The sequence below is a fragment of the Melitaea cinxia genome, chromosome 8, assembly GCF_905220565.1.
Source record: "Melitaea cinxia chromosome 8, ilMelCinx1.1, whole genome shotgun sequence".
Classification (NCBI taxonomy): Eukaryota; Metazoa; Arthropoda; class Insecta; order Lepidoptera; family Nymphalidae; genus Melitaea; species Melitaea cinxia.
Window position 1 is genome coordinate 5,464,859 of NC_059401.1, and position 72,089 is coordinate 5,536,947.

The 72,089-nt window shown below is 32.1% G+C and overlaps 1 protein-coding gene and 1 long non-coding RNA gene across 2 annotated transcripts; both read right to left on the bottom strand.

The window, feature by feature from the left end:
• Positions 1-5,502: 5,502 nt before the first annotated feature.
• On the bottom strand, positions 5,503-31,253 carry LOC123655824. The gene is made up of 12 exons (XM_045591577.1): positions 31,226-31,253; positions 30,903-31,090; positions 21,821-21,996; positions 17,313-17,457; positions 15,130-15,282; positions 14,609-14,796; positions 14,156-14,295; positions 12,893-13,186; positions 11,341-11,586; positions 11,092-11,258; positions 9,388-9,543; positions 5,503-8,990 (listed from the first exon to the last, which is right to left on the bottom strand). The coding sequence occupies exons 1-12, from the start codon at positions 31,251-31,253 to the stop codon at positions 8,877-8,879; spliced, it is 1,995 nt and encodes a 664-aa protein (XP_045447533.1). The 3' UTR covers positions 5,503-8,876.
• Positions 31,254-43,419: 12,166 nt separating this feature from the next.
• On the bottom strand, positions 43,420-43,809 carry LOC123656100. The gene is made up of 3 exons (XR_006743493.1): positions 43,744-43,809; positions 43,464-43,467; positions 43,420-43,430 (listed from the first exon to the last, which is right to left on the bottom strand). It is a non-coding gene; the product is annotated as an uncharacterized LOC123656100 (long non-coding RNA).
• Positions 43,810-72,089: the final 28,280 nt, after the last annotated feature.

Sequence of the window (72,089 nt, forward strand, 5' to 3'; positions counted from 1 at the left end):
CCATTATATCAAAGCGGTCGTCAAACAGCAAAAGGTTACTGCTGTAAATTGTTGAGAAATTCCCTCGAGTGTTTATGGGCTCCATCATCAAACCTGGTCCTGCGACACAGATGATCACACAGCAGGTAATTGCTATAAATCGTTAAAGAGTTCCCTCGACTATCTTTCGTCTCCATCATCAGACTTTAATGGCACTTGTTACTCATATAGGTGCAAAGTTCTCATCAATAGAAACGAATTAAGTTCAAACAGCAGGTAATTGCTATAAGTTGTTGAAGAGTACCCTCGACTATCTTTCGTCTCCATCATCAGACTGAAATGGCACTTACAACTCATATATATGCAAAGTTCTCATCAATAGAAACGAATTAAGTTCAAACAGCAGGTAATTGCTATAAATCGTTAAAGAGTTCCCTCGACTAACTTTTGTCTCCATCATCAGACTGTAATGGCACTTACAACTCATACAGGTGCAAAGTTTTCATCAATAAAAACGAATTAAGTTTAAAAAGCAGGTAATTGCTATAAATTGTTGAAGAGTTCCCTCGACTATCTTTCTTCTCCATCATCAGATCGACTCCAGACCTTTATTAAATAGTAGTGCTTTATAGTACTTAATGAAAACATGATTAAATTTACTAGTCACCCTTACGATTTTTGAAAGTTTCCCTCGATTTCTCTGGGATCCCATCATCAGATCCTGGTTTCCTTATCATGGTACCAAACGATGAACATCTCCTTTCCAACAAAAAAAGAATTATCAAAATCGGTTCATAAACGAAGAAGTTATCTCCGAACATACATAAAAAAAAAATATATATATATATACGGTCGAATTGAGTAACCTCCTCCTTTTTTTGAAGTCGGTTAAAAACAGAATAAATGCAGTTGAGATGAGAGCGTTAAGAAGTAAGATATGAGTTAAACTGAGTGACAGGATAAGAAATAGCAAGATTAGGAAACGTTGTGGTCTGAAAGAAGATGTACTGACAATAATTGAGAAAGGTATCATTACAGCCTATACAGTCCACTGCTGGACATAGGCCTCCACAAGTTTACGTCAAAAATAACATGAACTCATGTGTTTTGCCCATAGTCACCACGCTGAACAGGCGGGTTGGTGACCGCAGTACTGGCTTTGTCGCACCAAAGACGCTGCTGCCCGTCTTCGGCCTGTGTATTTCAAAGCCAGCAGTTGGATGGTTATCCCGCCATCGGTCGGCTTCTTAAGTTCCAAGATGGTTGTGGAACCTTGTTATCCCTTAGTCGCCTCTTACGACACCCACGGGAAGAGAGGGGGTGGCTAAATTCTTTAGTGCCGTAGCCACACAGCAGAAAGGTATACTCAGATGGTTTAGCCATGTCGAGAGAATGAGTGAAGAACGATTGACGAAAGTGTATAAGGTGAGTGTGAATGAAAGAGTCGGAAGGGGTAGACATAGGCGGACGTTTCGTGACCAAATAAGGGACGTCTTGAAAAAAGGCCAGGTCAAGAGTACCCTAAACAGGAGAGCATGTATGAAGGGAATAATGAAAGTGGACGAAGCGAAACAAGTACGTAAGGATCGTAGCAAGTGGAAAGAAGTGGTCTCTGTCTACCCCTACGAGAAAGAGGCGTGATTATATGTATGTATGTATGTAATTAATAACAAATAAAAAACATGTGTGCTTTAGACCACACGACTGAGGTCTGCACTGTGTCTTAGGCATATGAAACGTAACTGGCTATGTGAGAAAAACAGAAAGAAAATTTGTGCTCGTACCTCTCTTTCTTGCTCCGTTTGCCTCACCCGATCACACTTTAACGCTCTCGTCTCGCATTCACCATCTTTCTTCCTAAGTCAAGCATGCGTTAATAAGTTTTACTTCAATACAACTAAAACTGATTACCAAAAACCATAAATTTCTAGTAGGTACCTAGTAGATATAATATTAATCAATTTTAGCAAAAAGATGATATTAGATTATGCTTGAGCCTGTGACATCGCACTACTGGGCATAGGCCTCTTTCCCCGTGTAGGAAAAGAAAGATAGGATACTATTTGTTAATTACGTTTTTATATAGTCAAATAAAAACGAATTAAAAGGAAATTAATTGAACCTCCACTCGGGTGACAAAAGCTATCACGCCTGAGCGACTAGCATTTGTTATGCCATGCAAAGTAAAAACTTAGCTATTTGTTTTTAATGTTCGTGATATTTCTATTGCTTCGTTTACGTTTCTATGGGGTGATTTTTTTTTAGTTTTTATTTAGTGTATGATGAAGAGGATTATATGACATAGGTAGATATTAACACGTGCTTAGTTTATAGTTAAGAGCCATTTCACAAAAATCGGTAACAATCCGCGAAATTGTAATATTTTGACGTCGTTAATCTCAGTGTTGGATGCAATAATGTAATTTATATTCTTGAAATATAATAGAGCAACCTTTGTTGTAGTCCATAGTCAGATCAGAATTTTGATTTATATTATGTGTATAAAATTATTAACCTTTTCATCAGCCTCCTCCCTGGGTAAACGGTCGCAATGTATACTTTGAAGTCCTACTTTTCAATAACCTCTACGTTGAAACCATTTTAAAAAAATATCATAATATGTGGAATATAATTTTGTTGTCCACTATCATAGATTTTTATTCCATTTGTATCTCTATTAAACGATAAAAAAAATTTAAAGTTACGAATATTTTCCAAATAAGTACAATTTTAAAAGCGATATTTCTCTTAGAAAACTAAGAAATTTTAACGAACTATCTTCACCAAAGTAAACTTACATCATTAAGGAATACAAAAAAAATAATTAAAAGATGTAATTATTTTTAATACATTTTATATTAAATAATAAAAAGATAGTATATATTGCCACGCATCAAGCCCGGTAAATCAGTCGAGCGCTAGCGCTCTTAGAGGTAAGGTCCACGCCAAATTCTGCGCAGCCGTCTTTTTCGCTCACACGCGCCAAGCGCCTGTTGTTATAGCGGATAAAACGCATTTGATACTTTCATAATAAAATATAAATAAAATAAACATATTACGAAAATGACTGTAAAATAATATAATGATAATTTCTGTAAACAAATGTATAATTTAATTTTCTTTTCTCACACTATCAATACAAATAGGCATTTCAATCTGTTTGTCTTGTTATTTGTTAATTAATATGTTTGTCGGTGTCGATGTCATTAAATGCTTTTTTATTCATATCGTAAATATTAGATTCATTCGTAAACTGAAAAAACTAAATCAATTTAAAAAAAATTGTTTCCTAAAATTGATTTTTTTAATTTTATTTTAAATTTATTGACTGTTGTTATATAACATACTTGAAATTTTTAACAAATTAATTATGTAAAAAACATTTTATACCATAGTTATAATTTTTATTATACATCAGAAAATGATCACGATGGTCTTTTGGTTGTCACACTATACGTACTAGCACAAAGATCGCGCGGCTCGTACGACTCGCGCGATGCGTCCAAATTTACCTAAACTTGCAGAGCGTAAAATTGTGAAATGGCTGTGATAAAAACTATTCTGACGAAAATAATTTAAAATATTGTATAACACGGAATCATATTCAAGTAAATTATTAGAACAACAAACGACTGAAACTTCTGCAAAAAAGTTAGATCCGGATTTAGTTTCAGTATAGGACAAAAGTTTCGCTGGCGCCGAAATTCAGTGTTTGTGAAAAATACTTTTAACTTGACGCCGCGTTGGCGCAACGGTTACAGCCATGGATTGTACATGTTGCGCTGGCGGTTGCGGGTTCGATCCCCGCACATGACAAACATTTGTATTGGCCATACAGGTGTTTGCCGTGGTTTGGGTATTTGTGCAGTCCTTGTGGGTCTCCCCACCATGCCTCGGAGAGCACGTTAAGCCATCGGTCCCGGTTGTTATCATGTACACCTGATAGCGATCGTTACTCATAGTAAGAAATATATCCGCCAACCCGCATTGGAGCAGCGTGGTGGATTAAGCTCTGATCCTTCTCCTACATGGCGAAAGAGGCCTATGCCCAGTAGTGGGATATTACAGGCTGAAACGTGACTTACCTTAATGATTAATTTTTTATGAGAAAACATTAATTAGGTTTTTCGACTTTTCAATAACTTTTTCTTGTGAAAACTTTCGGAACACAATCGGTTGTTCTGAGGTTACAAAAGTGAATTATTAAAATAGGAAAAGGATTTTTTTTTCGCCTCGTGGGTATTTGTTCATAAGGATATTTAAATAGCTAGGTTTGGAATACGCTTCAGCTTGTAATATCCCACTATTGGGCATAGGCCTCTTTTCCCATGTAGGAGAAGGATCAGAGCTTAATATATATAATATAATATATATAATAAGGTTTAGAATGGAAGTCTTCAAATAGCAAAGTGATTTGAAGTCCTCATAACAGATCTTCACATGTTGCACAATTCAGTCGCTCTACCAATATCAAATGAAAAAAGTTAGGATGGAAAAAAAACAAAATTATTTTCGTAGGTAACATTTTTAAGTTAGTAACCTAACTTGTTTGTCATTCAAATATAATATTTAATATCTCGTTCGTTAATCAATACAAACGTGTGAAATAATTGTGAAGTCGTAGTAATTTAGTGTCACATTTGTTTTTATAATTTTCCATTTCATGCAAAAGGTATAGAAATAAAAACAAGATAATATTTCATAATTATATTTTATTTTTAGATAAAGTTATTGTACATTCTTTAAACATTTTCGTGACTGCTTTTTTCATAAAAATAACCTAACTTCCATTCAACTATCCAATAAGCAAAGGCATCTTGAGGCTAGCAATAAATCAAAATTATTATTGATGTTTCATATTTTGAACCTTATTGTTTTGATATTGGTAATACAATCAGTCATATGTTTTACAATGAACTTTAATAAATTATTAAAATCTGTATGAATAAATTTTAATGATAAATTAATATAAAACTAGATTACACATGTAAATATCGACGTTATTTTTTCGCAAAAATAGTTTTCTTAACTGTTCGACTGTCTGGTGTTTTGTTGGTGCCGGTTAATTAACCGTGGCTTAGTTTATAATATAATTACATAATCTAATATGAAATAAATTTGAATAAGGCTTGGGAGCTACAATATTTATATCCATAAATTATTATATTAAAATGTTTAATATGATTTAAATACAGAAGTGAAATAATTTTAAACTTTAACAAGAACATAGCTAGGTAGAATTATATTTAATGGGTCGGCTTGGAGCGGAATATTATTATTGTTTTAATTAATAATATTTGTACTAAGCAGCTTTTAGAAGCTAATTTCATAATGGATTAAAAAATATATATTTGGTTTCTATCGTTTGAGATTGCAAAACTTAGGATAACTTAAAATGATCAAAAATATTGCTGAAAACATTTGTAATATAATAATTATTCGATTCTTTTAAACTACGTATCATTATTATCATCAAGATCAGAAAGGCGTATCCGTAAATTTTCTCATTTAGGCACTAATAAATTTTTTGATGGTAAACTATTTTGTCAAAATTTTATTAAATTTTTTATGGCTAGCAACAATTTCTAAAGCCTGGGTGAATACAATGCACCTAAGTTACATTATTACATTTATTATTAGATTTATAAGTAACATTTACTAACACAAATCCATCACAATTATTTAGAATATCAGTTGTTTCCATTTCGTTCAGCTTACTTTATAATTTTTACTTACATAATAATTTACTAATTTTTATAATCCTATGAATTATATTAAAATAGTTGAGTCGATTTGTCGATAAAATCTTTTCATACGATAACATTATAATAATAACGAAGACAAAATATTTTAGTTATATAGGGATATTTGACAATTGTTGAAGATATATCATCAATATAAAATAATCTGTATATAGGTAAGTAATGATTCCACAGAATAGCTTATCCACATAATTTAATTACATTTTAAATTTGACTAGAAACATTCAGTACCTATAGGTTTACTTAGTTTAGTTTAACGTAATTAGGGACATTTGAAATCAAATATAATAAATTTCGAAACATTTGGATTATTCTATTTCCAATAAACTAAGTGATTGCACCGGTTTGTACGTTCGCTCCCATCTTCTTTTCAGAACAGCAGGTACTTCTCATTCAGATGGAACAGAAGTACGAAATACCTTAATTAAATAGTTTATTCATAATTAGACATCTCTCGCCACTATGACAATTAGTCTTGGCATACTTTTTCTTGTACTAGATGAATATTTTTCAATGGTATAACGCATTCGTTTTTTTTCATTTCATTTTTACTTTTATAACATTTTCCTCATCATTACAAGTTTTTTTTTTTTGTGTTTACTTTTAATTGTCATAACAACGATGTGAGCTGTTATATAATTGAATATTTTTATTTATTTTAATCACAAAGCTATATTAGTCACTTTTACTGAACTACAAAAATTAGACAAAATTAATACTTAATCTATGTTTTAATCGTCTAATTTATGTAGTGTAGTATAAGTAGTATAATTATGATTAAATCCTACAGTGAAGAAGTGTTCCTTATGTGTATACGTTAGAAGTGCTTAGGGCTACATATGAGCCGTGTCATTGACATCGAGTCTAAATATATTAGAAAGACATAGAATTTAATTTGATATGATTTATTACTTTAGAGTTAACGCCAGTTATATACTTGTAGAGCAAAGTTTTGTATTAATAAAAATGATTACACAATACTTTGCAACAAAATTTGAGTTTCATGAAAGAATAGTTGTATCTTTTTATATAATTGAATTTCAATGTAAATTAGTAGAACTAAGAAATAAAATAAAATAGGACTAAAATAAAATGATAAATTATTGTTAAAATCGATAAAAAATAAAATTCAATATCCCTATTCAAAATTGTGTCTATTCGCAATAATATTTACAAGGTCTATTTTGGAATGCTATATAATATATAATTTTACTACGGCATAGGCTTGTGTTTATTGAGAACAAATATATTATTATATCTACATATTTTCCAAGTTATCTACATTACAAAAAAATCCTACATATATTTATTTCGTTTCCGGACTTTGTTTGGGATACGGGATAGTTAAAAGATGGCATAGTATAGGTGAATTATTTAATATTTAGTTCTTATAACTGATTTTTTTTCTACGAGATCAATTCCTCCCAGGAAATTACGTATCAGATTGTTGTATGCTACATATGACTATAATATCAATAATGTTTACGCGCTACTTCTGCGCTCACTACATTTTCCTTTTTTAGGAACATAAATAGTTTTATTTTTTTTATATAATGCTATTTTATCTATAATATATAAGGTGTTCCTGACTCCTAACTGAATTCCTTAAAATGGGAGGTTATGTAGGTGTAATGAGGTTCTGTAGGTGAAAATACTAAGAGTCAATCACCTTATATATCATTTATAAAGTATTTTCATGATCCATTTATTTGAGATGTCAATTCATATATTGAGTGTCATCACCTAATAAATATAATACACTCACCTTCTCTCTTGCGCTGTATCTCTGTGTGAATGAGAGAAGACATAATGAATATGATGATATATTACCGAAAACTAGCTTCGTATAATATTTACGTTTTTATTTGACTTTAGTATGAATCGTTTGATGAACGACGGTATTTCATTTATGAAATATTATAAACATATCTATATCATGCATATCTATCTATATTTAATATAAGTGTATTATTTTGTTATGAAACATTGACGGACTTATAAATACGACAATGTTGAGTTATGTAGATTCAATTCTTTATTATTATATACACATTACCTCATTCGTTTATTAATATATGTACATACCTCATTCGTGATTGTTTAAATTATATTTTATTTACTATATTTGTATTTACTTATAATTTTTTTTTTTTTCGTTACGTGTAACAATACTCTTGCAGTTGCAACACTTATTTGTTCATATACTTAATTGTTTTAAAAAACAAACCATAACAACAATTTTAATTAATCAAACAATATGCTATGTAACTTCTGTAAAATAGAAATATGATCATTTTTTTTTACGATTCAGATAATGATTAATAATAATTTTTGAATTAATGTAATGTAAGAGTTTTTTTTTAAAATATAATTCGATTCAGATCAAAAACTTCAATAAGCACTATATTAATCATCTTATATATAGGAAAACAAGTACGTATAGGACATTAGCTACTAATTATAAGTTCAATAACAGACAATACTGATTACAAACGTTTTTCAAATTTATATCACCACAAATCACGACCTTGTGCGTTTAATACTGGAAATAAATTATCTAAATTTTTCTACGTGTGATAAGATATATATTAATGAATAACTAGCGCACACAGTAACAGCTTCGTCGGCTTTCATCTTACAACTTTTTGTTTTTTGAAGCATTTGCTGTGATATAATTATCTTGGAAACTCTACATTAAAGTGTGTCTAAAGTGTGATTATAGACTTATTAATTTACTGGTGTGGGAGCCGTATAGTATTGGTACGTTCAGTTTATGAGGCTCCAACGATTTGTAATATTTTACTTATGTCAGTATGAGAGCAGAGGGGTTACATTAAATTATTAAAATTATCATTTTCTATATACGGCGAAGGATTACTGTGTCTTGGCATGCTAAACGCCACATAGTATCGTAAATTTCTATCTATAAACAAAATTTGAAAGTCATTTGACGGTTCGTTTATCAAGAATATACCGAAAATTCCAAAGATTAGGTACGCGATATTGTTCTGATGTTCAAGAGCGAGTGGAAGCGGCCTTCTGAGTTTTAGATCATATTGCAATCACACAGCATTGTGTGTACTCCTTTTAAATTTTTCACTAAAGAAGATTTTATATTTATGTTACATAAATATTCTAATTCTGTTGAATCGGCGGCCGAAGTACGGTTATACAAATTGATCCCCGCAATATTCGTAACAAGTCAATAACCTCCGGGGTCTTCATTGATGTTACGTTCTCGTCGTTTACCTGCAAAACACCAAAATTGTAATTAGAACAAGTGACGGTAGTTGTCTAGTCAATACGCATCATATTATTGAAAATCTAATTTCGAGAGTCAACATGTAGTTCAGTTTTGCTTGTGTTATGTAATAGTTTTAATTATGTATTTAATTCTTTTAAACTCGTAGCCTGTAGACACCTGCAACATCAGTACTTCACAAGTGCATTGCCGACCATACCCCCCCCCCAACGTTCAGGACGATGTTCTGCTTAAGTCAGTAGTAAAATTGTTATAAGTGCGTTGCCGACTATACCCCCACAACGTTCAGGACGATGTTCTGGTTAAGTCAGTAGTAAAGTTATAAGAGTGATTTACATTTGATTTTATATTTATACATTCATAAAATATCCTGATCGTTGTCACCTGTAGTATGACATCTCCGCGTCGCAGGCGACCGTCCCGTGCAGCGACACTGTCGCTGTAGACGGCCGAGATGTAACTCTGTCCCGAGTCCGGGTGGCTCTGGACACTGAACCCAAGCCGGCTGTTCCAGCCACGGTTCAGTTCCACTGTCACTATCTATAATGTAAATTTTAATCTTTGTTTTTACATTTTTAATAATATTGAAGTTTTTTATTTTTTATTTATCCTTAGTTATTTGAATTGTTATTGTTGTTTTTGCTGGTTTTTATTTTCAAGTTTTTATAAGTCGCTGCATCTATGAATGCAGTGTTGCTTATAATAAGAGCAGGAATTTACTCATGGAACAAATGTACGTATACACGCGCAGCCTGTAATATCTCACTGCTGGGCATAGGCCTCTTTCCCCATGTAGGAGAAGGATCAGAGCTTAGGCGACCACGCTGTTCCAATGCGGGTTGGCGGATATATTCCCTATTATGAGTAACGATCGCTATCAGGTGTACATGATAACAACCGGGACCGACGGCTTAACGTGCTCTCCGAGGCACGGTGAGGAGACCCATAAGGACTCCACAAACACCCAGACCACAGCAAACACCTGTATGCCCAATACAAATGTTTGTCATGTGCGGGGATCGAACCCGCAACCGCAAGTGCAACAGCTACAACCCAAGGCTGTGACCGTTGCGCCAACGCGGCGTCATTATTATTCATTTATTAATCCTGGCGGAAAATGTACCATTATTTAAATAAATAAATATTACGTGGTTTGTTTATAAATTAAAAGAATAATACGCGACCCTCAAAAATAAAAAATACAATAAAAATCATTTATTTCTTTGGTCTCTGGTACAATTCATCACCGAGTCTTCCCAGTAAGTGGTCAGAGACACTTGTAGTGGGAATGACTCGCTACCTCCCTTAAGGATGACTAAGACACACACGAGTGATTACACATGTGATTGCGTGAGAGTTTATCTATGATTTTTAAGTAAAGCTCAAGTAAGGGATCATTGTACGTCGTATGAGTTGTGACCAATAGCAGTGGTATATGTTTCATATATTTTATAAAATTATTTTAGCAATAAGGTTTTCAACCTCAACAAAAGTGAGAGATTCCAACCATCTAGTTAATCTTCCTTTGCGTTTATAATTTTGCATAGACACTTATGATAAAACCATATTTGAATAGGATTTAGGTAAACGATTCTTAGATTGTATAATTGTGTTTGCAGGCAAACGAAGAAAAACCGACTTCAATTACATATATCGACAAGTAATACAACGTAGGTAGACGAAAAAATAGTCAAGTAAATACGCATTATCAAAGATTACTCCAAAAGTTTTAATCCGATCTCGATGGAATTTAAATGTAACCACATGACACACATTGGCTTTATAGTCTAAAAGTTTCCCTCGATTTCTCTGGGATTCCATCTTCAGATCCTGTTTTCCTTAGGATACGACACTTAGGATATCTCTTTTCCAACAAAAAATATTTTTTTCGTTTACCTACGTTGTATTACTTGTCGATGTTATTGAAGTCGGTTTTTTTTTCGTTTGCCAGCAAACACAATTATTACCATTACGTATTTAAAATATTAGCATGAAAGTAACTTTTAAAGCGCATAAAAACAAAGTGTACAATACTGTAATCATTGCTATTAGAATGGGTCAGGCGTAATTATCATAAATGTGTTTTACCGTAGGTTCTGTGCTTGTAGCTTCCACCGGCGGTTCAGGTTTGACGTTTTCTTTTTGAACGATATCGACTTCTTTGGGTTTTTGAGGGACTTCCGTTGGGATTGGTTTCGCTTTTCTTTCGTTATCGGGTGATAGCGCGACTCCTTTCCATTTCTTTAGACCGTTACCTGAAATTCATATAATTTCCAATTTATATACGATAAAGTAATGTTTGTAATAAAACGTTATGTATGCTGTAAAATTCAATACCGTCATCCTTTTGTCCATCAGATGCACTCTCACTTGTTGTATGCAAAACGGCACTTTGGTAAGCCGGACTTGAATGCTTAAACCGTTCGTCGCTGGAGAGCTCTGCGGGCATTGAAACTGGCTCGTCGGAGTCAACAGGGAATGCGGATTCAGTAAACCGCTGTAATGTTATGTCCTCCTGGTATATGTTTGGCGCATCTAGCGTGTCATTATCTAAGTTGTTTAGCTCGTAACCGTGTGGAGGAACTGAAAAGGAATCATTCTTTCTAATACCGTTATAAATTATTAAAAATAAATTAATTTATACTAATTCAACGATTTATTTTAAAGTAATACGTTTTAATTCAAACTATAATTGTAATCCAAGTTAGTCTAATGTCAAATTACAATGGCTGAGTAATAGACATTTGAATAAATATTAAAAACTATAAGAAAAACCAAACTAGTAATTTAATTATGACAAACAAATTTCTCTATATACTTTACATTTTAGTTTCGTAGAACGAAACTAATCATTTAACACATTTGCCTAACGTTTTTATTTTGTAATTATGTTAAAAACCTTAGTTACAAAGACCATTCAAAGTTTTTATACACATGAAAAAACATGGTTTATAATAAAAAATAATACTCATGACAGTTTATATTATCTACTGAACTCTGATAATAAAACAATGTGTACGGTAGTGAATGTGTATTTCCATACAATAAAATGTTACAATAAAGCTTTATAGAAATGTAGAGTAAGCTTATAAATGGTTAGTGAGTGAAACTTTAATTATTTAAAGATTAATGTTGATACCTTTATTTTACTTTCTATTGTACGTGATGAGAAGCATGCGTGTGCACGCGAGCTTATGTGAAATGTAACAAATGTTCGTGAGCAGGTACTCTCTCTATTTTTAAAGGTTTATTTTATCACTCATTTTTTTAAATATTCGATCTACTGTATTATTTTATTAAGGTGCAAAATATATATAAAAGGTATTAATATCGGTTGGTTACTTACTAATACATAATGAAATAGATGAAACGTTTTGTGTTTTTGTGAGTACATACGATATAATTGAGTTACTATAAAGAAATTAAGTCACTAATTATTTTAAATTATTATTATAATATCAATCACAAAGTAAGCATGACATTTACACAACAAAAAGTACATGTTTCAAAAATAATAAAATATATTTTTATGAAGCCGTAACTAAAACTAAGAAGTTTAAAATGTTAGTTTTGGTGAGTATAAATTGACTATAGTGCTGCTTAATGGGTTTGTCCAAAGCAAATAACTTAAAAATCCTCAAAGCCGTCAGTTTGCTGTTTTGGATTTGTGTACAGAGAGTGTACGCTGAATAGTTACAGTTGTTGTTTTATGAACACTTTAGTTGCGTTTTATTGCTGCTTCTACTGTGGTATATACCAATTGAACACAAATAACAAATGTTCAATTGAATTTACCAGGAGAAATAATAAAAACAACAAAAGTTTTTACACAGCGTGCATACTAATGCGGAAAATTGTAAAGTTAACGTGTGACCCGACCGAGTCTCACCTGTCAGGCTAAGTTTTTGTTTTCTACAAGAGGGCGGAGCTGTAGGACTCGTGAGTGGTACTGAGCGGTGCCGCTTAACTTCTTCGGCATTGGACACTTTGCTATTCGACTCTACGGAAGCCGGCGGTTCCACGGTTGATCCGATGGTTGCCGATCTTTCCATCGTTGCGCGACGATCTAACGTCGAACGATCCGTTTTCGAAATATCGATAGAGATTTCGATTGTTTCGGATCGTTTGAAGCTTTCAGTACGTTTTGAGTGTGAGTCTAGCATAACGTTGTAACTTGGCATATCTGTGCGAAAAACCTACTAGCTTAGATACTGTGTGGTTTATATAAAAGTGCAGTGTGTTAATGTGTACATAATTTAAGGAAATAACCATATTCCTTTTTTTAAGTTAAGCTACATGTAGGGGTATGGCGATAATTGTTATTTGTATTTTAAGTAATAAGTAGGCATTAAAGTAAAGAGAGACAAAATAGCGATTGAAACATATTATACAATATTTACACATATATACACTTTACTTTTTATTATACAAAAGTTACAAAGAGCTTTGCTATAGTTAAATAAGTTACATTTCATTTATGGGTAACCCTTAAGCTACAATTTTGTACATATACATTAATTCTCATAAATCTGTGTTGCCGAATAATGTGTGGACCGAAATATTAATTAATTTAAATCGCTAACCCACATTGCCTGTACATTCGCCGCAGTATTTACGATTGTTTGCTGGTTAAAATTGATGTACAACAAAATTGTGCAGGCTTAAATTATTGCGTTATCCCTGACAGCTATGATTATTTATTTTCATAAATCCGATGCTTTTGTAATATCGCTAGAAAGCTATATAATCTAAAATGATCTTTTACTAGAAGAATTTGACAGATTAAATAAAATCTCATTTAAATTCATGATGTATTATATATTTCGCCCTAGTCTACTAAGTTTTATTGTATCTGGTAACAAGCATCGGTCCATTTATCCATTAACAACTGATAAATTTGACGATGGATTTGCTTATGGGCCTCAGTAACTAGTAACTCTAGCGGTAACGGGGTAGAACTCCGATGATGAAAATGTTATTACAGGTCCCCGAAACAAAAATACAATCTACCGTCTTATCGAATATCAGGCATTTATTTTCTTATTAATTATTCATAAATTCTTATAATCTATTACATTTATAGTACAATTATATAAAGAGCAAAATGGAGCATTTAGGAGTTAGTAGCTGTCAAATGTACAAATGTACCTACCATTCGGTTGTTCATAGTGATTATCCTTAGTAAGTTTGCGGTGTTTACGTGGAGAGAGGCACGGGGAACGAGAACCGTCACCCGCGTCTGGTGTGAGCCGACGAGCTGCTAGATCGCATAGCATTGATACTGCCTCAGCCCTATAATGAAATAAAAACATCAATTTACAATTAATGTGAACTGCTAGTTTAATATAAGCGCGTGGTTCGAGATGAAGATCCAATACATCGCAGCAACACATATCATATCATATTATCAGATTGTATTTAGCTATTTAAATATAAATAAATTTTATAACATATTGTTTTGTTCGTTTAATGCTCTAGAAGTTTCTTATACTCGTTTTGTGTTGCAAACAAAGTTATAGGATAAGAATAAAATTTAACTGAAGCGAGGTCTCACAATCGGGTTATATCAGCTAAGCTGCTATATTTAGCTAACATAAAAATATACCTTAAAGGTGGTTTAGGCCTATTAAGAGGGGCATCCGAGTCAGTCGGGTTTTCTTCCTTAGGTGACATGGGCGATAAGGGAGTCGCAGCGTGGTCGCGGTACAATCGCAGACGAACTTCAGAGTCGCAGGCTCGGAGGAACGCTACCGCTTCAGCGTGTGACATGTTTGACATCGGCGTATCATTGACCTACGAAAAATATATTATAGTATAGACCTCGGACGATGTTTGACTTGCATTAGGTATTGTCATATTATTTCTATGTGACATTGCGTGATGTTGCTTGTTGCGCTTTGATATTCGCACACATTATTTTTTTGCTTAAAAATTGGTACTTTTATCCAATATACCGACTTGATTTCATATATTACTTAAGAAACAGTGGATATATCAACATGTGGTGACTGAATGCTTAAAGAGTTTTAATAATGATATGGCTTCTTTCTCTTTGGCTTTTAATTATTATTATATTGGTAATAAATCAGACAAAAGAGTAACTCTAAAAAATTCATAATAATTTACCGCTACTATTCTATCCCCCGGTTGTATTCTTCCATCGCTCAAAGCTGGCTCTCTAACCAAAGCTCGTACATAGTGACCCAAAGCGCTATGATCTTCTTTCCGAAGCGTGAAGCCGAGAGAACCGTTTACTTTCGTCATGATTATGTCGAATTCCTGAAAATAATTTATGACTAATTATGAAGTAACAAGCACGCAAACATAAAACATATTTGGTTTTGTTAAGGAAATGCACTACTTAGTTTGTAATTATGCGTTAAAAATTCAAAGCTAATGTCATCCATTTATAGCAATAAATAGTTTATTATATTACAATTACTTTAGGATACCTTACAATTTACTCTAGGATATTACGTAAAAGTTTAAGTAAGGCAAGAATGTATATCTGGTTTAGTCGGGAACACAAAAAGTAACTTAACAAACATACAAAAACAGAGATGTTATTTATTCAGTATGTATTCTTTACTCACCACAGATCCATCATCCTACGAAGCATGAACAAAAAATCTCATTATTTGGTAAAAGAGCAATCTACTGTAATAAACTCTACAGAAATACTTTACAGGGTCTAAGAAATCTACAATTTATATTAAAATAAGTCAATAGCAAGTGCAAATGTTAGTACCAGAATAGTACGGAATATCTAAAAATATGACACGATTAACTAAATAAAAATTGAATACTTTAACACAGACAGTCGCATTTAACATTTTTGTACCAAGGAAAGGAAACGTGATAAAAAATTGCGAACTCGTACGAGTATATCGCGCGTATTTAACAGTTTTTTTTATAAACTTTCACAGTCCATTAAACATTCTTTAACAAAGTTTCCCAAATATTTTCATTTAAGATACTCAACTAACATCTAAAACCAATACCGCCTGAAAATCCATCGTTTAGCTCGATAGTCGATAGGTTTATTTTTTGCATCAATAGTTGTTTAATTAATCCAGAATATTTATAAAATTTAAAGTAAAAAAGTTGTATAAAATTTTATTTACATTTTTATTATTAAGTCAATCATCTCATTTAAGTCAATTTATTATTGTTTAAAACAATAGGAACCTCATTATTCATTTATTTTCTTTATTTCACGAAAATTTTTAGAAATGAAAACATGAAAACTTTTGGAAATAGCTGAAAATAATTGAAAGTATATATATAATTGATATTCAATATAAAATTGATAACTATTTGTTCTAACAAGTACAAGTTGTGCAATTTATTCAGCTGTAACCTAACACATGTCCTTAATTGTGTTAAATGATACAGTGACACTTGATAACCACGATTGCAATGAATATATTTTATCATACATCAATAACAAGTGAGTTGCGGTATGCAAATCGTAAACGAAATTACTGTTTCACTGTACGTACCGGTCAGGGCTCTACAGTTAAATGTCATTAAAGATATATTTTAAACTACGATATTTTACAAAATATACTGGTATAAACCTTACCAATAACTCTCGCTTACCAAACCAAAACTCGGCTTACCAATAACTTAATAGAAAGTTTCTTTATAATGTTGCAATAACGTTTTGTTACGTGTGTGTATAACCATTAATGATACGTTAATTTTAAATCTCCTTTACATACGTAACAGTTGTTGTGATACTTTTATAAAATAATTTTATTCCTTTTTATTCTGTAAAAAATATTAATTAAAAAATAAATGCAAGCTTTAACAATAACCCTTTAAATGAAAGCTCGGATAATGGCGTACTTGCTTGTAGTTGTTATTTGTTGTTTTTTTTTTATATTCGAATTTCAGCGATTCTTTTTATATTTTTTAGTAATAAAATTCACGTATACTGAATATACAGAATTAAATTATTTGTTTTTGCATGGATTATTTAAATTACATAAGTCATATTGCATAAATACTTATAAATTAGTATAAACATTGATACAGTCCCTACATACAATGGTCATATACCCCATATATACATCCATAGACCTCAGTTAACGACTTAACATGTGTAACTAAGTTTTCCTACTCAGTAATACCTACGTTAGCACCGTAAGTAAACTAGCTTACTCAATACCACCTGGCGACTATAGGACTTAAAGTGTTTGTTCGAACTACTTAAGCTTTACTTAATAAGCTGTCCGAATGTTTGTCAATCTACTTAAAGAAATGTGTCGACTTCGTTTACTTAAAATATACTCTTGTTTACTTACGCCATATTGTATGTCGTATACTGGCAAGGGTCTGTCGAGATCTGGTAAGTGCAAGTTCTGTCTTTTCTCTGCTTCAGGACTCGCTTCGCGTCTTCCTTTGCCTTCTGACGAAGATGTTGTAGCGCTGCTTGTTGTTTGTGACAGTCTAGTTAAAAAAAGATATTTACTATTAGACAGATTTAACTTTTTTTAATGTCAAAAACTGCATTAAGTATCGATCTTTGTCCTAGATGGAGAAAGAGGCCTATGCCCAGCAGTGGGATGTTACGGGCTATCGTAATGTTATAAACTATTAAACTGAAATCAGCTGATCAGCTGAAAGTCTGAAACATTTCATTACCGTACATGAATTCAATACTACAAAGTATTTCTTATGATAGAGCACAGGTCGTTGTTTGAAAACCATAGAGCAATTATATGAAACGGGAACGGCACTGCGTTATTCAAACTGGATTTCCCACAGTGGGAAATTTCACTCACTTCGTGACATGTTCCGCGACCGGCTCCAAGTTAACAGACTTGTGTGGTTTTACTGTAGTGACGGTGAGAAATTTTCTGTGAAATGTATTTACATAGCTGTAGCACTTTGTATAGATGGAAATAGCATGGAATCGAAACTACCTTGAAGTAGGGTACATCAGGATACATTCTACTCAAAATCTGAAGTTATCGATATTACATTGTTTAATTCATTTTTCGATATTACATTGTTTAAAAATCATTAACCACGTTTTTTGACTTGAGCTTTTCTTTTTACTTTTTAAATGACGCCAGAATTTGAATTATATTATTGTAATAATACAATAAATTTCAGAGGTTAAAAATTCATAGAACGTAATTTGTACCCGAGAGATTTGCTATAGTAGTAAAATACTATGAAGCGGGTAAACTGAGTAGGGTTTCGCAGTCTTCATTTTTCATTATAAATTATGAAATTGCCGATATTCGTAAAACTTTATGTTATATCTGTTTATATTGTAATATGTCATTCATCATATTATCGAGTAGAAACTTTCAAAATGGTCATATTCAAAATTCTGTATGTCCTTTGCATATAGATTTAGTTGGTTTTATAAAAACCTGCGTTTTGCTTTCAATACAGTTATTATCAAGTGTAATATTCTAAGTCAGGAAGTGCATGTCTAGTTTGATAACATTACACGTCACCACGTGGAAATAATTATGGCTTCAGTGAAATAATATACTTCCGTAACATAAGGTGAACTGTTTTATTGCACTTTACCAATAATAATATACACTATGATCATATTTTTAAACATGCGTATTTTCTAAGCGCTGTTACAATACCGTGTCCAGTGCCAAAATATTATCTGAAAAAAAAAAAGTTTACGTCTTTTTCAGTTGTTATTCTTTTTTAACTGTGTAAAACGTATTTTGGTGTGCAAATTAAAATGTGATTGATTGATTTATCCTGTATGATCCCACTGCTCGGCATAGGCCTCTTTTTCAAAGAAGAGAAGAAGGAGAAGAAGAAGAAGAAGGTCCACGCTCTGACCAATTTAAAATAATTATATATGCTATGATCAATATAAACTAATATATTGGCTTTACAGTTATTTATCACTTAATAACGTATAAGTAAACCCCTATCAGCAAATTTAGTATGTTCAAATATTTTGGCTACGTCACGACTATTCCACTACTTATTTTACGTTAAAATACTGACAATCGACTCTACGCTGCACCTGGCAACTGTAATCTATACTCGTAGCTCAAGAATACCAATTTCCTGACTTTTAATGGAATCCCGAGATACTTCGCCGTAGAAATAGAGGTTGAGAGGGTTATCGATTGAACACGCGTGACATAAACAGACACTTCTATCTACGGCTATTATAATTTTATTGCTACTTCTCGGTATTTACTAGCAGTATTATTTTGTTACATAATTTAATACCTCTTTTGCGTAGTCTTTTATTAGGATATATAATATATCTAGATACTGCGTTGTTGTGTAACATTTATATGACGAAATTTATCGTTAAAATAATTATGAAAATAGAATTTTACTTTAGTTCATTGACACAAATTTTGCAAACTGTACATCACACAATTATAAAAATTCCGCTCAGACATTAAATTTTACTATTTGAGACTGCTAACAGTCAGTAACGGGTGTACACTATTGTTTGTTGATTACAATTGCGTCAAATCTGGCACCCGAATGGTGCAGCAAAACTATAGCAGAATTAGGTAAAAAATGAGTAAATAAATAATTAAATTTTTTATTTAATAATGATTATAAACTTCTCAATTTTTACAACGTCAATCGCTCATTTTTTCCATTCAATTTGAATTGTCGTTTAACATTATAGTATTTACTATTAGAGTATCTACACCACAATTGTTAGTTTATCCTAACAATTTAAACAACTGAGGTAGGGCACAGCAGGAATTTCCTGCTCAAAATATTGAGCAGCCCGACTGGGGTAGTACTTCGACCTTACAGAAGATCACAGCTAAATAATATTGTTTTCAAGCAGTATTGAGTTCCTGTTGGTGAGTAAGGTGACTAGAGCTCCTGGAGGGGATTGGGGATTTGGTCGGCAGCGCGCTTGCTTCTGGTGTTGCAGGCGTCTATAAGCTACGGTAATCTCTTACCATCAGGTGAGCCGTACGCTTGTTTGCCGAACTAGTGATATAAAAAAAAAAAAAATTGCAGCGATATTCAAACTAGAGAGCACTGGCCACATTAAAATTTGAACGTTCTGACGGTCAATTTGTGTCTAGTGATTGGAAACGTCTCATATGGGTATAACACATTGTTCGATATGACGATATTTGTCATTTTGTCGGAACATAAACATGAACTACCAATAGTGGTTTGTCAACTCTACTGTCTACAAATTGCGCACCAGCTAGGAACAAAGCCGCTTTAAAACAACGGTTCATATGTGGCCTAAATGATGTTGTGAAGCGCAGCAAGTGCTTTTTTGTTATAGGTTTCGTATTAATCGACAAAAACTAAATTCAGTGTCTAGAATAATAATAAAAGTGACAGTATCGACTTCAGATACTTATTAATTAGAATTTTTTTGGTATTTAAAAATGTAATTAATACTATTTTTTATTAAGATTACAGTTTGTTTTTCAATTTTTTTTGTATGTGTTAAAACTTTTATCGTATTTTTTGTAATATAATATATCCATATAGATATCGGGTTTTTAAACGTACTTTTTATATGTCTTAAAAAAAGTCATACACAAAGTACCGTGAAAATTACATCGTCAAAGTTAACAAAAATGTTCATAAAATGAAAACTACAAGGTCAAACTTAATAAAATTTATACAGGGCCAAACGTCAACTATTCCGCATCGAACGAAAATAAGAAGGATCATGCGAATCGGATTACAAATGTTTAAGTTATTATATAAACAAAGTATCGTGAAAATGCCCAAGTTAACAAAAATGCCCATAAAATACAAAATTCTGAGCCAAAGTGAATTAAATTTTTATTGCACAAAAAGGCAAGTATTCCGCATCGAACAAAAAAAAAAATAACATAAATCGGATCAAATCATTAAATTTCGGCGTAATCGGTGTACATTTATAAAAAAATACCAATTAAAACCGTATTGATAAGGTCCTCTTTTTTGAAGTCGGTTAATTGAAGAATATTTAAAAATTTGAAACCATGTTCAATTTGCAATAAGTTTTTAGTTAGATAGCATAAGGGAATAAGAATAATAATTGTGTTTGCTGGCAAACGAAAAAAAAAACCGACTTCAATTACATCGACAAGTAATACAACGGAGGTAGACGAAAAAATAGTTAAGTAAATACGCATTGTCAAAGATTTCTCCGAAAGTTGTAATCAGATCTCGATGAAATTTAAATGTGACCACATGATAAATATCGATTCGATTTCTCTGGGATCCCATCATCCGATCCTGATATCCTTATCATGGTACCACACTTCAAATATGTTCTTTCCAACAAAAAACGAATTATCGAAATCGGTTCATAATGACGAAAACGACCAAGTTATCCCCGTTTGGCTCGAACTTGTGGAGGCCTATATCCAGTAGTGGACTGCGATAGGCTCAGATCTCGATGAAATTTTAATGTGACAACATGATAAATATGGGCTTTCGATTAAATTATAAATCATCAAAATCGGTACATCTAGTAAAAAGTTATGAAAATTTTCGAGGGTTTCCCTCGATTTCTCTGGGATCCCATCATCAGATCCTGGTTTCTTTATCACGGTCACTTAGGATATCACTTTTCCAACAAAAAAAGAATCCCCGAACATACATTAAGTTATTCCCGGACATACATTAAAAAAAAAATATATATATATATATATACATATACAAGCGGTCGAACTGAGTAACCTCCTTTTTTTGTAGTCGGTTAAAAAGCACGCTAATTATGAAATTCGAATTTCGCATTCCACACATTATAACGGATTCCTAATTGTGTATTTTGTTATGTTGAATTGTCAAAACGGTATTTTTTTATTGAGTACTTGATATATCTTACCTCGCGTGTAAGGGATGGCAGTTAAGAGGATCGAGGGGCAAGTGTGGGGGATGTGGCGTTCTGGCCGGGGGTGTTGGCGGGTCCGGCGGAGTGATACTCTCGAGCACATCGCTTGGAGGACGACACACTCGCAACTCAACCCTTGTTGACGCCGTGCGAAGAACTTCAAGAGCCTCCTGTAGATAAAACATTATCTTATCATTGCTGTTAAATCATTTTAGTGCTTATTCTTAAGAAACTGTTTTTACAAATGAAAATATCGGTGTTCTAGAGAAGTAAGGCTTACTTTGAATTAAACTATCTTTTCTTTACTGTTAGTTTAAATTGTCACGGTGCCATTAAATTTTTGTCATTGTCACGTTACCTTTTTAAAGTAAATTGTGACAGTAATAAAACTTTTTTTTTAAAATCGAAGCGTCATTTGCCAATATGAATTTCGAAGAGACGGTCGTTCTATCTATCTAATTCTAATTCTAATATCGAACATTCTCTTTAACATCGTAGTTGGATGTCTGTGACGTATATTATTACGTATAATTTTGAATGAAATTGTCAGAAAAAGGAATTCTTATTGGTCTACTATATTTCATTCGCCTTTCGCAGCGCTTAATAGCTCACCCAAAACCGAGGTTATTGAAGCAATAAGCCATTTTGTGGGAATGTGAGTATTGATCGAGTAACGTTAGGATATTCTAGTTTTGGCTAGAACTTCACTGCCATGACATTTTGCTCCTAAGTTAAAAAATATGTTATTATCAGACTAGCTACATAATATAAATTTGAATGCGGCGTTCAAGAAAGTGATATAGTAATATATCCTTCATTAAGTATCCTTCAATTAAATTAAGACATCCCTTAATATATTGTTCTAATTTGAAGATGAGATAATAAAGTTTAACAATACTGTTAATGAGAATTATATTCGATCGTAACGTTAACTGTATATTGTTGACTTGCAGTGCCTGTCATTAAATGAACACTAAAATATTTCAGTACCTTACTAAACAAATAAAGTCACAGCAAAAATAAGCAGCCTTTGAATTTTCGAAAAATAATTTTTTTTTTGATTTCGCAGTTGTCAAATTTAAGAATGGATTTTTTGAAAGGGCCTGATCAAAGTGGTCTAAGGGCTGCTGCAAGTTTGTATAAAAGTCCTTCGTCTTTTTTTTTTTTGCTACAAGCTTGAAGTTTAGTAGGAAGATAGTTAATAGTTACTAAACGTCTATCCAAAGAACAGATTTTGAAATATATACTCCCTAAGAAACTGAAACAGGGGTTGAAAGTTTGTACGTTGTTATATAACATAACATCCGCTGATACATACATCTCTACATTTTTTAAATGAAAAGCATGAAACTTCAGTTTTTGATTACTCAAAATGAATAAAATTCAAATGAAAAAATTAAAAATGAATTAATACGTATTTCAGCATTTGTGGACCCATCTGTACCCTTAAAAGAGTGAAGTAGGGGTTAAAACTTTAAATGAAAAGTTCATTTTTGAATCTAGAAGCATAAAATCTTAATTCTGGGCTACTTATTAAAAATGGAGTATACACGTCTTTCAGCTTTTGCGGATATTCTAACTTTAAATGGGTAAAATAAGGGACAAAATTTGTATGAAAGTCCGTCATTTCTGAAGTAGAAGTTTGAAACTTTTCCTTAGGCTTTTGAACACACTTAGTATTTTCACTAACAACTGACATTTGATGAAAGTGTGCCTTATTATTTGCATAAGCTTTTATTTCTTGACTGCTTTCGAAATTATAAACAATATCGTAACTTTTATTCTTAGACCCGGTAAGGTATTGATTAAAAATAAATAAATAATTTGTCCAGTCTTAATGTAAATTTTACGCCTCAATATATCTTAAATATTTTCCTGTCATATCGGAACTGGAAATTACAGGATAGAAGATTGCATTCATACCAATTTTATAAATGTGAATGTAAGTTTTTTTGTTACGCTTTCACGCAATAACAACTTAATTGATCATCATGAAATTTTGTACACATATTCTTGGAGGCATTAGAAGTAACATACAATACATTTTATTAAAAAAAATTCAATGCGAGCAAAGCTGCGGGTAAAAACTAGTATAACATAAAATATTCCAGCGGTTGCGGAAATTTTGTATGGTAAAATAGGAATTGTATTATTGAAATTATCTAAAAATAGCTTAAGAAGACCCAAGGGAAGATTGTTTTTCTCACGACTGTTCCATGAAGTGTGATCGAAAGCGAGCTCTGCAAGCAGTCTGTTAGTTTTAGCGCACGAAAAGTGAACCATAAATATGGTATACAATGAGATCCTAAATTTTTGTAATATAATGATTATATATTTCTAATGTTATATTTATGATTATGTATGTCGCGCCTGCCCAAGATGGTGACTATGGGCAACACACATGAGTTCACGTCATTATTAGCGCGAACTTGTGGAGGCCTATGTCCAGCAGTCGACTGCGATAGGCACTGATAAATGATTATATAGTACTTTAGTCCCCCTTTATAAATATAATTAATTTTTATTTATTAGAGCGTAGCCTCGTAGTAGATATGCGTAAATTAAAATAATATTTATCATATTAAGAGCTTATTAGATAAAAAACTATCAAGAGTGAAAATGTTATCATATTTCGCAAGCTAAGGCATACAAAGAAATTTACATGTTAATAATTTATGGATTTAATTTTATTTCAAATAATCACTTGTGTTTATAAAATCAACATAAAATTTACTTAATAACTTTTTTAAAGTTATCTCGCTCAGATCACTTTACGTCATGAAGCCGTGTCTCTGTGGAAATAGTTATTTAACATTTTGATAAAACATTATTCAAGACTAAAAATCAAAGTAACATTTAATTGATGTTTAATGTAAACAATACTTGAATCAAGTTCATTATCTAATTAAGCAGAGTAATTGAAGCGCAAATTCCACTCTAATACTAACATTTAACTGGCGTAGTTATTTCGACTACTAATTTACCGAGACAAAGGGGAGTCATCTATTTTTCAAGTGACATCTACAGTGGTTGGGTCTTTATTCGGTCGCTTTGTGTATCGTATCGAAGTGACAAAACAGGTTGTTATTAATAGATATAAAAAAGTCCTTTGTGCTGTGAGCATAGTTGACGTCCCTGGATCGAACATTATAAATGGTATACTTACAATGATAGTAGAGAAAAATTTCCATATTTGTTAAATTTTTATTTCAAATTATAAGAGGAAAAATAAATCCTACGGGTTTTTATGAAACCAAAAGCACAGAAAACAATTTTTTGTTGTTGTTGTGCCTGTTTGTTATTAAGTTCCCATACCAGGTAAAATGTATTTAAAAATAATGTGTGTGTGTGTGTGTGTGTGTGTGTCTGTATGTGTATGTATGTGTACGTGGGTGTATTTGCGTGTATATTAAAAAAAAAAAAATTGCTGTATAAAAAAATTGTGTCTATATCACATATGACACAGAATCTCAGACCAAAGTTTAATGAACCTTAGTAGCTCATAGTAAACTTTGTAGTTGCTGACAGGTCGCCGCAAAACCAATGCAAATATTATATACTAGCTGCTACCGGCGACGTCGTCTGTGTGAACGCTATACAGCACCAAAAATACCTACGATTATACCTTTTAAAATAACATTAATTTATCCGTTTCTTCTTTACATTTCATATCTACAGAAAAATCTCATAGATGGCGTTGCTTTAAAATTGTCTTGTCTACTTATATTCATTTAATTATGTTTATCGGCTTAGTTACTTATATTGCGTGATTTTTATAGTGTGAAGCTAGCTTATATAGCATGGTTATTAACATAATAACAACAACATTCAAATATGCGTCGTTAGATTACACGTTGTTACAGAATGCGTTGAGGAAATAAAGGTTCACTGCTCGTTCCCAGTAGGTGATAGCATGATAATATGTAGCCTATATGTTGACCCGACTTTTTAATAATATTCGTGGCAAATTTGAAGTAAATCCATGCGGTACTTTTTGAGTTTATCCTAGACATACATACAGACAAAAAGATAAACAGACAAACAGACAAAAATTCTAAAAACTATATTTTTGGCTTCGGTATCGATTGTAGATCACACCCCAAGTTTTCTTTTAAAAAAATATTCAATGTACAGTTTTGACTTTCCTACCATTTTATTATATGTATAGATATCATGATATATATGATCACATATGACACAGAATCTCAGACCAAAGTGTAATGAACCTTAGTAGCTCATAGTAAACTTTGTAGTTGCTGACAGGTCGCCGCAAAACCAATGCAAAAATTATATATGAGAAAGTAACTCAGTTGACTGTATGGTATGGTATGGATATAGTCTGATATATCCTGGACACGATAATTTTTTTTATGAACCTTAGTCTGAAATAAAGAGTTATTATTATTTTAGAAAGTACATCAATCATTTCTTAAGTCAAAGATAATAAGAAATATAACTGATTATAAATATATAATATAATTTGGTAAGAAAAACAATAACTAAGGTAACTTGAGGATGATTTTAATGTATTTCATCATTACAGCCTATACAGTCCACTGCTGGACATAGGCCTCCACATGTTTACGCCAAAAATAACGTGAACTCATGTGTTTACTACATACAAATATATAATTTTTCTATACACATCGTTGACCGCGATCTCACCTGATGGTAAGTGAAGATGCAGCCTAAGATAGTGCGCACTTGTCTAGAAGATGCCTATTCACTCTTGATTTTAAGATACCCAAGTTGTAATTATTTGGAAAAACGGAAGCCGGAAGGGCATTCCAAATTTTTGCGGTGCGTATTAAGAAAGAGGAAGCAAAACGCTTAGTGCGAGATCGTGGGATTTCAACCACGTAGCGGTGCGCACTCAAGCGATGCCTTGCAGTTCGGTGATAGAATGGTGATGGTGGAATCAAACTGTGCAGCTCTTGAGCACACTCTCCGAAACATATTCTGTGAAATACAGACAGACAGGCAACCTTGAGCCGATGTTCAAGTCTTTGTAGTCTAGGCTATGGCGCGTCGATCCACAGAATCCAAAGCAGCAAGCTGTACTTGGCAGAGCCATCCCATAAGTGACTGCAGTACTCCACACACGATCGAACTTGTGCTTGGTACAGAGTAAGAAGCCGTTCCGGTGTGAAGTACTGCCTGACTTTATTGAGGATACCAAGTTTCTTACCAGCAATTTTTGCCTTGGATTCTATGCATTGTCCGAAGTTCATATTAGACGAAATATTTATGCCAAAAAGATCATATACCTTCTATATGGGGAAAGAGACCTATGTCCAGCAGTGGGATATTAAAGGCTGAGACGTAGGCGCATATTCGCCAACCCGCACTGGAGCATCGTCATGGATTACGTTGCACATGAAAAAAGAGGTCTATCCAACAGTGGAAAGTTACATTTTGGATCATCAACAATATATGGAAATCATACCGTAAAAAGGCATCAATTCGAAAGTTAATACAATAAATAAGTAAATAATATCAATATGTTTATAATAATCAAATCGGTTCGTACCTCGTATAGTTTGTGATTTTATCATACTCGAGTAATATTATTAGATCGCACGTTTTATATCCTCAGCGGCCAGCCGGTGCGGCGGAAATATGAAATATAATTGAATTCTGTTAACCCAGTAATATTTTATACTACATTGATTTTAGTATTTACTGAAACATATTGTTATAGGTTAAATTAATATCGGTAGCTGTTTGTTGACCACGTTAAAATACGGTTAAGCCTGTAACATCCCATTGCTGGGCATAGGCCTCTTTTTCCTCTGGCTGTGAACCTCTGGTTAGGACCCTACGTTGTGAAAATACAATTATTGACAAAGTTCAAGAAAAAAAAGGTTTTTAAATTTAGTTTTTTTTATTATAAACGAATTCCCATTTAAGCAGTCAGTTATTTTTTCGTCGTATGTTTTTATATCAGTTGCATTTTAATTTCATCACAGTATCGGAACACGATTTTTAACAATTATAATTGAATACTGTACAAAAAAGTGTCAACAATGTAGATATTTTATGAAACTTTAAAGTTGGTAAGCTTAATAAACGCTAAAATAAAATATTTTAATAGATTTCAGTAGCGCAAGGAAAATTATTATCAAGCTGAATATATATTTCGTTTTATAAAATATGGTAATGTATTCTATTTCGTTAGACTGTTTTAATCAATCGTGCTGCTAGGCGGCTTTGATGTTCATTAAATATAATACCTTACATAGTATGGAATAAGATAGCTTGACGTTTAACTAAATGTGCCAGTAAAACTTAACTAAATTTGTTGTCTACAAGTAACACTTACTTAAAGAAAATGCTAAGTGAGATAAAAATCTATTCCAATATTCTACCACCACCAGACCAAAGGAGCGATTAAACCCTTCTACTGCAGCTGGCATAATATTGCGTTTGACCTTAAACTTCTTTGCATATGGGCACATTAGTCTAAGATTTTGCCAAGGTTTAGTTAGTTATTATTATATAGATATAATAGCTGTGCCCGCGACTTCGTGCGCGTTGAATTTAACAAAAAAGCTATATTTCAGTTTGCACAGTTATAAAATATATAATTTTCTAGAATAAAAGTAGCCTAAGTTACTCCTTATTATCAGCTATGTGCCAGTGAAAGTCTCGTCAAAATCGGTCTAGCCGTTCCAGAGATTCGCCGGAATAAACAGAAAGACAGACAGACAGACAGAGAGACAGACAAAAATTGTAAAAATGTTATTTTGGTATTTGTACCGCGTATCCATGTGCATTTAGTAAAAAGCGAATTTTTTAATTATTTGTATAGATATATAGATTGTAATTGTAATTTTATTTATTTGTATAGATGTATAGACTGAAATATTAATTATGTTACAAGCTACAGAATTAACTAAGAGAAAATTTAGCTCTTAGCTATTTTAATCATCTACCTGATGTGAATGATAAAGTATAATATGAAATATTTTCAAACGTATTACACAATAATCGTTTATAAAAGATATAAACAGTAAATATGACTATACTTATACGGGAATAGCATATAAATATGTCAAAAGATTACATAATTATTTTGCTTATCTTACATTAAAATTGACCCTTTCTCTAACCGTTCAATTAGTTCAATTGGTTGCGAAAGGGTTAAGTATTTTTTTAAACATTTTAGGTACATGCCTAGTTAAACATTCAATTATTTAATTATATGAGCTACATACACCTACCAATTATGAACAAATTTAATGATTTGGACACAACATGTTTACATAAGGTTAAATTTGCAAAATAGAAAAAATATTAAATTTGATTTACATCGATATATTCAAACACATTCTATCTCGAGAAAGAATAGTCAGTCTGTTCAAATCTATTTTCCAAAACTTCTGTCGTGATCAAGAAAGACACAGCTTGTCTTCAAATGAATTCCGAAGTTACTGAGAACTGCTATCAGTGACATGTGTTTACAGCTTTGGATACAACGTGCGAGAAAGTTTTCTGATGTTCAGACGTTATTGGCGCGTTACGTGCAATAACAATAGCATACCATTTTATTCACTACGCGTCTTTGAAATAATATTACACTAAAAGGTCGACGACAAATTGCTTTTAATAAAAATAATTTATCTGTGAGTTTTCTGCTTACATATTTGTAGATCGCTGATATAAGAATATAATTTCACGAAAAATATTTTTATTTTTCGCGATAAGAAATATATGTTTTTTAGGATATTAGAGAAAAACTTTGGTATGTTATGAAGATGAGACCTGAAATGATAATCTTTATGTAACTAGTCTAGAGTGAATTGGACTCCCTATGAATATTATCATGTGTATTTATTTTAATATTGTTATTATTTGCAAAAATACTATATATTTTAATAACCTTTCCAATTGTATTCATTAAAATTACGTAAATTCTTCAAAGAGTAGGTTTATTTATTCAATTTCTTCGACTGACACCATATAAAAATTTTGGTAGAAATAGATTATATTAAGTTAACGTGAGTAGCTTTCGCTTATTACTTATGACTTATTCTTTTATACTAAGAGTACTTTATTCTAATAGCCCAAGAGCGTTTTTTTGATAAATTGTCTCCGTAACAAATCGTACTGTGTCGATGATTACAATCTTTTATGACTTACCATATTTTCTTTACCAATACAACACGATTTCGGGTTGTAGGCGGCGACGAGTCAATATCAAAGATTTACGAACACCGTTAATGTGAAACGGCTACTTTTTCCATGAATTGTTACAGGCGTCGTAGCAAATGAATAATAACTTAGTGGCCAACATTACCCGCTTTATTACAAACAGTACGTCTCGTAGCAAGCTGTGTTGACGTTTATATAAAAGTTTTTATGTTTATTATACGTTCCTTGGTCTATAGAAAGGGCTACGAGAAATCCAATTTAAACGCACGTATTTATTTTCCGCCGGCGTAATATTTTACGAATCCCATTTCGGAGTTTCAACGTCCCTCAATCAATATTTTTACAACCAAGAATCAATTTATTACACTCGACTACCAAATCCATCTATATATATTGTAGCGGTCACTGTTTTTTAATGTTAGGATAATTTCCATTTCCTCGAGTCATGAGAATGGTTTAATCTTTTTAGCTTAATATTTTTCTCGCTAAAATATATACCGTATATTTTTGGATGTTGAAATGATTTCGTCGAGTTTATTAAGTTTTCAATATTTTAATTTCCGATTGGAGATAAATCGTGCTTTCATATTGAGAGCAAATCGGAAGCTGAGGATATTTTCAATTTATTGTAGAGAATTTGCATATTCTTATAACATTATTTGTTACATTATTATTATTTGTTTTTTACCTCAAAAACGTGTATCGCAATCTTATATAGACTTAGGGCTAGTATCGTTGTTATCGTGTATTATATAGTAGCTTTATTTATATGTAAAAAAAATTACTCAGTTATAATGCTACTAACAATTTAATTATTTTATACAGTTTTTAGTCCTTAAATATATAAAATAATACATTAGTAGCGATTTCGATCACTTAAATCTATAAAATTAAAGTAAAATATAAATAAATAAATACTTACATAGGTGCTAAGTCCTGCAAGAGGTACGCCATTGGCAGACAACAAGAGATCCTTCTGCGCTAGTCTGCCAGTGCGCCAGGCGGGTTGGGGCGGGTACAGCCTTCTTATCCTGACGAGCCCGCCGCCACCGCAGACAGACATGCCCAGCCCACGACCATCTTTCTCAACCACAACCGTGAACGTGTTTTCTGTAAACAATTATCTTTCATAAATAGCTATTCGTATTGCGTATTAAAATATTCGTTGTAATACGTAAATAACGCAAAGATTTTTGATAATTTTGCACTGCAGCTTAAGAATTTAGTTGATTCTTATATCGATACCTCGGGGCTCAAAGGGCGTAACCGCCATTTTGGCGAAATTGACTTTTTAATGCAGCCCTACTTATTTTTTTCTCCTCTATCGATCTGTATATTTAAAGTCTTCCTATTTGCCAAAAAGTGACGTTTACGACCCTATTTTTTGTAGAAAATAAAACATATTTTTTCAGTTTTTGTGTCGTAACAGCAATCATTGTTAATAATCATAAACGTGATGGGAGTAAACGACACCGTAGATGATACGAATATTCTTACGTGGTGCTTAAGCCCGAACATAACCATTTCTAAAGAATCAACTTACCAGATACACCCTTAAACATTTAAGTATTCTAAAATAAAATGACACATACGTCTAACAATTATACCTTAATTGGTCAACCATACCTACCTATATTATGTGATTGCGAGAGCTTTGCTTGTGATTGTGATTTCTTGATTAAGGGTCATTAATGTTTAAGTTAAACGTTATAGTGTGATAATATTTTTAACCAAATTTAATATTTCTAGTTTTGTAAGTGCAGGTACCTAAGTTTTGGTCATTTTATTAAATGTATGTGTAATGTTAATGGTTCCACAGTCTATTATTGACTAAAATTGTTTAAATAATATGTAACGCAGGTGACGCAAAAATTATTGAATTTATCATTGTCCCTGAATCCTATTCAGAAATTTATTTTGTTTATGCACTTATTTTTCTCATTGTAAGATAGATTTTTAATAGTAGCAGTTGTTTTATTAGCCTCACAGATTATTTGTTTATAATAAATATGTTTGTCAAACATCGTTATTCAAGGATGGTCAAATTTTAATGAGACTGCTGTTTTAGTAGGTAGGAATACTTAAGATTACCTAATAACTTTTACCAAAAGACTTCATAAATAATATATAATTGATCTCAAGAGTTCCTTGTATTTTCTATACGTTTTAAATAAAAGATTAGACATTAGCGCAAAATTTTGTAGCGATACCTAAGTACTTGCCATTTCAGTACAATTTAGTTTTAATCGTTCATTCTGCTTTACGTTAATAAGATGTTTCGTTACAACTGAAATTATATAAAAATAAGAGTCTTTTTCTTACTTTGTTTAATAAACAATATTTTCAATAACAAGTGAATTTTATTTATCATTTTTTATAATAAATGAGTTTTGGAATAGGTTTTAGATAGGTTAGGCTATTAAGTATAGATAAAATCAATAATTAGGTATTTGTATAATTAATTAGTTATAGTAAAATCTATAAAAAGGTTAATAAAGTACATAATTATATACAAAAGTTAATAAAGTTCATAAAAATTGCACTTAAATCCTTCCTTACCTAAATGAAGAAAACAAAGCAGCTGTCTACAAACTGATAGAAATAGTGAGAAAATTGACCGTTACAACCATAGATTATACACTTATATACGGTTACAACCATCACTAATCACATATCCATTGATTTTTCGGGCGTAAACGCCCCAATCATTCGATTTTCCGAGGCGTATAGACAAGCTATTTTTGTTACTTTTAAATTTATTTGAAATATAATTATACAAAGTTCTGTATCAAAAAAAAAACTTTTGGTCCTAGAATGGTTTATTTAGGACAATAATCGAGAAAGTTATGTCGAAAATATTTTTTTTTTTAGTTTTTTGTCTCTCCTGTAAAATCGAGTTTTGGTGCTTACGCCCTTTGAGCCCCGAGGTATCGATATTTTCGGTAAGGTTAACAGTTTTATGAGTTCATAGAATCATTATATTCGTTATCGTTAACAGCTGTTTTTTATTTGTTTCGACTCAAAGTTCTAAATCTCGGAAATTCAAATTGAATAACAGGTATACAGATAAAAGGCTAGCTCTAAGCGGCTATAGCGAGAAAAGTTGCATTCGTTTTATTGCAAAAAAAAAAAAAAATTGTAAACATAAAAATTTACGAATAATTTCGCAGCTGCTAATATTTTTTAATTACCTTTGAATACTTTTTCTTTTACAGGCAAGTAAATAAATCTATTTCTACGTCACGTATGGTTATTTGATTGTTGCTGAATTATTCAAGATATAATAAAACTGTAAGAATACAGACAAATGTCCAATAGACGGTCGATTTAACTTCTTTTATTCCAGTAGCGGACGGAGGGTGTTTGACATGAATTAAACATGACCTAAGGGAATCCACAGAAACAATTTTGGCAATGATCTCATTCAATTCTGGTCATTTTGACACGATTCTTTTCACATGCGAAAATTTTTAAGGTTATTTAGGAACTTTTACGACAGTTTCTTTAACTTACAAGTCGTCATTCTGTGAAGCCACTGTATATGTCGTCATGACTTGTACAATGCAAACTTTCGTTCACTGATGTATGTATATTGAAGAGACTGTAAGTAATGATTTTTTTTTTTGAGTAGTATCATTCGTGTTATGTATTTAGTTATTTAGTTGATATATTTGAATTCAATTTTAATTTAAAATGATGTGGTTCTGACTTTGATTGTAAAAAGAGTCAAGAGCGGAGGTGAGGCGAAGGTGGCGAGGGAAACGAATAGACGATATTAAGGTGGCATTGAATGATCATGATGTTGTGGAACTTAGATGTCACGATCACGCTGAGATTTGTGTTCACTTATGAATTTACCGAAGTATATTTTTATAAAGCTGAAATGATTAGTCGTCTTGAAATGTGATTGAGTAATATATAAAGATTTTCTTACTGGTTTTTCCTTGTATTTTACTCCATGACACTCATGAAACCCTTGATCATTTAAAAATATCACCGAGAGCATTGATCCTCCCACGAATAACAATTTAATTGTTATTTTACTTATGTTTAATCTCAATTTTAGAGATTTAGTTTAAACTAGTGGTCGCCTAGAGGTCGAACTTCGACCATAATTAAAAATTTAATTAAAAATTAAAGAAAACCAAAAAACAATTAAAATAAGGAACCTTTCAAAAAAAATTCAACTTGACTACAGACTTTGACAATCAACAAAAAAGTATAATAAGCGTGTGTGTCAAATACATGGTAGTGTGTGTAATGTTTTTTTTTATTGTTTTAATGTACTTTTTGAGCATAATTTATAAAAAATATGAGCATTATACACTTCTTGTTTATATAAACTATAAATGTGCGATATTTTATACTCTTCCGTCCGCGTAATTTTCGTAAAAAGGGGTAAAAAGTTTTTGCCTCACGTATAAATATAGAAATAACGTTATCTATTGCAACTTAAATACTCAATATATTTAGATATAAAATATATTATAATATTATGAAAACAACTGCAACAGCGTGGGAAATTCAACACTGTTCCGAACAACCATTGCTAGTTCAATCTACATATTTATTAAACAGAAATCTGTCTGAGCTCAGTTGTAACAATTCACTCTAAACCAGAAAGGCTTTTTACGAATTCTTACTTTTTGTAAGCTAAAATAGTATTGTATAATAAAGGGTGATAATGTACAATAAAGCGATCAGCAAATTGACGTCAATGTGTCGACAACAGACGTTTTTGACGTCAACGTGACGAAAGTATGAGAACCCTCTCTTGGTTTTTAAATGAAGACATTTCTAAAGACTTCTCTGAATAAAATTCTAGCCGTCAATAATAGATTTGACTGTTGCGCCTAGAAGCGTTAAATTTTCTAGCAGAATAGAACTTTTAGATATTATGCAATAGAATATTAAGAAATCCTTTCTGTACTAAATTGGTTCACAGTAGTTCCGTTCAGTCAGTTCAGCCAATTGCAGTCCACTGCTGGACATAGGCCAAACATGACCTACATTCGATTTTTCTGTTTTTAAATATTTCAATACTTTGCAGCAAGATAAAATAGAAATAAACAGAAAAATAATTTAATTTATGAAAACTGATATAAAGCAACAGTATCTACAAAATTTCAGTCAAAGTACAATCAAATTATCACATCAGCTATCGCAGTTCACTATTGGACATAAGCCTCCACAAGTTCGAGCCAAAAATGGTGTGAACTCATGTATTTTGCCCATAGTCACCACGCTGGGCAGGCAGGTTGGTGACCACAGGGCTGGCTTTGTCGCACCGAAGATGCTGCTGCCCGTCCTCGGCCTGTGTACTTTAAAGCCAACAGTTGGATGGATATCCCGCCATCGGTCGGCTGTATAAGTTCCAAGGCGATAGTGGAACTGTGTTATTACTGGTGATAATACAATCAAATTAATGTAATTATTTACTTACGAACAACACTATTTTTTATTTTATTTTTTGTTTTTGATAAAGTTATCGACTTTGATCTACAATTAACAATTGGTAATATTGAGGCAACAAAAACTTTGTAAGCACTCGATCAACCTTTTATTTAGAAAGACCCTCGAAACAAATTGTATTAATTTGTAGATTTAATGTAATAAACCATTATATACATTATCAGGGTTTTAATAGCCGGCTGGCTGGAAGATTCATGTAAATCTGTACTCCTTTATTTAATTAATCACCTGTAGGATAACAGTAAAGCATGAAGTTTGAAAAAAGGTACAGGTAATTTAGAACTCGTGGAATCTTTAGTAAAAACAAAAATTGTATAAAAAATATTAAATAAAAAACAATGAATATAGTTTCTGTAAATGTAACGTACACGAAATGCAAAAAGACAGTTTAGCTTTTGAACTGGAATGAGAAAACACGGTTTTGTCTTTCTTAATGAGTGTAAAAACTTGCTAGTCTTCAAGTCGTTCCTTTAACGAGTCCTTACACACTTTGTCCTACAACGAAGAAAAGAACCTAGTACAAGATTTTTAGCTCAAGTATTTTGTTGACCGCCTTTTGAACGTAAAAACGTAACAAAAGTATTGTGTTAAAAGTAAAGAATTTTTATATTCAAAGTACGAGGAGGAGAAGGATATTAATTAGCATAGAAGTTTTGTTATTAGGTTACCATAGTAAACATATTCGTTAGACTTTAATTCATTTCATTTTCATATGAGAGCAGTGCGAACATAAAATCACTTGAATAAATTAATAAAGAATGTTTCATTAATTATTTTTAGATTTAAATTAATTGGATCACTGTAAAAAAAAATCTATTGATTGGGTTAATTTCTGGTGAACATATTTTTTTTTTGACTTTAATTCATGTCATTTTAATAAGTAAAATTAGGATTATCTTTTATCGTTTTTATTTCAGGTGTTATTTTTTTTCATTTTCTCATTTTATTTTAAACTAATACGCTATGCCGGTTATATAAGAAAGGAACATGCTTCTTTCTTATATGCTAGCCATTACCCACAGCGTGATGACGCAATGTAACTAAAATGCGACGATTGATAAATGTGGGCTGGACCGTTTTGTGGCGGCTAACTTTTCCAATATTGGAACTGTGGAACTATGACTACTAGCTCGTTCAGCTGGTGTTGTCTCGAAATGGAACAAAACGGACTTTAGTGAATGAAGCCGCCACTTGTTCCTTGTAATAGGTTATCATTTTTAGTGTAACCCGGCTTTTTACGACGATTTTTTTGTCTTTTATAAAAAATTTGGAGCAATTAGTAGGTGTTCATTACAGACAATGACAATGTGTTTCTTGTTATTAACAAAGTTATGTTACTAATCTTTATAAAAGTTCAGCGTTATTGAATTGTTTAGTTTTATAGCAATAGTTTATATTATACAATACGGATAATTCCTACATAGTTAGTACTTTCTTACGGACATTAAAAAATGGATTCATCATTGCTATATTGTGACAAAGACATATAATAAGTACAAATACAATTTAAAATTTTTATTCAAGTCAGTTGTCGCCTGCAATGTTAAGAGTCTTAAATTTTAAGCGTAAGACTTATGTATGTTACTATATGTGTGTAGCGCATAGCTTGTACCTTAAAATATTTTTTTTATATTTCAAATATTAATAAATAAAAAGAGAACTGTTACATTTTTAATATTAGTTTCAACTATAATAAAACTGTTACTAAAAAAAGTGGGTATGCAATTCACATACGCAGAAGTGAAACTTCTGAAAAGTAGTTTACGAGTTTTTTTTTACCGAGAATATAAAATAACGTGTAATATATCTCCATATACCATCTCTTTGATATACATCTACGTCTATTTTTTATCATGATGCATTTTCGTTCCATCGAGTTGGAAAAACGATTTTATATATTCGAAGTTTTACTTCAAAAACAGTTTAATTTAATGTAATGTGTTATGCAACTTTATAGTCGTAAGAAGGTAAGTCCGTTACGATTTGTTCTATCAACAATATCACGGTCACGGCGCGGCGTTTTGAGCAGTTATGTATTCTAATTCATTCTCTCCTATACATTTATGTGTTTCGTTGCATCGAGTTTTAAATTACAAAGACTCTAAAGAAGTTTCTTTTCAAAAAATTATAGCAGTTGAAAGTTCGCCGCGTCAGCTAGTGAGACATAAAATGTATTTTAAAGTCCTTTTAACTTCGGTGACCACTACAGAAGTAAAAGAAGACTTAAAACTGAATTTTAAACTATAGTAAAAAGTGTTACTTTACATTTTTATACTAACAATTTTTTTTTCGAAATAATATATTTTTATATGTATCATGTAATAATAATTACATTATTATATATAATTATATTATATTTTCAAAATAACTTGTAAATTCTTACTTTGTACGTGTGGAATACCAAATTTCCTCAGCAATTTATAAAGGAATGCTAATGTAAGTAGTTTTAAAGATTTTTTTTTTCGAAATTCAAATACAATAAACGATTACCTGATAATAACGTTCATTAAAAAATTACAAAACACAATTCAACTTAAAATACAAGAGAATTAGTGATACATTTGCGTAGATTACAATTTAATTATGTACAAGAGCTTTCAATGTCACGCCTTTAGCCAGCCAAATTAGCTAATTTTACTCAAGTCGAGAAATACAATTTTAATGTCATATTTTTTTTTTCATATTAGTCACTAGCCAAGAAATGTTTGCGATACCAAACATTGGAATTACTTAGCTCTCTATATGCAATAAGTTACCAGTATTTTGTTCAAAAGATCAAATACAATAGACCGACTGGAAAAAGACCGGATAAGGGTCATTAGTGAGGTATCTTAATACTTAATGAGTTGCCTTTTTAACCGTTCTTTACGCATCAGTAGAGTATGTTCTTTTATACTTAACTAAAAGATAAAATTCTAATATGATTCTTTATGAGTTTGGATAACATTTTAATTTAAATTACAATTGTATGGATTTTGAACAATTGTTTGCTCTCAAACGAAAAAAATCAAAACAACTTTAATAACATCGACCAGTAATAGAACGTAGGTAGACGAAAAAATAGTGTAGTAAATACGTGTCATTAGAGATGACTCAAAAAGTACTCGTCCCATCTCAATCAAATTTCAACTTGACATCACGGTAAGCACAGGCTTTTGATTAAAGAAAGAATCATCAACATTGGTATACCCAGTAAACAGTTATGAGGTATATATTGTATTATATAAGTCGACGGAAAAAAAGGTCAAGTAAATATAAAAATACGCATTATAACCTAAAACGTACTCGTCAGATCACGATTAAACTTAAATGGAACTAAATGAAACCACCACCTTTCGATTAAAAAGAATTATCGAAATCGATCCACCCAGTAAGAACTTATGAGGTAAATAAAAGTCGAATTAAAAAGCTCCTTTTTTAAGTTGGTTAAAAAATCAGGCCTGTCTGTAGAATATCGTAATCGAGTCCAGATAAATGCTAGAACTAGGATACGTCAAAGTTATAACACGAAATTATTGATCGCTATTGGATAGAGATTTGTGGTCTTGCTCCGCGAAAAATTCGTGATTTAGGGCGACCTGATTTTTTGATTATCTGTCTATCTGCGAGATAGCGAGAGCGTAGGATACTCTTTTTTTGTAAAGACCTTTTTTTATAAACATTCTAATCAGACGAATATCAGACGTGTACAAACACCTGCACTTTTTAAAAAGACTGTTTGGAAGCATTTTCTTCAAACTCAACAATAAACAAGTAATTCATAATTATAATTTAAACATATATGTATTTATATGTATGTATGCATGTACGTGGGTATATATGTATATATGTCAGTATGTATGTATGTATTTATGTATCTATTTATGTATGTATGTATGTAGGTATGTATGTATGTATATGTTTAATTATTTGAATATTTATAATAAATTTGTTGTAACTTGTACACCTATGCTGACGCTAGACCATTTCCTTTGCCCTAAGGTTGCCTGGAAGAGATCGCTTTTTAGCGATAAGGCCGCCCTTTCTACCTAATGAATATATTGTCAATATTTTCATTCTTTCTTTGATATGTATTATTTCTGTTTTTGGTGTACAATAAAGTGTATTATTATTATTATTATTATTCTAGGTCGATGGTATCCGATACTTTTTAGTTCAATACTAAAAGCTCTAGATCATTTATTTCGGTGACTTCAAATAAGAACTGAGGACGGCTGTTTTAGCCCTATTGGACGTTTTCTTGAGAGGCTACGTTACATTGAAGTCCTCAGGAAATAAATTACCTACCGACTGAATTACTGAGTACTGATCTTGCATGCATATCGGCCTCGCATGATGTGGTCGCGTCTTTGAAAATTAGATATCTCACATAATAATAGTAATAATAATAATAATACACTTTATTGTACACCAAAAACAGAAGTAATACATAGCAAAGCAAGAAAAATATTAACAATATATTCATAAGGTACAAAGGGCACATATGTATATCAATATTTTATTCTAAATATAAGGAAATATTCGATTTAAAGTCGAATAGTAAATATATTAGATATATAGAAACTTTTTTTTAAAGTTCGAACTTAGTACACAACAACGAAAAATAAACACACTTTCTAGATAAGAACGATGTTTAGCTTCGCTTAAAATATAGAAAAAGTGTTAATCTCACCAAAAACATTTTCATGTAAAATGTCGCCAAGACGAGATCATATGGCTCGCACTGTCAAAAAGTTATCAGATCTCATGTAGAGCCAAGCTTCTAACTCTACACGTCCTAACTCTACAAGCCCTAACTTCACAAACTCTACACCTTAGTCAAAATATGTGGCTTGGCCGTTTCGCTACCTTCACGTGGGCGTAAGATGAAAAATTTATTCACTGTTTATTACTTTTCTGTTATACAATAGTTCTATTAAAGAAAAAATAAAAAGAAGAAGAATAATTGATATACATATAATACAAATAAAAATAAAAAGAGAAAATGTATATATATATAAATGAGACAGGAAAGTCGTCATCTACAACATCGGCAGGCGGTAGTAACGAAACGGCCAAGCCACATATTTTGACTAAGGTGTAGAGTTTGTGAAGTTAGGGCTTGTAGAGTTAGGACGTGTAGAGTTAGAAGCTTGGCTCTACATGAGATCTGATAACTTTTTGACAGTGCGAGCCATATGATCTCGTCTTGGCGACATTTTACATGAAAATGTTTTTGGTGAGATTTCACTTCTTTTTGTAAGTTGCTTATGACAATATTATAGCTGCATTTTACCTCCGACACATTTTATACCATAAATATCATCCAATCTTCACCATATTCGGTTTAAGCACGCTGTTTTTGATTTTATGTTGAACTGATATGCAAACGGACCTCCGCCAAAACTTATATACCAAAATTACACAATGTAAATTTTCGACCTAAACTAATAACCGATTTTTATTTTTTATGTATTTTATTATTATTATTTATAACAAGGAGTAACTAGGAGTCCCTATATCAATTTTCAGACCTCTAGCATCAAAATTTGCGGAAGTCTCATACAAACTTCCATCTCCTAGTTTAAGGGGTTGGGGGGTAAAAGTTCCAAGTTTTAGAATTTTTTTGTTGTTTGTGTACTAATACTAGCTTACATACCAAATTTCAGCTTTCTGGGACTTCAGGAAGTACTCTAAGAATTTTGATGATCATCAGTGAGTGACGAAATCGGGGTTTTTTAGACATCAATAAAATCTAAAGTATAAGAGCTATGTAATTGAAACTTTATATGTTTAATAAGTTCACTATTGACATTATATTCCGAGAATTTTGTTTATCTAGTATAATCCAAACGCAAGTTATGGGGGTTCAAAAAAACGACGAAGCACTTCGAGAAAAGATAGGTAGTGCTTTTCGTTTTTTTTTTTTTTTTTGTTTTTTTTTTGCCTCGTCTTGGCGGGGGCACTACCGTGCCCCCAGAAAACAAGAAAACGGGTCTAATTTTGTTCAATCAATTAAACTAAAATAAGCAAATGTTTTAATACACTTTACGTACAACATATAATCATACATATAGTCACGCCAATTTCCCGTAGGGGTAGGCAGAGACTACTTCTTTCCACTTGCTACGATCCTTACATACTTGTCAGCTTCGTCCACTTTCATTATTCCCTTCATACATGCTCTCCTGTTTAGGGTACTCTTGACCTGGCCTTTTTTCAAGACGTCCTTTATTTGGTCTCGGAACGTCCGCCAAGGTCTACCCCTTCCAACCCTTCCATTCACACTCGCATTATACACTTTTTTCGTCAATCGTTCTTCACCCATTCTCTCGACATGACCAAACCATCTGAGCATACCTACCTTTCTCAATTTTTGTCACTACATCTGCTTTCAGATCACAACGTTTCCTTATCTCACTATTTCTTATCCTGTCACACAGTTTAACTCCTATCGTACTTCTTAACGCTCTCATCTCAACTGCATTTATTCTGCTTTCATGTTTCTTCTGCCATACCCAACTTTCACTTCCGTACACGAGTGTCGAAACCAACACCCCCTCATGAACAGCAAGAAACAAGCCTTGTTAGACACCTTCCGACTGCTCATAAAGGAGTGCAAAAGCTCCATTCGCCCTGTTTCCTGCATGCACTCTTATTTCAATATACGTACGTATTTACGTACAAATCATCAACTAAATGTATAAAAACTATATTTAGCTTCATATTATAAATATGGTCGTAGTTCTCATAATGTAGACAATATACATACATTTACCTCTCGTGTTCTGGATCACCGAGCACCGCGCTGTGTTCCTTGATGCGTGTATTATATAATGTACAATGCTTTTGTTGTGATCAGCATTTATGATTTACGTTCTAAACTGTTATTACTGACTTCGAAAAGGAAGCCGTTCACAGTATTTTGTTGAGTGTAGTTTAAAAATTCATTTTATGGTCGTAATACACAAAGTGACATTTCGGTAACACAACATGACTAGCCCGTTTGGCTTAGTTTGTTGTGCCCTGCTTTCTGTGCCGCGGGTTGCGGGTTCGATTCCCGCCTGAGTCTGGGTGTAATATTTGTATTTGTATATTTATATATGTATTATTTCTATGTATATTTATAAAAACTATATAGTTATAACAGTCGGCTGTTACCACAACAATACCGTGTGTGTATGTTATAAGATATTTATTTATTTATAAGTTCGTCTTGCTCAAGGAGATATGGCGATGTTTTTAATAAATTTGATTTCATTTAATTGCTGTCTGGTTATGGCAGTAAAGAATATAGCCACCCCATCTCTTTTCGTGGGTGTCGTAAGAGGTGACTAAGGGATAAAACACAGGTCCACTACTAGCTTGGAACTGTTAAAGCCGACCGATAGCGGGATAACCATCCAACTGCTGGCTTCCAAATACAGGGCCTAAATACGAGCAGCAGCGTCTTCAGTGAGACAAAGCCAGTCCTGCGGTCACCAACGCGCCTGCCCAGCGTGTTGACTATGGGCAAAACACATGAGTTCACGCCATTTTCGACGCGAACTTGTGGAGACCTATATCCAGGAGTGGAATGTGATAGGCTGAAGCGATGAGTGACGAGTTTTATTTAATTTAGACGACCTTGGTTGCCTGGAAGGTATTAAATGCCGTGTTGTGATGCATGCAGTCTCTTCCTGTAATTGTGACAGTTATATGTTTTGTTTAATTTTCAACTTGTTTGTATCTAGTGTATAAATACATATATTGTTGGTACGAAATAAATAAACAAATAGATAGGGTCATATTACGATTTCATCATCCATCGGGTTAGGAATAGTGATCGTAACTCCACGGACGGTTATTTTAGTCGTAAATTAACTTAACACATCACAATAAACAATTTTTATCATTTTTTCTAATTTTCATATAATGGTTGCGGAGAAAGCGTACTTGTGTGTACTCGTATTAGTAGTTTATTGGTACACCACAAATCATCAATACTATCTTCCCATCTCTGTATTCATTATTCATTTAATAACCTGAATACTTTTCTCATGATTGAAGGAAACTATTTCCATACTTGGTCGTATATTTCTCATTGTTAAAGCAAACAATAGCTTATATTATATTGTTAAATTCCATTACACGTGTCATTAGCAAGGTTAATTATTTGTTCAACGGTTTTACGATCCAAGTCTGAATTGAAATTTTACGGCATACGACACTTTTGTGGCAAAACTTTTGACCGAATATTCTGTATTTATACCTTAAGTAACTTCAATTGTTTTGTAAAACAAAATTTTAATTTCTCTTTCCATTTTTTCTACGCGTGAAGTGATCTTATTTAGACTAATATCTTGTTTGATAAATGCTTCAATACACATAAACATAATAATAATAATAATAATAATAATATACTTTATTGCACATTTAAATAAAGAACAAAATTAAAATTACAAGCAATTATAGTAACAAATTGTACAACCAGGCGATCTTATTGCTAAAAAGCAATCTCTTCCAGACAACCTGATAATGAAAGGGATATTGCTTTTCAGATGGGCAGGTGGTAAACAGATTTAAATAAGTAAAAGAAAAAATAAAAAATAAAAATAGAATATATAACAATTATATATGCATATACATTATACACATACGTACGCAATAAAAAAAATAAATAAATAAAAACATTTACATACACACTAATATATAAATACAGTAATCGTATAATATATAGATTCATGGCAAATTTAATGATCTTTTATCAATTGAATGTAGTGAGTTTAAAATAATTATAGACTGAGGTAATATGCTTTCAAATGCTTCTTAAACAGAAACAAACTTTGAGCTCGTCTTATGGCCACGGGTAAGTCGTTCCATAGCAAAACAGCTTGCACAGCAAAGGAGTTTTTATAAAAGTTTGTTCTGTGACGGGGTACACGCAGCTTAAGGTTTTCTGATGACCTTAAAATTTCACTATGTGAACCAAGGAATTCGAACTTATCCTTTAGGTAAACAGGTGTTGACGGATGAAATAGTACACAGTACAGAAGAGACAATATATGAGAATTTCGGCGAAGACGAATAGGTAACCAGTTCAGTTTTTTACGAAATTCCGAAATGTGGTCATATTTACGCAAGCCAAATATGAACCGAATCGCAACATTTTGAAGTCGCTCAAGTTTATTTAACTGATATTCAGTGAGGTTAAGATAGCATACGTCAGCGTAGTCCAAAATCGAAAGCATAAGTGAATTCGCAAGCGCAATTTTGGTTGGAACGGGGAGAAAGTTACGTAAACGTCTCAATGACCCCGCGGTGGCAAACATTTTTCTACTCACTTCACTAATTTGGTGAGTCCAGGATAATGCTTGATCGAAGTAGATACCAAGGTTCTTCACTTTGTCCAGAAAAGGTAGTTTAACACCATCAAAAGAAATAAGAGGCAAATTTGTATAGTCAATTTTTGCAGTAATTTTCTGACTACCGATCAGGATTACTTGACTTTTTGATGGGTTAACCGTAAGACCATATTGCTTACACCATTCGGAGACAGTAGCCAGATCCGAATTAATCGCAGCTATAGTACACAATAACATAATCAATTAAATACGTAAGATACGTAGATTAAAAAAGATGTACAATCACATAAATAGTTTAAGCGGTAAAATTTAATCCGGTAACATACAATAGATATTTAACCAAAATAACCATACCCTTTTTTTATACGCTTGATACTTGGTATTTTTGTAGGCATGATAGAAATATAAACGCTGCACGTTTAAAACACATATATTTTAAATTTTGAATATTTATTTTTCATTTTATAAGTAACGATATAGTATTCATAATCTTGGTGATTTAATAAAATTACAATACCTATCGTATCAATTACAGTAATGCTATCAAACGAACGAATTGACTGATTCATGAAATTTATCATTATATTATATCATTATAACATTAACGTAAATTTCGTAAATTAATAACACAATAAAAGTGTATTGTGTTATTAATTTACGAAATGTACTTTTACGAAAATTACTGTTAATTGGAATATATTATATACACTTAATTGGAATAGATATCATTAAATTTAAACCAACCCTACGGTACATAATTCGAGAAAATCCAGTACAAAGCTGTAATTAAACTACTGAATCTTAAACAAAATAGCTTCATTACTCCCTTTCGTATAACGCGACCTCAATCACGATCGCTTGCATCCACTTCCTCTCCAGTGTAAATTCCACTCGATGATGATGATTCAAATCGATCGAAACGCCTATTTAACTCTACTCGATGTACACTTATCCGTAAAAATAGCACTCGTAAGTTCGTACAAGCCTTTACTTTTTTGCATTTATTAGCCAAGATGATATTTAACCGAAAGGTCGCAAGTCTTCATTTGCGTTTATACGGTTGATTTTTCAAGTGCAAAATGTATTTAGAAATTAATGTTGCAGTAAATCCTGTATAATTGTGTTTGCTAGCAAAAGTAAAAAAAAACCGACTTCAATTACATCGACAAGTAATACAACGTAAACAAAAAAATAATAACAAACGCACTTGTCGTCACTACGATTTTCGAAGGTTCCCCTCGATTTCTCTGGGATGTCATCATCATCAGATCCTGGTTTCTTTACCATTTCCTTTCCAACAAAAAAAGAATTATCAAAATTGTTTCATAAACGACGAAGTTATCCGTGAACATACATAAACAAAATATACGGTCGAATTGGAGCACCATTATAATGTTCCAAACTCTAGTTGTAGCAAAGTTACAACCGTGAAAATCGTTTAGACGTAGCGAAGGAAATATTATTAATCGATATCAGTGTATTTTAAAATAATTTTAGCATAATGATGTAATTATATTGGGCGTCGTAAATTATCACGTCGTTACTATATATTTTCGCCTGATGTGTCTATTGAAGATATTTTAAATCTAATAGGAAAATGGTTCATTTGATATACAAAACCTTGCGACAAAGCCTAATCAATGTCATTTTAAAATGAATGATATCATTTGACTTCATCAATCATAATTTTTGATGTGACTGTTTAACAACCCAATAAATTAACAAAAATCTCCATTTCGCATTTTCCATCTCACGTGATGTTGGCTAAATAATATTTTCGCACTTGGCACAAGTAAAATGTTTTTTTAGTATTGGTCCCTGAAGATCGAATGCCATAAACTTTTCGTTTCTAGTAAAAATAAAAATAAAAAAAATTACTTGTTTCAAGTAGACTAAAAAGCACTTTTGAATCGTTAAAATTGTGGTCATATTAAATAAATAATTTTAAAGTCAGTCTAACTATAATTTGCGTCCAATTGATACAACTAAAAACCAAATAACCAAGAATTGATCAATATAAATAATCATGTTATAAAAAAAAAAAATAAGAATACCTAACGCTCTATACGTCCACTAAAGCCTCCAGAAAAATTATAATTTTACCTAAAATCTAATTAAAAAGAATGAAGAAACAAAACGAAGTTTTTAATTACATGCCCTAAAAAACTTTATTTAACTTTGCTCTAGAATATTTAAATATTGTTCGTAGCTTACACTTGGTTACTATAATTAAATTTAAATCAATCTGTATTTGACGTGTTATTATTACGAAATACATGATATTAAATACCCCGTACTGAAAGTTCGTTTAAACTTCACTAATTATATAGGAATTAACAAATACGCATTTTCCTACTTTTAGATATAAACTAATCTTTACATAATATATTTTTACTGTTTATCACAACAACTATATTTTCTTTGTTATAACTTGATATTAATTTTAAAATTTTTGACTCCATTTGAGGACGGTTGTCAGGTTGTTCAAAACTACTAGAAGTAGTAAAGTCATGTGATGGCAACAACCAAAAAAAAACCTTTAAAGAAAATGTGAATTAATAAATACTAACAAAATAGGTAAAAGACTTGAGGTTGTAAATTATTTGAAAATGTATAAATCAAGTTCATGTTGATTCATGAGAGTGCATCTGGTCCGAATTGCAGTTTCCATTGGTTTTTAACACAGATAACGTTTGACCGATATTCAGTTCTACGTATTAGAAATATCTCCCTCGCTTAAATTATTATTTATTAAAATATTTTTATGAAACTCAAAAAAATATATCATTAGATAGCATTTTAATAAAAAAAATACCGTCTATTCATCGCTAATTGTATAAGTACAGACCTACTTCTACCTTTACACTTTTTTAAATTTAAAATGCTTTTCTAGAATTAACGAGCCGAACAAGGGAAAAAAAATAATGCATAATCACAGATACGAGTTCATTACCAGTTTAAAATGTTACGATTTGACGTAAACAATACATAACATAACTTCCGAAAACAACAACAACTATTTTACCCATTATATTGTGAAATAATTTACACAAATAAGGACCAATTTTATTAATTGCTCTTTAGTATCGGTATTTTGTTTTACTAAAATATTGGTACAAAACATATTTACTTTATTTTTATTTTGTACAAGGTTTCTTTGGTTTCAAGTATAAAATACTATTTGTATATCATATTTTTTTTACAAATAAACAAAAACTATTTACTTTGCAAAAAAAAAACTTTAAAGAATAGATTCAATTAATTTGAACAGCTTTCATCTTTACCAATAACTAGTACGGATTGGCCGTTGCTTGCACACGCAGTGCTCCGAACGACACTACAAAACTAAACGCAATATAGGATTACTACTTAAAAAATACCGAAAAGACACATTTTAAGAGGAATGATTAGCTTATTATATATGCGTCCTGTCTGTGTTAATATACGGACCCCAAACGTGGACACTGACGAAGGGACTGGTCCACAACTTTAAAGTCGCTCAACGTGCAATGGAACGGGCTTGGCTTGGGTCAAAGATAGGATTGGAAATGAGACTATCCGCGAGAGAACGTAAAGTAACCAACATAGCCCATAGAACTAGCAAGTTGAAGTGGCAGTGGGCTGGCCACCGTGTCGCAGGACCGATAGCCATTGGAACAGACGTCTCCTTGATTGGAGACCGCGTCGTGGCAAACGCAGTGTGGGACGTCTTCAGGCCCGCTGGAGCGACGATCTACGTAAGACTGCCGGTGTAGGCTGGACGAGGATTGCGGAAAACCGGGATGCCTGGCGCGAATTAGGGGAACCCTAAGTCCAGCAGTGGACTGCAATAGGCTAAACTGATTAGCTTATTTACTTGAATTTTTAAATTCTTTATATTTGTCCTAGTTGACCCGTGTCCACTTCGCTAGGCATAAGTTTTTCATTGGAAATTAATAGTTTATCTGCTGCATTATATTAACGAAAAAATAATTAATTATTATCAATGCGTCAACCTAAACCTATAAAGCGGTGCTGTAGGGAATGCTTTTTCTTCCAGCTTGTTTTACAACTGTACATTTTTCTAACTTTTTTGACACTCAGCAATAACATAGCTGTGTAATGGTTAAAGAATTTTCGAAATCGTTTTTTGTAATTATAGAGAATCATAATCATAAAATCATAAATCATTTATTTCTATTATCTTTGTTACAATTTATCATCGAGTCTTCCCAGTTAGTAGTCAAAGACACTTGTATTGAGAATGACTCGTTACCTCCCTTACGGATGACTAAGACTATTTTATTTGTAGCTTTGCATAGGGTATATGTTAAGTATTTTGTTGACTCTGTTATAAACGTAAGTAGATTGGGCAATACATTGTCTTCTGGCAAAGGCTTTACGAATTTTGCATGAGGAAACTATATAGAATAGTTAATAGAAAATAAGAAACAACCTAAAAAAATGTTGTCGAATTAATACAGATTTATTTATCGTTATGGCGATCAAAGTAACATACATGAATGATATAAAACCTTCATGTATCAATCTCTTACTGTTTTAAAGATACGCCTCTTTCCACCTGAATTATTAATGTTAAGCTTTAAAAAGAAATGGTTATTATTTATGAACGTAATGTCTGTCTTTTGTTACTTTTTAAATTATCATTATATTTGCAAATTGTACACGACTGAGGCGGAACCAACCGCTGACATTGAATGTGTAATTGTTGAGGATATGTGGAACATTAAAGTGTAATGAGAAACCTTAACACCAACTCGTGGGTCCTTCTTAGTCTGTAAGGACCTGCCTTGTATAAACCAAACTGTCCTTAAATAGAAATTAAGATAAAAGCATATAAATAGATCTAGATCTAGAAGAAAAAAGCTATCTTACGTTTCGTCGCGGGTTCGATTCCCGCTTGGAGTGGAAAAACAAATGTTTTTCTACAAATAATTATTTCCGGTCTGGTTGTTTGTCCTTGTGAGTCACACCACCGTGCCTCGGAGAGCACGTTAAGCTTTCGGTCCCGGTTGTTATCATAGACACCTTCGATTCAGCCTGTAATATCCCACAGCTGGGTAAAGGCCTCTTTCCCCATGTAGGAGAAGGATCAGAGCTTAATCCACCACGCTGTTCCGATGCGGGTTGGCGGAAATATTTCTTAGTATGATTAGCGATCGCAACCAGGTGTGCATTATAGCAAAAGGGGCGCTGGAGAGACCCACAAGGACTGCACAAACACCCAGACCACGGCAAACATCTGCATGGCCTGCATGGCAATACATAGACATCAAGAAGGATCTGTTTTTTTGAGGATTTGGAGAAATAGGCATATGCAACAGTGATCCCATTGGCTACAGGTTGAAGCGTTAAATGATTTATATACTGTGCGCTACATATTAACAAAGCTTAATGTAAAAGTTTGGAAAAACATGTTACTATAATTATAGTGTATGGTAAATATATCGTTAATAGATCTAGAGTAGAAGAAGGCTCAATATATATGACGTATGATGCGTAAGCACAGCAATGGCAACAGATGTGCTGGAAGTTGCGGGTTTGATTCCGGAGATGACAAATGTTTGTTTATGCCAAATCGACGTTTGTCGTGGACTAAGCTTTGGGTTTGTGTCTCATGTATGTTTACGGAGTTAGCATTTTATTATTTTATTGTTAAAATTTGATATGTAATAAGCAAACGTTTTCTATTACATACGACAATTTTTGCGAGCAAATCTATACATCTGTACTAATATTATAAAGCTAAAAAGTTTGTTTAAATTCGCTCATTCACTTAAACGTCAGTAGGGATATATCATCAATGCCTTTTGCCTGAAGATTCGTAAGTATATAATTAAACGCTACACTAAATTTTAGGACTACAGACGATTTTCGCCTGTATTACAACATTCATAACAACTTTTCTATATCTATTAATTGGACAAATACAGTAAAACACATTTTAGTGCCAAGTCTTACAGATTTTTTTAAACTCTTAAAATTTCAAGTATAAGAAAAAATATATTCATACAAAATTATGCCAGTTTGATTGTTCTCTACGTTCAAGTCTCAACCCTTGCGTGAGCGTTTCCTAAACATTAAGTTAACACGAAGGTACAACATTTTCAAAACGGTTGACCTAAAAACTAAATCATTATTCTTTTTTTGCATGCGTTCTAAATAATATATAACATAACTTTTTGTACAAAATTTAAGGAAGACACATGTTTTAAATAACGGTCATAATTATATCGCTATTGAATGAAAGCGGAAAATTTTGAGGTTTCTTGTTTATTTGTTGACTACATAATGGATTTTTTTCTTATATTTTACCATTTTTTTAAAGTTAGCTGTTATTAATTATTCTTATTTTATAATTTATATTGTAATATCAGGAAGTATGTCTAGGTCAAGAATTTATAATTCTAATTATGTTATTTTATATTCCGTTATCATTCAACAAATAAAATAATTTTAAATAACTACTACATCAATATTTTGTTTAATTTATTAAATGTTAAATATATTTGTGCTCATTGGATGTCAAAGGCAATGACTCTCGACAACTGAAGCAGGGATGATTAAGCGTCAAAAGCTATCGAAAAGCGCAGCGAAATAGAGGTTTGATAGGTTTCAATTGGACGCCAACGGACAATTCAATTACCTTTTCCCTCAAAATATATGAGACTTCTATTATTTAGTTCGAAACAATTCAAATTTATTTAAACATAATAATTTACTAAATATGCTAAGATATTAGCTCTAGACTATTAATAGTAATAACTAATCATCTTTACTGTCCTTGCTGTATGTCTTATCCTTATGTTCTTAGTCAGACATAAAGGGGAGAATTTGTATCTATTTTTCTTTTTTATGCTACGCTGTTATTCTTGTAATTGTTTCTGTACCGTTCTCCAAATAAATAAATAAATAATATCATTTATATATAAGTGGATTATTTAATTATTAAAACATCAGAAATACATAAACTAGCCGACTAGAAAAAAGGTCAGGCTCAACCAGATAATGTATCTGGACCGGATCAGGATGGAATGAGGCATGCCAGATCCGGCAAGCTCTATCAGGACCAGGTCTGGTCCAGACAGGATGTAAAATATATTCAAGTATGGTAAGGCATACTGGATTAGGACCCGGTCCGGTCCAGATCAGGATAGCCTGATGTAAAATATAATCAATTGATCAATGATTGCCTCTATAGAGGCATATAATAAAAACAAACAAATAAAAAACTCTATTAACATTACAACACACAACAACAGTTACCAGCTAAATTATTCAATCAAGTACGTAATGTTCTCTTAGAATTTGTAGTGAATTTTTGTTCTAGCTAGATAGTGCAAATGACGAGAACCGGTGGACCCGGGGAGCCATAGGTCTTGCATACAAATCGAGAGCCTAAATAAGATAAGCTGTTTTGTTCTCAAAACACGAAACCAGGTTGAAATTCGCAATATAAACCGTAATGGAAATACCTAATGCAAAGTATTTTAGTGACCTGTAATATAATGTTCGTGGAATTGAATAAAAATTGCAACAAAAGAGAAAAAACGTGTGCTGTATATTCAAAACGTTTTATGCGCTCGAAATATGAAATACTTTAAAATTGAGGGTTTTTTTTGGAATTGGATTTCAATTTATGCGACATTTTTAGAACATCATACGTTATTTGTATTTAAAAATCATATAGCTTTGGATATTTTCCACTGGTTGAGTGAACAAAATGCGGCTATGAGCATTCGTAGATACTGACGTACATTTATAAAGTATTTTCATAAAATTATTTTTAAAGAAGAAAAACGCAATTTCAAAAACCTACGATACGCAAAAATGAGTCATCTCGATAACTTTAGATTATTTGTTAATAAATTATTATTTTCTCTTCATTACTATGTATAACTCATTTCATAAATTTTGAATTATTATTATGTGACATTTGAAAATTATCTGAGCTTATTCGGCACTATAGAAAGTCACTAAACTAAAAGCATTAAGAGAACAATACACTTTTAAATAAATTTAGTTAAAGTAAAAAAAAATACATATGTTAAAAAAATCTCTTCGGTATATGTAAAGTTGTCCTCTGTAAATGTTCTGTCCTAGCCAGAGATCCAGGCCCCACGACTTCCTTAATTCCTTAGCCAAGTTTCCTTAGCCTGGAGCATTACCACTAATGCTCTACTAGGCTAAGGAAACTCTCCACAATGCGTGCCATTTTAAGTAAACTTCATTAATTTTTCCTTGAGTTTCAGTACATCAATAACGCAGCTCATTTTAATTTTCATGGTGTACATAAACAAATGAAAAAAAGAAGCGCTAGTAAATGTATTCGCATTTCGCTGTTTGCTGTAATATACTTCGTTCGCAACAGAATCCATAACGATACAATTTTTATTGATGTGAAAAGTGTTCAACCTTCGACGTTAGTAATATTATATATGAGCTTATGAGGGTTTAACGTAAACAGGTATTCGGTAAGTTACGTATTGACTATAGTTCCTAAATCTTTGTACATACAAAGCCTGTTAATATTTACGTAAGTGAATAAATTAAGAAATAACACGGTATATGTTATAGTTGTGATTGTTTTCGTCTACATATTTACGTAATCTCGTAATACACTTATTAAATAATAACAGTACTAGTTGTGTTAAATAACAATACTAGGAGTGCCAACGACAGTTAAAACCAATAATAATGTTAAATATACACAATAAATATAACAAACGAACTTTACCCGCAACTTCCGTTCAAAATGTTCTCCCAAAGGAACCATACTAAGTTTCGGGATAAAAAGTATTCAATGGTCTTCTCGTCATCGAACCAAAATTATGCTATGTTTTAATTAAAATCTATTCAGCAATTCGGCGTGCGTCAAATAACAGGTATTCACAAAAGCTCATTGATATGTCTGTATTTTGGAGCGCAACTAAGTTAGAAAGAGACAGAGAGACAGACAAAATTAAAACGTTACTTTTCTGGTATCATTTAATAATACCATCAAAGAATTTACAATATACAGAATTAGGTCTGGTAGAGTTTTATTATAAAAAAAATAACGACATAATAAATATCAAACTCATTAATCATCTACATGGAGCACGACGGCTCGATTAACCTATTTTTTTAAAAGGAGCAATATTATATTACTAAATAAATATAGATCATGATAGTTGAGTTGCTTAATATATTTTTGATAATATAAATATTAATTAATTTTGTCCATAGCCTTGTGAAGCTTGCAATCTTACGAATGTATTAATAAAAAAACATACAAATAAATAAAATTTGAGTCTCTGTAATATTAAAATAACCGCTTTTTACTAAATGCACATGGATGTATGTGTATACACGGTACATACATATATCAAAATAACATTTTTTACCTCTCTGTCTGTCTGTTTGTTACGGCTAATCTCTGAAACGGGTGGACCGATTTTGAAGGGACTTTCACTGGCCAGATAACTAATGTAAAACTAAGGCGACGTTTATTTTAGAAATTTATTTATTTTACAACTCTGCTCACTGAACAATAACTTTTTTGTTACATTCCACGCGGACGGAGTTGCGGGCTCAGCTAGTTAATTATATAATGCCAAAAATTAAAGAATAATATTTATGTACACCGCACTGCAAAAAAAGTGTGTGTGTACTTATGAACGCACGTAAGAAGTTATACTTCATTGGCTAGCTAACTTCGCGTTACTAACTTCTTCGTATGCTAGCTAACTGCAGTGTCGGTTTTTTGTGTGCGCGAGGATCGTAAAAATTTACTCTCATCATTTTTTCCTAACTCGCCAAAGAAGTACTACTTAAAAAAACAAATTCAAACATTTCAGTAAAGTGATCTCATTGTTTAATTAAAAAAAAGCTTTGTAATTTCCAACGCCCTTTTAATTTATACTTAAATAATTAAGAGAATGGAATTGCTTGTCGCTCAAAATTTTAATAATTATTTCACCTTTACGAATCATAAATAAGCCAGAAGTAACGTCAATCAATCAATCAAGTAAAGTACTGTGTGGCTACGGTACTAAAGAATATAGCCACCCCCTCTCTTCCCGTGGGTGTCGTAAGAGGCGACTAAGGGATAACACAGTTCCACTACCACCTTGGAACTTAAAAAGCCGACCGGTGGCGGGATAACCATCCAACTGCTGGCTTTAAAATACACAGGCCGAAGACGGGCAGCAGCGTCTTCGGTGCGACAAAGCCAGTCCTGCGGTCACCAACCCGCCTGCCCAGCGTGGTGACTATGGTCAACATACATGAGTTCACGTTATTTTTGGCGTAAACTTGGGGAGGCCTATGTCCAGCAGTGGACTGTATAGGCTGTAATGATAATGATAAACGTCAATCGTAATGTAAGACTTTATATCTATTAAGTATTTATGTATAATTAATAAAAGTGGATTCGAATGAAACCACGACGTACGGTTAGTCTAAAATAAATAATTTTCCATCATACGCACGTGAAATCAATTTCTTGATTGCATTTCCCCGCTCAAAAAAGCATCGTGCACCGTTTCATTTAATTTATTAAAAAGCTTTTAAATCTTGAAGTTATTATACAAGATATTATACAAGATATTTTAATATTAATTTTACAAATAGTATGATCACGGCGTGAAAATTTATCATAACAGGGAGTGGTAGATTTTAATATTAGTAAAATTTTGTTTACTTTTTTATAAGATAGCTGAAATTATATGCAATATATTCAGAACTCGTCTATTAAAAAAATAATAATAGAGATTAGAGCATATCCATAGGTAAGTGACGTATTCGTGAACGTATATGCATGTGGGTAAGCAATATTTGTTAATTCCATGCGTATATTGCTTTTAAATTTGTTTACATACTGTTTACATAATTTTATTATAGCATCGGTGGAAACCTTTTTTAGAGATGGGGAAATGCAGTTTACGCACTAGCCCCGCCACACGAGGGTGACGGGGGTGTGGAACTCCCAGCCTAAAGTACAATGCCAGACTATCCACTAAAACCCACATCTTTTTTCCGCCGGCACCTTAGTGGGGATGGGATCGCGATCGGGGGGCCATGGGATCGCTTTCGGACACTACCACGACGCCCCCGGTATCGGTGGAAACCTAACACAATTCTTATACATGACTAAACGGTGTGAAATCGTAAAAAAGAATGTACTTAATTTTGAAAAAAAAAAATTGTATTCTGAAAATCTATAATTAGTTAGTTCAGGCTATTTGTTCAGCCCATTGCTGGACGTAGGCCTTCCCAAGTTCACGCCAAACATCCCAGTTTTCTGCAATCCTTATCCAGCCTCCACCGACAATCTTATGTGGATCGTCGGTCCAGTGGGCCGGAGGTCGTCCCACACTGCCTTTGCTAAGACGCGTTCTCCTCTCCAAGACTCGTCTGCTCCATCGGCCAACGGTCCTGCGACACTGGTGACCAGCCCACTGCCACTTCAATTTGCTAACTCTGTGGGCTATGTCGGAGAGAGAAACCCCAAGCATTTCTATTAAATATACATATATAATAATTTAATTTAAAAAAAAAAGAAAAAAATGTTTGGAGTGGTCAGGCGCGATAAAATGTTTTCAATTTTCTTGTTTATACTACCTTACTTCATTTACATAACACAGAAAGCTAGTAGGGTACGATCACAAAACACCATATTTCAGCCGATGTTACTAAAGCCCTTGAAAGGACAAAGCCTTTTTTGCATCCCGGTAATGTATTCCGGAGTGTCGAGGGAGAATGACAGTCATAAGTCTTCATGTCTATAAAGATAAAAGTTACAAATAAAATGTTTGTTTCGTGTTTTTTTTTTTAATTATACACGAAGTAAAAATAAACTCAAGTAACGTAATGATAGAAATGTTTATAAATTGATATTCATTTTGTTAATTAAAATGATGGTAAATCCACCTGCGATGTGTTTGCTGGTTTGGTCTTTAAGGTAGATTGCTATTCACTATTTTTTTTTATTGTAATATATGGACGAATTCGGCGGCATGCACGAAAAAGAATGACGCAATTTTAGCGTTACGCTCATTGTCCCGTTACACTAATTGTACGCTTGCGCCTATTTATTGGCATCTATCTCTCTTACACACGATTGGCCTATGCGTTCGAGGAGACGTTTTGTTATGACGTTGTCACGTTAAACTATCGACCGTAAACCAACATATATAACAGCATTTTATAAGTATCTAATTATTTTTATATGAAATATTAATATCATTTTTATAATATATAAGTTATCAACGGTAACTACAGCATTAAAACAAGGAAAAAATTAATTAAAACTATCCTTCAAATTAAGTATTTTAATAATGTTCTTCCGTGTCCTGTTTTTTTCGTCCGACTGTATGAGTATGTTCTTACAGATAATAACAGATGGCTGGGATTTATTCCTACCATATATTTTTCTATGGTACGAACTTAAAATATTTATTCTAAAAAATTTAAGAATGTTTGCAGCCTTCATATTAATTAGCTTCTTTATTGTTTGTGTTATGTGTTACGTATCATCACACATTCATCCGTATATCCAAAATGTTGACGTCCAACTAAAAGTTTTTTAATCGATTTCGATACAATAAGTATTCAAAAAAGACTTCAAATTACATAATTTATAATTTGATGAGTAATCTGTGTAAAAAAAGGTGTATTTTATAGTATATTAATTAATTGTTATAAAAATATAGAGGTTTAATTTTTGAAAGTAAAGCATAGCCTCCTTGGTGGCGTGCAATTAAAATAAAAAGACTGCATATAAATAATTAAGTTCAGCGCCTTCCTTATTCAGTGAACATTAACAAAGGTATAGCTGAGTGCTAAACAATTCAAGTCTCCTAATTTCTACTGCTATCCTAGAACGGTAATTACTACTCAAGTTTAAATAAAATGAATGGAAAATTTGAATCAAAACTTTAAAACAATTTAAATTTAAACTTGAATACTGTCCAATAATAATTAATCTTTTTTTAATTAATTTGCTTAAACACATCACGAGCCGGAGAAATAAAATTGGCGTTAAATTAAATGTTGATTTGTCAATTATTTTATTTAAATCTTTCCTTGATTTTTAATGTTAATTTTATTCACTCTACGAATATAACTAAACAATTGAAGCCAAATTATAAAACAATGTGAATTTAAATTAAATATTTAATCTTTGGCATGTCGTTCCGTATTGTCGGTGTCGTCGTCTTACTGTATTCTATTCTCAAATAACAACGACCTCTCGTGTTTACTGAAGGTAAATAAAGGATCGTGTCGCGGATTTATGTCTCATCTCTGTATACGTACTCCTTACGATGTAGATTTGTTTGAAAACTCGTATACTCTTAATGAATCAATAAATTTAACGTTTTCATTCCTTGCGGATGTGTCATGAATACTAGGAAATTTGTCATATACCTTAAAATAAGGTATTTACAAGGCGAAAAAACATATAGGTTAGTTATTTTGAAAAATATTTTGAATTCAAAACAGCTCATAAAAAATAATCAATAAACGTCACATAAAACATTTCCAGCTAGAGCGCTTACAGTAATTTGTATATTATGACGTAATTTTTTTGGCTCTGATGTTGTGTCTTTTCATACATATACAACTTTCTTTTTGCCACACGTTACAACTATACGTTATCTTGGAATGATCATAATACTTTTCCGTGTCGATTCACACAAATTTTATCTAATCCAATCTTTGAGCAGATATTATTAAAAAGCTCTTCATGGAAATATAAACATGGTCGCGATTTTACAAGTCTTCATTTAAAAATTACAATTTGGATCAACGCAGCGCTCACCGCACATATCACAAATAAAACTGTTACCGGGTCAGTGTGAGAATAAATCAACGTTAGTCACAATTCGGCGAAACATCATCTGATTCAATTGTACGAGCGTAGCTTTCCTCAGTGGTGATACGCAAGAGAAACTCAGAGAAAATAATATTATGTAATAAATAGTGTTAACCAAGACTTATTGCAGCTCTTTGTTAGTTTCTGATGTTCGTGAGCAATATATTAGGGTATTTAATTATATGTCACTTATTGTCAATTCATACCCACACAACTTCTTATATTTGCTTAACTTTACTTGACCTTGTTTTTATGATTTCCTAGCCTACTGGTATGGTTCTTTAAACATTCATTCAAGTTTAATGTTTTATCTACTCACCCTCAGTAATAAATGGATATACAGTGCGTAGTTCCGCTTCATACTGTTCAAGGGAAATGGGAGGGACGATAGGCGGGACGAAGTCTTCTTCAGGAGATCTCTCGGAGCCGTAGCCCTGATCGAATCCTGGATCTTGCAGCTTCCATACCGGTTCCGCGTCTGATCCTGTGAAAAATATTTACCCACTTATTATAAAAAAAAAAAAACAGTAGCGTCTTTGTTTGTTTGAGCACAGGATCCAATTTCAATAACTTTTGTGTTAGAAGTTAAAAAAAATGTTCATGCATAATAAATCGTCATTTACGTCGTTACATCGGTTACCTTAATTACAATTTTTTTTTGAAATAACACTTTGTAACATCTTTGTTTGATTGGCATTTTAATCGAAAAAAAAAGAATATTTAGAAAATTTGTTAGGAATGAATCACAACTGTTATCTTAGCATCCTGTTGTTAAGGACATTGATTTTGGAAATATAGGTTTTGACAACATTGAGAATATTATTTTTAAAGCCTCATAAAGATTTAAGCTCAGCTAAGAGAAGCTAAGACAAATTGAAATATTTACGAATGTACAACTTCCAGGTGTATACCTACTATCAGTAATAGATTAATTAAAACATGATTAAGTTACCCGCGATATCACTCATTAATTACTTAATATAAATCTAATAACAATAAAGTTAATGATTCTTTAAAAAATTGCATTGTTTATTTGATTTTTGTCATTTTATTCGCGTTATTATATAATTTGAATGATGTTAATCTTTAATCAAAACTTCGTTTCCTGTTTACAAAACCAATTAAATAATTAATTAATAGAAATTTAATTTACTTAAAAAATGTCTTTAAATAAACTTACAAAACTCAATTAATTACTCGTATTAAAAAAGTTTCAGAAAAAAAAATATCAACCTTATAATAAGTTTTTCGTCCATAATATTGCACGTAATTATAACCTTAATTACAAGTAAATTGCTAAAGTTTAAAAGGTAAGAATTACGTTTAATTCTACGACTTAAAATACCTATTTACCCAAGTAAACGGTTATACAATTTCAAACATTAGAAGAATTTGTTGAATAAACACTACCAACTGCTAATTATGCAAAACAATAAAAAAGGATCCAGATAAAAGAAAACAAAATCTCATTATACAAGCATTACCCTGTCATTATTATCGACTCACCCTTTTTCTCTTCGAAAGAGAAGCCTTTAAAGTTTGTTTCCTTTTCGTATTACGGAGGCATCCTCCATTTTTAATTTAATTTAAAATAAAGAAGTTGATCAAGTCGAAACAGCCGATCGTGCCTACTTTACCAACCACTTTGTGATACTTTTAGATTTAATGAAAAATTTTCTATGTAATTCCTAACTTGGGCCTTCAGTAAAAATATTAGTTACAAAAATAGCATGTTTATGAATTTTTATATAAATCCTTCATGAATAAATTTTAGGTGAAAATATTTGTTTTTAGAGAGTGTTAAAAGAGATTATGTAATTTTTATTAATATAAAGCCGAGTTCCCGCAGCCTTTTTATAACAGAAACAGCAGCCCGGTTTCCCGTCATTTTATTGTTGTGGCGGAGTTCTGCCGACGCTCTTAAAACTTTGTTTTAAGGCACTCACAAAATAATGAAATGCTAAGTAAAGAAAAAAAAAATCTATAACACAAATATTATCTATTGTTTGTCTTATTTCAGACCACAACATTTGCGATTGTACACTCGTATCATATTACTCGTATTCATTAGTCTAATATAAAAAAAGTAACAAATCAGCAATGTCTAAAGGCGCTAATCTCGGTATCTACTGTTTCAATTTATATTTATTTGTCTTATAAGGATATAAGAAATCATCCTGACTAACATGAGTGAAGCAGTAATTAGGACTAGGAGGGCATAACGTCTGTAGAGACAATCTTTAGTGTTATCTATTCTTTGTTACAATAAAACTGCAACAGAATTAACTCTACATTGAAGATGATGTAAAAAAAAAAAAACTACGCACTATAATATATATTTTAAAAATACATTTTTTAATAACTCCTTATTACCGAAGAGTTGAAATTTAACAAAAAAGTTATTGTTGAGTTCGCAGAGTTATAAAATAAATAAATTTCTAAAATAAAAGTAGCTTAAGTTACTCCTTATAGCTGATGTACTATCTACCAGTGACAGTCCCATCAAAATTCCATCCGTTTCAGTGATTAGCCGGAACAAACAGACAGACAAAAATTGTAAAAAATGTTATTTTAGTATGTACGATTTTATTTTTGTGTTACCCACACATTCAGAATTCTAAACATTTTTGAATATCATTTCGCTTAAACCGAAAACAAAAATCATCATATCAGAAATTTCGATGTAGCGGGTACATCGTTCCATAGCTTAATTGGCTAGAGCGCCGACACGGTCAGTCGGAGACGCGGGTTCGATCCCCGCTGGAGCGGTCAATTTTTGATATGATATTCCAAAATGTTATTTTAGTATATGCACCGTGTATACATCCATATGCATTTAGTAAAAGCGGTTATTTTAATATTACAAACAGACACTCCAATTTTATTTACTTGTACATATTTTTAATAGACGGTGAAATTTTTGGGTTAGTAGTTAATATCATTTATTAATAGTAGAATAGATATTGTTTCATAACTTTATTTTATATTCAAGTTTCTTAATTTGCTAGTAATATATATTTTGTTAGCCTTCAATAACATAAATTTTAAAAATTTCGTGGTAGCCTCGTTAATTGATTTTTATTATAAACAAAGAGGACGGTTCCCTATTTGCGCAACCATAAAATTATATTATATAAATAATAAAAATGAATGTTGCTAACCGCATAACTCGAAAATGGCTCGACCTATTCGAGTATTTTTTTTATGTTCCTTTAGGCCCACGGTAGGTTTTAATACAAAAAAGAAACTAAAATAATTGTATTTGCTCGCAAACGAAAAAAAAAAGCGACTCCAATTACATCGACAAGTAATACAACGTAGATCGACGAGTAATACAACGTAGATCGACGAAAAAATAGTCAAGAAACTATGCGTTATCAAAGATTACTAAAAAGTAGTTATCAGAACTCGATAAAATTTATATGTGACCACATGATAAACATCAGCTTTCGATTAAATTAAAAATTATCAAAATCGGTACACCCAGTAAAAAGTTATGTATAATACAAAGTAGGTCGACGAAAAAAGCGTCAAGTAATAACGCATTATTAGATATAACTCGAAAAGTAGTTGTTAGATATCAAATAAATTTAAATATGACCAAATGACACATACCACCTTTCGATTAAATTTTTTTTTGTCGAAATCGATCCACCCAGTCAAAAGTTCTGAAGTCACATACATAAATAAAAAAAATACAGTCGAATTGAGAACCTCCTCCTTTTTGGAAGTCGGTTAAAAAATAATTTTTACTATTTGCTTTTGACAGAACGAAGTCTGTTCGGGCAGCAAGTTTACAATGTTTTTAATTAAAAGTTTGGCAAGAGTCTTCACACAAGCTTGTCAAAAGTTGAAGGATACGTCAACTACGCTAGAATTGCTACGTGTAAGCAGTACAAACTAACTCATATACGTTGTTTGATAAAACTTCTATTGCAACAGACGATATGAATGTAACTAATTCTCATATTGGCAGTTCGAAGCTACGGCACACAGCATTCAGATATAGTTCAAGCTAGCTACATTGAAACTTGAGGCACGTACGTTGTCTCTAACTCGAATCTAAGCTTTACTTTGTTTCAATTCAATAGATGCAACATTCAATTCTTTGAAGCAGTTCGAATGCATGCAATCATTGTAAAATAGGAAATAAATTAAGTTGTAAGTTGATAACGATTGGGGGCCATTCATAAATTATGTCACACATTAAGGGAAGGGGTTAAGGAGTCCACAAAGTGTAACATTGTGTGGCAAGGGATGAGGAGAGGTCCAATATTTTAACATCGCATTTCAAAATGTAATAGATATAATTGTTACTATTAAAACAATTAAATTTTTCATACCTACGGTGGATCTATCTTGATTTTATTTAAAAATAATTTAATTGGAACTAAAAATAATGTCGCAACTTATGTTTTAATTTTATAAATAATAATTTATAGGTGAAAATTCTAAAAATATATGACGTCACACTAGGTAGGTGGCGTGGGGTCGACGATGAAGTACCTGGGAATCGTTCTTGATGGTCCATGGAAGTTCGAAGAATTCGACAGTCGAAAAGAAAATTCTGGCCACGGCCGGGGCCCTCGGAGGACTATTACCTAGCTTCGGGGGTCCACGTGATAAGTGACGGCGCCTCTTTACCGGCGTCGTGCGCTCAATGGTGATCTACTAAGTGCCGGCGCCTCTTTACCGGCGTCGTGCGGTCAATGGTGATCTATGGCGTATCAATCTGGGCGGACGTTGTGATCGCAAGGAATGTGCCACTGCTGAGACGGCTGCAGCGTGCTGTCGCTGAGTAGAGCCAAGCCGCAGCGGGCATACCGCACGGTGTCCTACAACACATCGTGCCTGATCCGCAGCCCCTAGTAGGAATTGGAGGCCGAAGTCCTCGCATCAATATTCTGGCGCACGACGGAGGCGCGCCTAAGGAAGGAATCGTCTTTTCCGCAAGAAATCGAGGTGAATGCTGGGGCAAGAGCCGACGACGGAGTGGCATAAATAAAACACTTTTGTAACCAAATACATTGACAAAACGTGAATCACACACGACTGCAAATAAATCGCAAGCATTACATTGAAATCATAATGCTATTTACTTTATTTAAAAACAAAACAAATCATGTCTTAATCATACTTGTCAAATTAAAACATAAAGCATTTGATAGAAATAAAATAAAGCATGGGCTCTAATTGGAGTCTCTTTCAAAGATAGGAACAGAAATAAGACTATCGGCGAGAAAACGAAAGTAACCGACAGACATAGCCCACGGAATTAGCAAGTTGAAGTGGTAGTGTGCTGGTCACCTGTGTCGCAGGACCGATGACTGCTGGAGCAGACGTGTCCTGAAGTGGAGACAAACGTAATGTGGGACGCCATCCGGCCCGCTAGACCGACGATCTACGTAAGATTGCCGGTGGAGGCTGGATAAGGATTGCGAAAAACCGGGATTTTTGGCATGAGCTTAGGAAAGCCTACGTCCAGCAGTGGACTGCAATAGGCTGATGATCACATCAGATCATCTGATAAACATATCAATATATAAGAAGAATTTTACGATACATGTTTATTATGAAAATAGATATATCAACTCACGATACAAACAATGTATGATTTATTATTACAGAAAGGTTGCTTATAAAGAAATATCAACTGAGAAAAACAAAATGTGATAGATTAGCCCCTTCTATACGAATATATACTAGTTGACCCCGTAAACGTTGTTTTGCCACATATTATATCAACCCCCTTGGGGGGGCTTATAACTGCTAGCAACAAAAAAATCGTGTGTGTGTGTGCGCGTGCGTGAGTGTGTGTGTATGTACGTAGGTAGTAAAAATTTAAAATTCTTCCAGTCACCCAAATAGTAAGTCAACGTCAATATTTATTATATTATATTTGCAAAGTACGAGTACATGCGATACAAAAATACAGGCATTATTATTTTGTAAGAAATACAAATATACGTAACATTCCACGCGTTTTCTGATTGAAGTTAGATTATGAATGACGATTTTCACTTCACGCTATCCGATTTAAGGCATAGTATTTATTTATGGGCTTTTTTACAATATTAGTTTTAAAAAAAACTGTACTATACTTTACCTCAAAGTTTAGGTTGGGTATACAACTGGCTGTATATAAACCACATAATAAGTGTATGTATGTATTCGTATAATATTTATTAATATGTAGTAATAATAATAATATTTTTTCAATAATTCACGCTATAATTTAGTGGACTAATCATGATAACTCATTTAGGGTAGTTTATAATAATTGTTTTGGCATTAGACAGTCTTGCGTGTACAAAATATGTTTTGAAGAACAAAGCAAAATATCAGTTTGCATGTCACGGCTTAGTTTGGGGCTTTCTAGAGTACGGCGTTACTAACATAGATTTATGGCACTGCCTATGCTTTCGCTACGTTTTGTAACGAACAAAGAGATTTATGAATATATGCAAATGTGGCGTCGGCACACAATTTTCCGCGCCTGCTTTTAACCGAGTCTAGCTTAGAGTGCTTGAAGAATCAGTTTTCAGAAAAACGGCGAATAGGCGTAACGTGATAATATTTATAAGTACAACATTTTTATACTACCGTTATAGAATAAGATTACTTTTATTTTGTGGTAAAAATTTAACACACTTTGTTAAAAGCAATAAAATCAGAGGTAGCTATTACACATAATAATATTATCAAATAATTAAAGAAAAAAGAAAGACGTGAAAATATATCACATTTTATTATTTAACTCATACTTAAACAGATACGAAGTATAATTAAAATACATAGTATGTCCCTTCATGATTTTTACTAATTAAATTTAATAAATTTTACCCAAAAATACGTATCGGTTATGACTGATTAATATGAAATTGATGCAGAAACGATCGTCCCATTACATACAAGGGTTTCATTTATTCTCGTACGAATCAGTTAAGTATTCCAGTCTCGATCCCCAAAAGGTATTGTTGTATTGATAAACGAGAAACGGAAAATGGATTCTATTGTTGAACCAGAATCAATCGAATTATCGTTTGATTTTCCCGTTAGTCAAATAATTCGCAGCATTCGGTGGTGCTTTGTTTGGTTGTGACAAACGCTATCGTTAGCGTGAAATTATTGTATAATATGTGTAATAAATCTTTAATGTTAATATCGTATGATATGAATACAATTAAATATAAGCTATTATGAGTAAAGTAAGTCTAATTTTAAATATTATAATGAAAGATTTACATACAACACACAATATACAACAACGAACGTGATGTCTAATTATATTATTAAAACAGAGTTGATATTGCATATTTTATTCAAAATATCCAAATATAAGGTAAATTAAACTTATCTAATACAATTATGTATAATCATATTATGCGATTGTTATGTTAAAAATTCGTTATGACATAATTACTTTATTATATAACTTTAAACATTTTTACTTTTAATACACACACATTTAATTATGATTCAATTCTAACATTAAAATTTACTTTCATAACATAAAGATTTGACTTGATAAGTGTAAAATGATTTCATTTAGCGTGTAATTTGAAATAAGACGTTTGATGTAAGAAGAAAATTTTATAATATCGGATGGAGTCAAAAATATGCAACGCTTCGAAAATTGGCACGCGATGCGTATGACAATAGCTCAATGTCGCCTTCCTGTCTCGAACGTACGGAATATAAATTCGGGTATTTATAAATATTCCGCCTCGTGTTACTGCTACTTCCCAATGATTTTTAGATGACAATCAATTTTGTCTATACAGACTATAGTTATATGGTCACGGCACAATGTATTGTATCAATCTGTATATGCTGTCAGGCAAAGCATTTTCTTCTATTGAGTAGGACAGGAGGTCCCAATAGTCTATAAAGTTACTCTTGTATAAAAATTCATTTTGAGACACACTTATAAAATTGTACAGTAATAGAAAAATAGATAGCTAAAACTCTTATGTGACAGGCGACCACGATATCGGAAAAAAAATGTAGACGTAGTACATTAATATATTGTATTTTATGAGAACGAAATTAATTTAATTGGAATGTAAAAAAATATAGTTACGAATTTTACTACGCTTTTAATTGTCTCTCGCTTTGCCATAGGGTAAAAAATAAATTTTACTGCAATCAATTTTGTGACTGCAGATTAAGCTACTGGTAAAAATAAAAAACATTTTCACTATCGAAAAAGGAATTAATTCACACTGACTACTTGTGGTCAATAAATTACACTTAATATATAATTGTAGCAATATCTTATATATAATTTAAATATTAAATAGAATTAAAACGTTAAAAAACTTAAAACTATATTAGAGTTTTTAAAGCCGCTTAAAATTTAAACTACTATAAACCATTGTGATTGAAAACCTATAAGTTTACTTAAATCGATTCGTGCTAGGTTTTAATGTATACTAGCGCTACTTACTTACCTCGTATAAAACCTTATAACTAAATAATTTGATTTAAAAATATTAAAATTTTGATTTTTTATTGAAACAAGCAACAATATAAACATTATATTTTGCTTTAACGGCAATTACTTTCAATAATATTTGTAGTTCCTATTTATTCCTATATTTATATATTGTATTTTAAGATAGGAAAATACCATAGAAATAGAGTAGCAACAGTGGAGTCTAAGCAGAATTTCTCTACTATAAGTTACTTTGGTCAATTTAGCAATTAAGCTCGAATGATATAAGGCAAATGTATTCGGTCAACCTCAATACCGTAGTCCGTAGGTATGTACCAAATACGTGACTATGAGATTATTGTGTTCATACGTCAAGATGCATCATCTAACAATTCTAACTAGTTCTATTGTATGCATGGACGGGCAACGTATCAAGGAGCTATTGAGAATATAATGTATTCATACTTTGGTGCAATTGTATGAATATTATACTATGAATTAGTTTATTTTTATATTTAATTAACTTTGAATGAAATTTAGATTTAGTTTGGTCACGAATTATTTCAGTTAGTCAGTTCAGCCTATTGTAGTCCAATGCTGAACATAGGCCTCCCCAAGTTAGAATAGAGAATATATTGTAAGCTCGGTACGTTTGAAATAACAAAGTCATCATCATTATCACGTTTAATTAAGTTTATCCTAAACTACTTACTACTCATTTAAAAAAATAAAATTTAGATATTGAAAATCAAAAAAATATAAGTAATGTTTTTTTTTGGGTTAAATAAAAAAAAGGAAAAATTGTTATCCAAAAATTTTCAACATCTCTAAAACAATTTGTAAATTTCACGTAGAATAAAACCAAACTCATTATTCATTCAAAAATCTTTCTACCACAACCTGAACCTCCAATTACGATGAGATAAATTTTACTCGAATTTTATTAATTTTCCTAAATGAAAAGGAAATCTGAAAATTAATTGAAGCAACGCTAGGACGGGTCTCAGCAACCTAGAATAAAACGTTCAAAGGTGCTACTTTTACAACGAAAAGACTGCTCTCGCTTAAGGCGCGCTAAGTTACGTAATATTATATTTTAGCTTCGTATCTTCTTAAAAAGCAAATGGCTTACACTTGTAAAAATTTAAGATCCGTGATGGTTTTATAGTCCTTCCTGAATATGTATTCGCCTCGTGCAACCGCGCTGTTTTATGATTTTTTCCTGAATAGAATGAGGCCATGCTTGTATTCGATTACTCTCAATTTTACGATATTAATTTTATTCGTGAAAATTTAATTAAATAAAAATATGATTTTGATGTTATATTTATTTACCTACTTCAAAAATCATTCGTCAAGTTACTTTTTTGGATACTTAATATATATATGTATGTATTGACAAGATATTTTTCTTTACTTTTCTCATATTCTTAAAATATATAAGATTCTACCAATATGTGAAGAGTTATAAAAATGACATGGTAATTAAATGTAATTACCATGTCATTTTGCGTTCTTAAAAAAGAACACAATTTTCTTTTAAATCAATATTTTTGAAGTTATACTTCCTTTGGCGCTTTAGGGAAAAATGATGAGAGTAATTTTTTACGATCCGCGCGCACACCGTCACAAAAAACCGACACCCTGAAGTTAGCTAGTCACGAAGAAGAAGTTAGTAACGTGAAGTTAGCTAGCCAATGAAGTATAACTTCATACGTGCGTACATACGTACTACACACACACTTTTTTATATTAATAAGATCATTGATCTATAAAAAACCCGAAGAATACCAGTAGCTAATATCCACAACTTCGGCATCTGATTAAAATTTAAATATAAAAAAATTACGATCGTTTATAACACCGTAAAAGATTCCCAGGACTGAAATAATATCCTTTAAAAATTCCGCTCAACTGAATATCATGAAACATTGAGTGTATTAAATTTTATTTTATCACGCGAAATTTTATACACCGATATTAATGCAGAGGCGGCGTAATCCGAAGTGGCGTTACATGTTAATGACAAACAAATCACACGGTACCTCTTACAATAAATAATTGCCCTGTGATTTTACCTTTGTTTATTTTAGACTGGTAAAATCGCTTTTTAATGCTTATCTAAAGAACTTTTAAATCAACTCGTCAGAACAAACAACAGAAAATAATACAGGCTATAAAAATATATATTTTTAATGATACAATGTATAATTTTTTTAAATATCATAGCAAAAATCGACCGTTCCAGCGGGGATCGAACCTGTATCTCCAACTGACCATGTCGGTGCTCTAGCCAATTAAGCTATGGAATGATGTAAAGTAGATAGAATTTTTTTATGATGATTTTTATATTCGATTCTGAGCGTTCAGTCGGAGATGCAGGTTCGATCCCCGCTGGAGCGGTCGATTTTTAATATGATACTAAAAAGGTTTTGAATTCCTTAATATATGGGTAACACAAAACTAAATAATATGAAGGTATAAAAAGTTTACAATATGCTTTGTAGCCTAAATTAATTGATTTTTATATACACTAATTTTTCAAAGTAATACCTCTGCAACTAGCTAAAAAGCTCTTTTGTCTATTGTAATCATCACGAATAACAATATAAAACAAAGAGTGACACATAAATGTCAATGCTGATAAAACAAGGAGGCGCCTGTTACATATTAAATTTTGTAGGAAGACTCTTCTCATGAACGCGGTAGATCTCGTTCTGGTGTAATCTTAAAAAGGCACGCTACAGGACATTGTGCTTATAGAGTCTCACTTAATGAACAGGCAACACTAATCTGAAAGAATTTCGCAAATCGATGTCGTATTTAATTACCGCACCAGTCACTCTTCCTGCCTCATTTCATAGATTTTTAGAAAAGATCTTCAAAGTGAAGGAAAGTGATTGAAATTCAATTTACAGATTCGAACTGAAAAATTAATTTTGAGCATCCGTGGAACAGATTGATTACTTTTTCGGAGTGACGTACATGTGGTTAGTTAGAATTGGACTGCATGTAACATCTAGCTATATATCTTTTATCTTTTGCAAATATATGCAAAACCAAACCAGACAACCGGTTTTTAAAATGCTTACAAAAAAGCCAGCGTAAGACCTATAGATATACTTATTACCAATTAGAAATACAAAAAATATTGTTTATGAATGTTCGTAAGCCTTGGTACTATTTCCAAAATATTTTTTGAAAGAGGGTAGTTAAACATAAGTTTATTTTACTATTTTGTGATAATGTTAATTGTCAAAACTAATCCCGAAATTAAAAAAGAAACCTATATTTTTTCAATTAAATTCGTTTAAAAAAGTTTGCTTAAAAATAAAAAATGATAAGTATAATAATACAATTACACTTTAAACAAATTTAGTTGTAGGTAAAGTTTTACCCTAATTATACGAAGGCTTCGTCTTTAGAGATAACCAAACCTCGGAGGATTCGCCTTCGTGACTTTCTAACCCTAACTGCAAAATTTAAAATAGGTGTATGGTTAAACTCTAAATTAGGCGAGTTTATGTCGGGCTTGGTAGCTGTATGAAATTTGATTAGTTTAATTACAATATATTTCATACATAATCCCTTTACATCAATTATAAATATACATACATATATGTGTTGACTATAATACGTGAGTATATGTGTGTTATATGGGTTACGAGTAACTATAATAACACTCGTAATAAACCATATCCCCCTAAAACTAGAGACCCAGAAAAAGGTGCCTCGACATGAGCTTTAGGTAATCATAAATGAGTAAAATATATAGGCATCTTGACTAAAAAAAGCTATAATTACTCGAATATATAATAAAAACAAATTATAATCATAACGTATTACAAATAAAAAAAAATAACTAATAATAAGGGTAGTGAAACAAATAAAGTATACAATAAATGATATCTTTTTCATCATTTATACCAGCTTGAATTAATTCAGGTTGATAACCTCAACCAATAAATAATTAATATTAATGTTGAAATAAGACTTCCCTCAAAAAATAAAATATATACACTTATTGCGTAAGGGTTACGAGTATATACACATCTACGAGTATATTATATACCCCTTAATGTATAGAATATCCCCATTGCAATCATAATAGACTAATATGTACGATTTTTATTTTTGTGTTACCCACAATTAGGAATTCTAAACATTTTTGAATATCATATCAAAAATTGACCGCTCCAGCGGGATTCGAACCCGCGTCTTCGACATACCGTGTCGACGCTCTAGCCAATTAAGCTATGGAACGATATACTCGCCAGAGCGAAACTTTTGATATGATGATTTTTACTTTCGGTTTAAGCGAACCGTGGCGCCGTCTATAGTGAGTTCTTTACAGAGACTCGTAACTATTCAAAGTTTCATATTACAATGAAAATCTTTGACAGGAGACGACACCATGCTATTTTTAATATGTACGATTTTTATTTTTGTGTTACCCACAATTAGGAATTCTAAACATTTTTGAATATCATATCAAAAATTGACCGCTCCAGCGGGATTCGAACCCGCGTCTTCGACATACCGTGTCGACGCTCTAGCCAATTAAGCTATGGAACGATATACTCGCCAGAGCGAAACTTTTGATATGATGATTTTTACTTTCGGTTTAAGCGAACCGTGGCGCCGTCTATAGTGAGTTCTTTACAGAGACTCGTAACTATTCAAAGTTTCATATTACAATGAAAATCTTTGACAGGAGACGACACCATGCTATTTTTAATATGTACGATTTTTATTTTTGTGTTACCCACAATTAGGAATTCTAAACATTTTTGAATATCATATCAAAAAAGTCTCCTGTCAAAGATTTTCATTGTAATATGAAACTTTGAATAGTTACGAGTCTCTGTAAAGAACTCACTATAGACGGCGCCACGGTTCGCTTAAACCGAAAGTAAAAATCATCATATCAAAAGTTTCGCTCTGGCGAGTATATCGTTCCATAGCTTAATTGGCTAGAGCGTCGACACGGTATGTCGAAGACGCGGGTTCGAATCCCGC

Bases quoted from the DNA above. Each gene is read 5' to 3' on its own strand.
- LOC123655824 (XM_045591577.1), bottom strand. From the start codon at position 31,253: ATGGCGGTTACGCCCTTTGAGCCCCGAG. The intron at 21,997-30,902 runs GTAAGTATTTAT...TTTTATCTACAG, and splicing joins TTGCAGGACTTAGCACCTAT to GAGGCTCTTGAAGTTCTTCG. The intron at 13,187-14,155 runs GTAGGTACATTT...TTTTTCGCACAG, and splicing joins TCACTATGAACAACCGAATG to ATATGCCAAGTTACAACGTT.